General features: G+C 38.5%; 1 protein-coding gene and 1 long non-coding RNA gene across 2 annotated transcripts; one reads left to right on the top strand and one right to left on the bottom strand.

Moving 5' to 3' along the window:
• Positions 1 to 25,123: 25,123 nt before the first annotated feature.
• PEX2 (peroxisomal biogenesis factor 2) lies at positions 25,124 to 41,698 on the bottom strand. Its single transcript, XM_082674741.1, has 3 exons — positions 41,594 to 41,698; positions 27,385 to 27,478; positions 25,124 to 27,224 (listed from the first exon to the last, which is right to left on the bottom strand). The coding sequence occupies exons 2-3, from the start codon at positions 27,458 to 27,460 to the stop codon at positions 26,290 to 26,292; spliced, it is 1,011 nt and encodes a 336-aa protein (XP_082530867.1). The 5' UTR covers positions 27,461 to 27,478; positions 41,594 to 41,698; the 3' UTR covers positions 25,124 to 26,289.
• Positions 41,699 to 49,142: 7,444 nt separating this feature from the next.
• LOC309835642 lies at positions 49,143 to 69,390 on the top strand. The gene is made up of 3 exons (XR_014298035.1): positions 49,143 to 49,182; positions 60,781 to 60,898; positions 69,273 to 69,390. It is a non-coding gene; the product is annotated as an uncharacterized lncRNA (long non-coding RNA).
• Positions 69,391 to 72,089: the final 2,699 nt, after the last annotated feature.

Below are 72,089 nucleotides of genomic sequence, written 5' to 3'. Positions count from 1 at the left end.
AAACTCAGAGGTTTTCCATTTTTCTTAGAATAAAGACAAAATCTGGACACTTCCTATCACAACAGATACTCTTACCTCATTCAGCCCTTGCTTTATGTATTCCAAGTATCTCTGACTTTCTTTCATTTTTTTGAATAAGCCAAAGTCACTCCCACCATGAAGATTTTGCATTCTCAGCTCCCTCTACCTTTTCTCCTTTTCATCTAGTTGACTCCTATTAGTCCTTGAAATCTCAGTTTGCCTGTCAATTCCTCAGAAAAGCTTATCCCAACTACCCAGGAAAACCCTAGTTATACATTCTCAAAAAACACTTTGTTTTCTTGCAGAGCTCTTTTCCTAGTTCACAACAGTTTATCCTTATATCTTAGGGCCATTATTTAATTAATAGCTGTCTTCCCCAGCAGTCTAAGCTTTGTGAGGGCAAAAACTCTTACAGGACAGAGCAGAGTGCCAAGTTCATGGTAAGTTCTCAGTAAACATTGTTGAATGAATGGATGGATGGAGGAATGAAAGAAACGATGGATAGATGAGCAGAGAAATTATCAAGGCAAATTAAAGGTAAAGGGAGAATTTATTTAATTCTCAAAGTAAGGTAGGATAGGTTTCTTGAGGTCATAGCTTTTGAGCTGAACCTCATAGACTAAGAAAACGGGGAAAGTTCGTCTAGGTTAACGGGAGAAAAGTTTTTTTTAAAGTAAGAAGATATAGAAGTTTTTAGATACTGTTGGCATGGTAAGTTAGCAAATGTGGCCAGAGTAGGAATTTGTGAGGCATTATATATACAAAGGGCATATAATGATGTAGTAAGAATCTTATTTAGTAGACAGTGAGACACCAGTGAAGATTTGGAGGAGGAATGCATCATATTTAACCTGTTGAAAGATAAGTTGAATTTAAAGGATGGACTAGAGAGTCAAGAGATTGGAAAGAGAAATAGTAGTTGAGAGGCTACTCAGGAAAGAGAACGGAGGTCTCAGCTTGGACTGTGGAAGTAGTGTTGGAAAGGAGAAAAGGGCTAGATATATTTCAGAGAATGAACCAATAGTATCAATAGTACTGGGTGACCATTCAAATGAGAGGAGGAAGAAGGTGATGAGATTCAAGATGCTTTGATTTCTCTGCCCATAGGCCCATGGGAGGAGGACCAGAATTAGAAAGAATAACGTTGGTGAAATAAGTTCAGACTAGAAAAAAAAATTGTATAAACCAGTATAATATCATTATAAAGATTATTGTCAGAGAATAATTGCAGTCCTACCCTTGGACCCTGGAGAGGAGACCTTGCCCAAGGACCCACAATTTAGAGGGCTCTACCCTGGTCCTGGTCTGGATATGTTTCCCTGTGGGATGAGGAATCCACAGATCTAAGAGGGATGTGCCCTGGAGTCCACTACTCATTGCTAAATCAGCTCTGGGTTCCTGAGACCCTAGAAACCATGCCCAAATGGCCCCCAATCCACTTCTGGAATAGGTGCAGTCTTCCTCATTAGGTCCATCTTCCGATGTGCTCCCTCAGGCTTAAGAGATGCTCAAAGTATAGCTGTCTGTAAGTGTATGGATGCAGCCTGCACCTGAGGTATGGGGTTCTATACATGAGGCCCCACATGGTATTGGATAGAGCCAGGCAGTGGAGAAAAAGAGAGAGGGCAGGACTGGAATGGTTCTCACCTTTAGTTATGTTCTTGGGAGGAATTCCCAGAACTCTGAAAGAAGTTTAAACTTGAACCTGGCCTTTCAGGTTTTTATGGAGGCATATTTGCCAGAGTAGAAGAATCAACTATATTGAACTGTTAAAATATCAGACATCTAAAATGTCTATACTGTTGGTGGGAATGTAAATTGGTACAGCCACTATTTTAAAAAACTAAAAATAGAGCTACCATATGATCCAGCAATCCCACTCCTGGGCATATATCCAGAGCAAAACATGGTTCAAAAGTGTACATGCACCCCAATGTTCATTGCAGCACTGTTTACAATAGCCAAGACATGAAAGCATCCTAAATGTCTATCAACAGATGAATGGATAAAGAAGATGTGGTACATATATACAATGGAATATTACTCAGCCATTACAAAGACTAAAATAATGCCATTTGCAGCACTATGGATGGACATGGAGATTATCATACTAAGTGAATTAAGTCAGACAAAGACAAATATCGTATGATATTGCTTAGATGCAGAATCTTAAAAAAAATGATACAAATGAACTTATTTACAAAACAGAAACAGACTTACAGAATGAACTTATGGTTACTAGGGGGGAAGGGGGAGAAGGATAGATTGGGAGTTTTGGGGACTAACATGCACACACTGCTATATTTAAAATAGATAAACAACAATGACCTACTGTAATAAATAAATAAATATCAGCCATCTGTTAAGATATCAGGCTTGGAGATATAGACTCAAGAGCCATCAGCATCACTGACACCATGGATATGGAGGAAGCCGCCTCTGGACCAAGTGCAGGCTCAGAAGTCATTATGAAGGGTTGGATGTGGGATAGGCAGAAAGAATGGAGCCAGCGAATGAGACTTGGAGCAGTCCTAAATGTAGAAGGCTGCTCAGATGAGCAGTCAGAAAGGTAGACATTCATGAAAACCAAGGGGGAATTTCAAAAATAGCAGGATTATTAATAGTATCTTTTTATAGATAGGTCAAGCTGGATGAGAACTGAAAAGTGACCAATAGATTCTAAATGACCTTTTAAATAATTGTTGCAATGATATTTTATGGGCAGTAATAAGATCCTAAGGGATTAAGAAGGAAATGAGATGTGAGAAAAAAAAGGGTCATAAGTAATGAACATTTTCTTGAAAAATTTAGTAGTGAAGGGAATAAAAGAGAAGAATGGGGAAGTTTTTATTAGGATTGGAGACAATCAGACTTGTAACCAATGGTATAGAAGCCATGGAAGGTGCAAGGGAGGGTAGGTAATTGATGGAACAAGCATAGCACACTTGGGAAGTAGCAGTGTTCATAAAGTGGGTTAAAGGGGGTACCAGAGTTAATCTAAAAATTAGTGGCTGCCATTATAAGTAAGTTTGGAAAGGAATAAGTGATAGCAACTGAGAGAGTTTGCATCTGGTGGTCTTCCTTTTTTCTGTGATGTACAGAGCATGTTAGAGTGCTGTTATGTGGGCAGTTTAAAAAGAGCAGAAAACTTCTGAAGTAATCACTGTTGGAAAAAGAATAGTAAGTTAACTAATTCAATGAATTAGTGAGCAGCGTTGGACTAGTAAAGGCTGCTCTATACACTTGTCACCAAATAAAGCAGGTTTGGTCATGTCTCTCCTTGACAGCTTCATTTAGAAAGTCAGGAAATTCAAAAATAGAAAGTGGATTTTAGGTTTTCCATGTTTATTTATTCAACTATCTAATATTTATGGTTTTGCCTAATTAGCTGATTTAGACAAGCATGGAACCTATATTTGGGGAACTAACTGCACAGTGGAATTAGAATAAGGTAAGTAGTCAATAAAATTTTGAATACTTGTGAATGAATAGTTGAACCTTTTCTTGGGGATCTGACTCGGTAGGAAGGAAAGTGAAACCAGATTGTAAACTCTGAGATCAGGAACAACTGTAATGTTTTTCTGTAAAATCTGCATTGAATAGGTTTTAAATAAACCCTTGATCAAGAAATGAATGAATGAATTTGGTCTTACAAAAATTAATGAGTTGGGCATAAATGAATGGTTATAGAGTAGAGAGAAGTTAGACCTGGAAGTCTGGATGAAATTAAAGAGTAGATTTAATGATAGTGCAAGATTGACAATGAGAAGCTCAAAATAAGGATCAGAGGGAAAATTTAGAGTTTGGCATTTAGGGACTAAAGAATTCCAAATAATGGAAGTGCTATCGTGTGGCTCTGTTAAAACCAAATGAGGGTAAAATGTGTTGGATTTGGTCCAGGAACTGTGATATCTGAGTATTGGGTGGTTGTTCTTACCCAATGAGGTAAGGCAGGTCTCGAGGGAATCTGGTGCAGGTTTCAAGAACGCTGAACATGAAGGGGAGCTTCCTGAAGTTAAGAAAAATCCTGGTAAAAAAAAATAGTAGAGTCACATAGGCAAAAAAAGTAGGAAGGGAAATTAAACGAGGGTGGACACACAAAGACAAAGTGGCAGTGAGAAAGGAAAGGAGGTGGATCTTGATCGTATCTCCTGGTTCTGAAATATTATAAATTTAGGACAATGATCCACTTTCATTTAAGAGAGTTACCGGGAAAGCTAGTTCATCTGAAGAAATCCAGTTCTCCACTGCAGTGGAGGTGCCATGAGAGACAAAATAATGGCCCTCGTATGTTCTCATTTTTATCCCCAAACCTGTGAATATATTACCCTACAAGGCAAAAGGGATTTTACAGAAGTGATTGAGCGTAAGGATTTTAAGACAGAAAAATTATTCTAGGTTATCTCTGTGCAGTCAATCTAATCACATGTGGCCTTAAAAGTTGAGAACCTCTTCTGGCTTTAGTGAGTGAGAGGTGGCAGTGTGAGAGTGATCCTGACACTTTGCTGCTGGTTCAGGGACCACGGGCAAGCATTGGAGAGAGGTTTTTCTCTAGGAGCTAACGGGTCCCCCCTGCTGACAGTAAGGAAACAGAGATCTTGAAACCGAGCAGGACCCTCTGGAGCTCCTGGGCGCAAAAGCCTTTCTGTGTCCCCCCTTTCTTTTCTTTCCTTTTTTTTTTTGAGATTCCAGGTTTGTTGCTATGAATTCTTTTTTTTAACATCTTTATTGGAGTGTAAGGAAATAGGCTTCATTCAGCATCCATGACCCTCCCTGAGTTCCAAAGAGCAGGTTCAAACAGTTGCTAATCAGGGAAGGGAGGGGATGCAGAGACAGAGGAAGAGCAGGCAAGAAACAATAGTGCAGCCTTGGAGCAGGGTCCTGGTTCTCCCTCAAGGGATATACATAACAATATCTTTGAGCTGTTTTGCAGATACTGAAATCCCTACCAGGTGGAGAGGTGAACTGTATGCTGCCCACAAGCAAGTAGACCACAGACCGCTTGGAACCAGAAGGTTGATGATGCCAACTCCCACTTACCTCAGCACCAAACGAATGTCCATGAGCTGATCACGCCCTCCTCTTTGAACCATTACTATAAAACTGCTCACTACCACCTCCAGGTGGGGACACAGTTTTGAGGGCATTACCTCTGTGGTACCCTTTGCCTGGCAAAGCAATAAAGCTATTCTTTTCTATTTCACCCAAAACTCTGTCTCCAAGATTCAATTCTGTACCTGTATTCTGAGGCCGAATTTTGGCATCAATATCAGTTCTACAACTGCATAGAGTCATCCCTTGGTATCCCTAGGGCATTGATTCCAGCACTTTGATTTTGCCCTGGTGAGACCCATCCTGGACTTCTGATCTATAGAACTGTGAGATAATAGACTTATGTATGTTGTTTAGGCCACTAAGTTTGTGATCATTTGTTACAACAGCAATTAAAAAAAAAAAAAACAAATTCAGGGGCCATTATCGAAATAGAGATTTTATAGTAATTTTCTGACAAAAAAGTGGGGATTTTAGAGAAAACATATAAAATATTTAGAAGGATATTGATAAAGACTTCTCAGGTTTCCAAAAATGCATGGATAATTTATTTTTCAAAGGTCACACTCTTTCACAAAATTACACAGGGGTGAAGGATCTCATATTACATGCTTTAAAATAGAAATTATGTAATAAAATATGAAATGTCAGTTTGACAATTAGTCCTAAAAATGTTTTTATAAGCTAAAATGAATAATATTTTATATCAAAAACCCACCACAAATGACTACTTTTTGTAATTAAAGAAAAACTTTTTTTTTAATGAAATGGGGTGAATATCCATTGCAGAATACACAGTTTGTTCCCTATAATCTTAGGTTCTGTAGGATTGACAAAATTAAAATGATTGACCTCTTGGCTACAATTTAAATCTAGAAAGGGTGTAGAAAAGGCTTGGTCTTAGCCCTGGAGCTTAGTCCAGCTCATATGGCAGTCTTGAAAATTGCTCAAGAAAAAGAAAGAAAGAAAGAAAAAAAACTACCTCTTTGTACCTTTTATGATTTCATAGTAAAGATAATTTTCAATCCATCCTGTTTCCATTCTAGTCCTACATGCCCCACTGGTCTGGGAAAAGTTTTCCTGACAGAAGGATGAAAACAAAAGGGAATTTGCCTGCATTTTGCTGATGTGCAGGCAAGATCTTTCCCAGAATTTCCTTTTGGCAGAAGCAGATCTTTCAATTTACATAAAAGTGACTGTGTTTTTCCTTTTACTTCTACCCTTTTGATTTACATTCTTCCTTATTGACTCACTTCTTCCTGGCATGTTAAAAATCACTCCTCAAATTCTAGAATGACTAAGAGTACTTTCTGGCTCTTCTTCAGGCAATGCTTCTTCATGATCACACTCTCTAATTCCAGCCATTTCACCCCCATGACTGGCCTGAAGAATGGGGCTCAATCTGGGGAGGTCCCTGTGCACCTCTTCTCTCTGCAAGTGGGGGAAGTAAAAACATATTTATGACACAAGACCCTGTATGGTATTTTAGTGCCTAAAATATTTTAAAATAGTATTATTTTTATATAAAAAAGCAAATGTATTAAAGTTTTGGTACACAAGATAGTAAAATGTCAATTTTTAGGAATAATGAATAGGGAAGTTTTGAGGAAGACTTAGAAACAAAATAAATTCAGTAATTTTTTTGTTTTTTAAACTGATAAAGGAAAGCAGAAATTAATAATAAAAGGATCATAGGTTTGGGAACTAGGTAGAGCTACCTTTGATGTGAACTCAAATTTTGTAACATATTAACTCTGTGACCTTGGACTTAATAATATTTAACCTTTCTGAGGTTCAGGTTTATGTCTTCTGTTGTTCCCATCTGTAAATGGGGATGGTGACACCTACCCCATTCAAGGCAGTTGTTGTAAGGATTCAAACACATTAATTCCTGACACATTGCCATTTGTATGCTTGTTGAGGGTGGGAATAGTGTCTTCTCATTTTGTTTTTCCCATGCTAAAGACAGTAGCCATCTGGTAGACACAAAAAAGATGTACATTGAATGGCTGAACAAGGGCAGCAATGTGAATAATCCAGAATAACAGATCATTAGAATGAATGTATTCCTAGTGGGGAAACTTACCTGTGGCTTTCCAAGGAATGACATTTACATGATTCATGGATAGCCAATATCTGCAATTAGATTGCATTCCATGGGAACATATAGGTTGAACAGAAAGCTACCCAAGACCTTGCTGAGCAATTAAGGGACAACTGGCCTGGGACTAAAAACCCTTACAAAAATAAATAGAAGTCAATAACAATGCCAGTCCCTTTATATGCATTCTTTTCTTTTTTTAAGCACTAGAATCAATGGATCTAGGCTGTCATCCATTTACTATCATGCTGCATTGGGAGCTTATCTTGCACCATGGAACTCTTCTTTTGGAATATCCAAAGACAGGGAGTATATTTGGTAGAGCAGTTTGGTAGTTTGGGGATTTTGATTTTTTTTTCTCTATGAAATCCCTGATCCCAGAGTCTGGAGAAACCTAAAAGCTAGAACTGAGCAAAGATTAATTGGAATGGTGGCTTCAATTTATTCTGTCTCATTCCCACTGTTCTTACAACAGGTTATTAACTTATTTGGAACTCTGTAGTGAGAACATCTTTGAGCTAAAACTTGGGATCATTTTTAAGAAATAAAGATGGTAACTAAGAGTAAGAAAAATGACATTACCAGTGATCAGGAAAATACTTATCTTGAAAATAATATTATAGATTATTACTAGCATTATTTTTAATGTACTTTTTACAGCCAATATGTCTTGCATTCAACCCAAAATGACTCATAAATATTTTAAGGCCATATGGTTTGAGGAGAGTCAATCAAATTTAAACAAAGCACTTGTTTTAAAATGGCATATTTAAATGTTCAGCTAAAAGAATGAGCTTCCTTTAGCCTTAGAATAGCATCATGCTTTCTTTAGTGAAGCCAGTTGCACCAGGGAGTGAATATGAATCACTCTTAATTTCATTAGTCTATTTATATTACTGCCCATTATCTGAATCATCAAAATATGATGATGATCAGGCTTTTGCTTCTAAGGAGCGTGATTTTTCTTCTTCTTTGTTTTGCAATAGTTCAAGTAATTCATATTGTATCTTACTTGTGAGTGCCTACTATGAGTGGGAAAAGTAATTAAAGACTTGTGATGGCAAAAAATTTCTTAACCTGATGGCATAAACCCCATGGATTTAAGTGATTTAAAGGACTTAGCTTGTTATTTTGTAGTGGTAAATAAGATGAAGAAGAGAATTGGATTTTTAACAGAAAACAAAATAAACTTGTTTATATCTAATTAAATTGATTCATTAGCTATGTTATAATAACTAACACACTAAGGAAAGCATTGTTAAATAATTAAATACAGAGGCAGTCAATGTTACAATATTGCATTGTTTTAATCAAAGTGTCAGCTCCAATAATGTAGATGGCCCTGGGTTGTGGACCTAGGACAAATAAAGCTGAAAGGATTTAAGCGGCAGAGATGTTGGAAAAGCAGAGAAGTAAATAATAAAGAGACGGTTCAGTGCTCAGGGCTGAGCTAGTGTTCTGGTACCAGGTCCAAAAATTTGGCAAGATAGGAGGAAAGGGAAGAGCGGAGGCTTATAACTTTTATTATTAAAATAAAATTTTCCTTGGAGATCAACATCCATTGGTTGGAATCTTAGTTCCACAGATTGCTTACAGCCTGACCTCAGGGTCATATCAGAGCTAGTTTTCTCATTTGCAAAAGGAGATAACGCTTGCCTCTGATGGTGGTTTCATGTGTTCCCACCATTAGGTGTTATCTTTGGACTGATCTCTCTTCTCCAGGAACTTACATTTGAGTAGACAAGAGAATGTGTACTCAAGTAACGACAGTAGAGTGTGATGGATACAGTGTGTCTGCAAAGTCCTCAAATGACAGAAAGATTGCTTGGACAGGTGAGAGCAACCTGCACAGAGAAGGAGACATTTAATGCTATATATCATTACTGATTATCCAAGGTCGGCACTTGTCTTAGTCTGCTTGGGCTGCCACAATAAAACACCATCACTGGGTGGCTTAAACAACAGAACTTTATTTTCCTACAGTTCTGGAGGCTAGAAGTTCGAGATCAGGGTGCCAGCATGGTCAGGTTCTGGTGAAAGCTTCTCTTTCTGGCAGACCCACTGCCTTCTCCCTGCGTGTTCATGTGGTCTTGGTCATGCTGAAGGAGAAACAGTCCGCCGTCTCTTCCTCTTCTTATAAGGTCACCAGACCTATAGGATTGGGGTCCCACCCTTATGACCTCATTTAACCTTAATTTCCTCCTAAAATCTCTGTCTCCAAATACAGTCACATTGGAGGTTAGGGCATCAGCATATGAATTGGGCTGGGGGTGGGCGCAGGAGAACACAATTCAATCCACAGCAGTATGTAGTTAGAGGCAGGCGCCAAGGCTGTAAAGACTAAGGGACGATGGATACAGAATCTACACAGAGAGGCTGTGCAAAAGGAATTCACAGGCAGGTCGCCTAGTCCACTAGCAATTCTTCACCAGAGTTGAAGTTCTTCATGATAAGGTAACAGTTTTTCTCAGATTAGGACATTTTGCATATTTGCAACTTTTTAGGGCAAAAAGCAGTCTCTAATGTCAGGCTTCTGGTGCAGCTCAGTGGGAGCACATGATTGAAGAAATGATGCTGATATAGAAAGAGATGATGGAGAAAGGGGAAGAACCACTGTCCCCTCCATCTTTGATTCTTACATGGGGCCGGATACACTAACAGATGTTCAATACATGTCAGTTTAATTAACTTGGTAGGAAAATCCAAATACATAAAAACCAATTTGTGTTTTTGACCCAGTGATAACAGAAAGTGCCTTCTTTTCAGAAAAAGAAAAGAAAATTGCTGCCTAATATTTCAGGAAAGGTGAAGTATTTGTTAAAATATCTGAAGTACAATGCTTATTCTACAGAAGCTCATCCTTGCTGAACTCAGTGAAGAGTGGGTGTAAATAGAGTGGGTGTAAATGTCCTTTCCACTGTCTCTTCTGTGTGCACAGGAGGACTGCATTGTGCCCCACACCTTCAAGTTTGATTGGGATCACGTGACCCAGGGCTGGCCCATGGGATGTGGGCAGCTGTGATGCAAGCTGCTTCCAGGTCTGGAACTTAAATATTCCTTGTGTGGCCCTCAACCTCTCTCTTCAGTGTTGGTTACACCCTGACTTGGAGACCACATGATGTACATTGTGAAGCTGTCAGATAGAGGAGGCTCAACTAACCTGAACTGGCTTTATACCAGTGAGAAGGAAATGTTTTATTGTGTTAAAGCCACTTAGATATCAAATATAGGTTAGCTTATCCTGACTAATACATTACCCTTCCCATGTGTGAGGAAATGTGTTTTCTGTTCTGCTTAGTTCTATTTTATGTTAGTTTTCAAAAACGCTGGTCCCAATGAATTAAACTGACTTAATGACCCCTACTGGGTCCTGATATGTAGTTTGAAAAACACTCTTTTAAAGAATACTAGCATTCAGATAAGGCAATGCGACGCTCACCATTAAAACAAGTGGGTTGAACCACATTCTTAAAGACTTTGGCCCTATGGTTCAGACTGATCACAATTAGATGGTTTCATTGTCTTCTTAGGTAGGTAAAATCCTACCCCAGTCTTCTCATCGATTGCTAATGATGGGAACCAACTCTAGAGACATGCATTTTCCAAAATGAGGCAAATAATATTAAAACATCATAAATGTTAATTACACACTCCATAGAAAGGACAAAGGAAATAAGATATGAATTTTGAAATGATTTTGTGGGGTTTTTTTCTTCTTCATCTGTGATGGCTCAGACTGCCTTCTTGGGTTTCATTTTCAATCACCATCTTCAATCTAGGATTCCCAAACTTTTGCTCATATCTATGGCTTCCTGGAGTAGTCTGCCTGTGGGACATCCCCAGGAGTTGCTACAAGTCCAACTGCTCTTCCTCCTGGAGGCTTAAATCCTCCGGGATAAACGTGAAGCCAGTTAGGTGTTAACTTTTTAATTTACTCCAATAATTAAGCTCTAAGAAAAGTTGCCCATTCACTGGGGAGCCAAATCTTTTCTCCCTGTGCTCATGGCATCCCCAACCATGAAACTGTTCCATGAAACTTTGAAACTGTTCTCCAACAGAAGAATGTTGTCAGGGTAGCACCCTCACCCCCTTTTGTTTGTTTTTGTTTCTTTGTTTAAAGTAATATGTTGGTCAAGCAAGACAGTAGTGGGCTTGGAGACAGCAGATCTCTATCACTTCTGAAAAATGTAGGAAGTCTGGATACTCTGGTGTATCCTAGGCTTAGATATGACTCAGCTCACCCTCCTATCTGTGGGTTTCAAATGATTTTAAACCCTAAGGAGAATTTTTGGTCTATCCTATCTCTACTTGAACTGTTAGGAAAGTTTGATGACAAGGAGCCAAGTAAGATTTCTGCTCTTAAGAACCTTTATTTAATTTTTTTTTCATTAGACCATCTTAATATTCCAACATAACAAACATATGCAGAGCAAATTTAAAACAGATTCTGACCTAACTTCTTCACAGGTTAAAATCCTCTGATGTTACTTAGTTTGGTGGGAAAATGGTTAGTAAATGTTTTTGCCAACATAGTGAAAAGCATGTGGTCACAGCCTTATGTGAAGATTCCACATTCTGTGGATTTGTAGACTACAAATAGAAATGTAAGAAAGTACATAAAAATCACGAAGTGCTAGATAACAAGCAAAGGTACAAATAATTAATACTCAACTATGATGTTGCCATTTACAACAAGACAGAGTCTACTGAGAGCAAAAGTGATACATGTATGTTGGACATTTAAAAACAGAAAGACAGAAATTATGGTAAAATTTAAAGTGCCATTCTGAGAGGACTTATTTTAGTTACCATAAATTAATCCCTACTACTAGTTCCTTTATGGATTATGAACAGTGATTATTGTTTAAGGTCACTGATAACTGGGATGAACTAGCAGTAAAGATAATTAGGTTATGATAGCCATGATGGCTGTTGACATTTGGGAAGAAGTAGAAAGCACCAGTTATAAAGCAGTGGGAATCATCTGAAGCACACGGCCATAGATGTCCATGGTATTTCCATTATGGAGAGCCAATTGGGGACAGAAAGATTTCAAAGATTTTGAAACCTCTGCCAAATGAATTAGATATTCTTCCATTTACATAAATAGAAAACCATCAAAAAAGGTGTTAAAGCAGTAGAAGGCCCTATTAATTTGAAATTTAGATAGCAAGCCTCATGGTAAAATATTGGATGGCTGGACTAGAGGCTGTAAGTCAGAGGTAGCAACCTAAACTTAGGCAGGAAAAGTAGAAATGGAGAGTCGTGAGTAGAAAGGATATATAAGGGAATGCCAATGTAGAAGTACCAGGACTAGGTGACCAACTGAGTGTGAAAGTGAAGGAGAAGTGGAAATTAAGAAACGAGCCCAAGATTCCTTTCATGGTGACTGGGTAGATGGTGATACAATTAAAAGAACATAGTAAACAGATATACACTACTATATATAAAATAGGGAAACAACTAGGACCTACTGTATAGCACAGGGAACTCTACTCAATACTCTGTAATAACCTATAATGGAAAAGAATCTGAAAAAGTATGTATATATATACTTATATATAGATATACATAAAACTTTGAATCACTTTGCTGTACACATGAAACACTGTAAATCAACTATACTTCAATTAGTAAAAGAAAGAACATAGTAAAGAAGTGGGTTTGGGGATAATGATGATCAGTTCAGTTTTGAACTGGTTGAGTTAAAATTTCAGGTTAAACCAAATTCAGGTTAAACCAAAGACGATGGTCTTTGAAAACCAGGTCAAAGAATTCAACTTTGATATAGTAATTAGACAAGCTCTATTGAAGACCTAAATTGTGGAATAATAAAAATGGTATTAAAGTATACTTTATTGTATATACAGATACAAGTTTTAAGAAAAAAATAGATTAAGAAAAATCTATCTTTGAGAAGCTGCTGATGTAGGCATGGTGATAGCAATAGAAGAATTTAGGAAAGAACCACAGAGGGGAGATTTGACATCATGTCATGTAAGGAACACAGATTCCCTGACATATACAACATCGGTGCCTGAATAAGGTCACTTCTCCAGATAAAGTAAGTCCTGCAGGTGGAAAGTCTGGCAAGGGTACTTAATCGGGGTGGGGGGGTGCCTTCGTGAAAATTATAAAAGACATCCTCTCCTATGGTTGTCTACAGCCCCATGTTGGAGCTCAACACCTAGCATGGAGAATGTGGCCTGAATTTCAGCTCCCACTCACCCTTTTGACCTAACTTCCCTTTGCAGTGTGGGTGTTGTGCCAGAGGGAGGGTAAGCCTAGATAAGAGAAAAGGAAGGGAGCCATGTTTTGTTTTTACTTTAAGTAGATAAAAGACTCTCTTGGGGAAGGAAGATTAGACTTTTTCAAAGGGCTTTACTGGGCAGAATTATGACCAGCACATAACTATTTCAAAATGGCAGGTAAATGTTTAAAGTAAATAAAACTGCTCAAAAGCATCACTGACTTTCTTGGGAGACAGTGAACTCAGTCACTGGAAGTAATAAAATGGACTCTGGATTCTTAATTGATAAATATTTTACAGAGGAATTCTTCAAGAAAATTCTTTCCAGCCTGTGATTTGATGATTACTTGAGTGTTATGACCAATAAATCTGTGACCACAGAGGCGAGCTGACTGGCTGGAATGGAGGAGACAGAACTTGGGTTGGCTCCTGTAAGAAGAATATTTTCTCAAATACAAAGATTTGGGGAAAAAAATAGAAGAGGCCCCTCCCTGCTCCCACTTACCTTTTAATATTTACATAGCTGTATAATGTTTGCTCAGTTGACTATGATTTAACAGAGCAGCTTTGTCCTAAAAGTCCTACTTGGATTGATAGATCATTCTAGTAGAAGTTGATATGGATGAAATCTTGATTTGACTTCGGCCAAATTATGTGTCTGCACCCCCCAGATTTTCTAATGTAGGTAATTGGATAGCTAGTGTTTGTTGGTTTCTGTTTCTGCATTCAATTGCTTTGAATTGGTATACTTCACATCTAGGACACCCACTTTATTTCAAAAGGGGGGTCTTCAGTCAGACCCAGCTGTAAATAAGTGTACAGGTATCAAGTATCTGTATTTAACTGAAGTAAGAAAGTAAGAACAATAAATATCAAAAATCTTGTTTTCATTGAATATTAATTGACCAACTAATTTAAGGAAAAGAAACTTATTTTTGAAAAAAATTGTAAGCTTATAAAAATCAAGTTTTTTTTCAGACTTCAGCAGTGAAGAAAGTTGAAAGAAAATGGAGAAAGGAAAACAGCTCACTAAGAAGGAAGAAGAGGAACCTGAACCAGCAGGTTAGTTTCACAGTTCATATTGCTTCTGTCTTTTCAAAGGATAAATAGAAGGTCAGGAAGATAAAAATCCAGTTTTCTGGTTCAGGGGGTTCCTGCACATCTCGGAACATAGTCTACCTTCCAATTCACAGCTCTCATTGGAGATTAGAAACAGGTTCTAACAGACCAGTGTACCTAAGAGTTAATAGCTTTAGTAAAGTAGAACATTGGGTCTACCAATTATGTAAACCAATACCTACCTATAATGACAGCAGTGTAATCAGAATTGTCAGAAATGGAGGAAAATAAACTTTTAAAAGATCAGAGGTACTCAGCGAAACAAATAACTTATCACTTAAAAAAAATGGATTCTCATTTAATTTATGGGAAATCCGTTCATCAAGATGAAAATAATAAGCAGCAGCAGCAACCACCACCCAGTGCCTTTAAAAAAAAAAAATCAGTTGTTGTCAGCTTGATCTAACCAGCTAGCTAACTAAAATATTATTTCCATTTAAGTAGCTTTACTAAGTGACCAGAAATGTGCATCTTTATGATAAACCAACTATTATTGGATTTAGCGTACTATCATTGCTACTTAATTGAAAGTAATTTATGTCAAAGTGGAGAAGAAAATTTAAATAATATTTACTCTTATGTGGCAATCTTTCATAGTCTATTGCCATTTGGCAGGAGCATAGTCTAAAACCAGGTTCAGTATTGTAAGGTACTATTGTATCGGTTATCTATTGCTGCATAACAAATTACCATTTGAAGATGGGGGCCTTGCTTCCTAGTTCCCATTGCTGCAAATGTTTGAGGTATCAAAAGGGTGCTGACTCTTTAAGTACTCATTGCATCAGACCATTGCTGTGTTCTCTGTAAAGACCAGAAGAAGGCCTCTCTCTCCACTCTGACCAGGTTTTGTCCTTCAGGCCCCAGAGCAACATTGTTTATGTCTGTGCCTGACAAGGATCTTCCAAAGGACACTTCCTTTATCTTCCATTGGCAGCCCCTCCATCACAGGATGTGTTGGTTAATTTTATTTGTCAACTTGGCTGCCACCATGGTTCCCAGATATTTGGTCAAACATTACCCTGGTGTTTCTATGAAGCTGTTTTGGATGAGATTAACATTTGAATTGGCAGACTCTTGAGTAAAGCAGACTGCCCTTCCTAATGTGGGTGGGCCTCATCCGGTCCCTTGAAGGCCTGAATAGAACTAAAAGATCAGCCTACCCAGAGCAAGACAGAATTCTTCAGCCTGCTGGCCTTCAAATCAGAACAGCAGCATTGGCTATCCTGGGTCAACAGCATGCCTGGGTTTTGAATTTTCTACCCTCTATGACTGTGAAAGCCAATTCTTTATAATAAATCTCTTCATATATATATATATAAATACATATTTATGTCTATATCCATATTTATGTATACACATCCTATTTGGTCTGTTTCTCTGCATAACCTTGACTAATACATGGGTCATATTTATTTAACGTGGGTGGGCAGCACACTGTGCCATTCTCTCCTTCCTGTCTTGGTACCAAAGTATAAATCCTCTCCCTCCTCTTCTTGGTCTTAGTCAATACTCCTCAAGTGACTTGATATGCACATCTCTAAAGTTTATTCCATTTTGGACTGCTTTCCTAGGATAGATTCTGAGAAGTGGAATTCTTGGGTCAAAAGCTATGAGTTATTTAAGGCTCTTCATTCATACTGGCAAATTGCTTTCCTCAAATATATCATTATTTGGGACTTCATCAATAATGAATAGTCACATCTGTATAGCATATTGTTATTCTAATTAGCATTTCTTTGATTGCTGGCCAAGATGAACATATTTTTATGTTTTTTAGCCATTATTATTTCCTTTTATGAGAATTGTCTTTTCATGTCTTTTTATTCATTCTTTTAAGGATGAGGATCAAGGACATTAACCCCTTATTTCATATAATTTGAAAATATTTTTCTCATTTTGTTGCTTGCTTTTACATTTTTGTGAATTTCTTTTCTTTTTGTAAAAGAAATATATATTTATTGTAGAAAATTTGGAAAATACAGAAAATCACATAGAAGGAAGTAAAAATTACTCCAATTCCCCTGGAGATAGCTATTACCAATATTTTTCTACAAATTCTTCTAGTCTTTTGTTGTGAATATAGATAAATATATATACATAAATATTTCATTTTTAGGAAAATATAATATTTCACATTTTGCATGTAAGATTTTCAGTTTTTACTCTAGAATATATAGTGAACACCTTGCCATGTTATTAAATATTCTTTTATAGCATGATTTATTTGACCTATTTCCTGTTGGAAATTTTTGGTTGTCAGCAATTTTTACCATAGGAAATAGGAATGAACGTCCTGGTAAATAAATCTCTCCAACTATCAGTAGTATTAAATAATAGAATTATAATTTCTTGTGAAAAAGGAGACATATTTTAAAAGCTTCTGATACATATAACCAATCTTTTCTCTGAAACAATTTATATTCCTATAGTAATATAAGAAAATGCTCATTTCTCTACATCCTAACAATACTTGGCATGACTATTAAAAATAGCACCACTAGAAAATGACTTTGACAATATGTAGGGTAAAATGAGCATCTCTGATATTTCACCTTTCCCTTGACATCCATTCTTCTATTCATTCCACTAATAATTAGTGAGTCCTACCACAGACCAGGCACAACGCTGACTTCTAAGAAAACAGTAATACCCACTCCTCTTCCTGAATCATTATCTTCATTTCCTGGGTCAAAAGAAATTCTTGGCATGTACTTTTCCTCTCAAGTATCTAAGTATCTCAAGGATACATTGTATCTCCCCTATTTCTCAATTATGGTGCAGTTACTCAAATAGGACATTCTGACCAGTGTCTGTTCTATTTTGGCCAGTACTCTATAGGATAGTTCCATCTGAGTAACTTTTTTTTTTTTTTTTTCTGATACATTCCTGATTTTTGCTGAAATCCATGTAATACAGGAGGTATGGACAAACCAGTTGAACAGTGAGCCTCTGGGAGAAATTGTGAAATAAAATTGAAAAGCAATTTTGTATTACAGAAAGAGGATAGATTTTGAGTAAGAAAGATCTTAGTTTTCACACCTGCACTGTAACTGTGGACAAATTACTTAGTTGCCTCTTTTGTGAAGTGTGGCTTGTATAATACTTTTCTCATTGAATACAAAATTCTCGAAAAGTAGCCACAGAGCAGAGCTAAGAATTTTTGGTATGTTTCAACCAAACTTTGTTGCTTGGGCTGCCTCATTTCAGTAGTCTTATCTCTAGCTTTGCTGCCCTGTGTCTTCTGAGGAATCCTTAGCCTTCCCTGCTGGCACTGGAAGGTGTGGATCTCCACTTGAGGTTATTAATGTGTGCTTTCTTCTCTAGACAATGCCTTATGTTATGAACCTACCTTCGCCCTGCTCAAGCGCAAACCCTTGCTCTGACTGGACCCTGCTTTCCCCAGTGATAGTTTTCAAGGAAACCTATGAGCTCCTTGTGGACAGAAATCATGTCCTGTGTTTTCTCTGTATTTTCATCCTCAGTGCCTACCTTGCACAATGTCTGGCACCCTGAAGGTGCTTGATGATTATCTATTCAATGACTATGCATCTGAACTTGGATGCTAAAGGCTCATGTGTTAAATCCCAGGAGTAATTTTATTTTTCTCTTTTGAATGCCTTTCGTTTGTTTCACCTGAAGATATCCTACATACTTATCAAGACTGAACCCGAATATCACCTTCCCTGGGAGGCCCTCCACAGGTCCCCGATGAAATAAATTACTCACTTCTCCATGCTCTGAAGCACTTTGTCTATTTACTCTCTTCATCTTCTCGTTTGGTAGACTCTGATCTCCTATTTATCTTTGGATTTCTAGTGCTCAGTCGACAGAAGAAAGAGTTCAATAATTGTTTGTCTGAGTTGGATGGAGAGGAAGGCTATGTTTAATTGTTCCTATGACTTCCAATTTCAGGTTGTATAAAGGAGAAGCCGATTTAAAACATACTTGAAGGACAGTAAGTAAAAAGAGGCAATGTGCAATAATCGGGTAGCACAGGGGGTGAGGAGATAAACTAGGTTTGATTGGTGGTTCTGTAGTTTATGGGTGGATGTATAGAGACCAATCTTCCCCTTTCTCTGGCTCCCTCTGGTCTCTGCCTGGTGCCAGCAGAAAAGCCACTAGAAGTGGCAGCACATTCCATATAATTTAGCAAATTAGAAATCATGCTCTAACTTTAGAGACATCCATTGATGCTAGAATTCCAGGCACCATGGCAGACTCATGGAAGATATTTATACTTTTCAAAACACACTTGGAAGCCCCTGCATGGAACTGTCCTGCTGAGACAAGTCCATGGGCCTTCCTTATGTAACTCATTAAAGGAAATATGTGGGTAACCAGAGCTGCAGTTGGAAGGCAGAGGGGTAAATAAGGACCAGCTTCAGAATCGAATTGGTTATCTTGAAAATCTGTCACTTCACCCTTGCAATACCTCATAACTTTGTGTTATTAGTAAATTTAATTATCATGCTTTTGATTCAACTTCTCAATCCAAAGATTGAGGTGTTTTTAAAAAGACTGGACTTTAATTTCCTAAGTTTTTTAGGAGATATTTAACCCTTTCCCTGTCAGCATTTCTGAGAAATTTTCATTTATCATATATGGCCTTAGACCATGATGGAATCTGCAGGCATTTTTTTCCCTCTTAACTCCTTATTTTATACCTGAATGCCCATTTTCCATTTATCAACTTTTTGAAACACTGGACAAAACTTAACTCAAGTATTGGTGGAGACAGTTTTCCCAAGGATCTCTGTCGGGAGCTCCATTTTTCACGGAAAGCCTCTTACACTCCTCCTTCACTGTGGGGCTGAAAAGAGAAAGTAAACATTATGGAGAAAAAAGGATTTAGTCTTGGAAAAGTTTTGTTTCTCTCAGTATTTCTAGTTTGACCTTGGGAAAAAGGAGTATACGTTATTGTTTGCAGACATCAAGTAATCTGTGGGTTTTGAATTTTCTACCAGTTATCTATCCACGTGTGGAAGCAACATACGTGGGAAAGGAAAGAATAGGAGACTGATTACTTATTTTTTTTAAAAAATAAAACTGATGAGACAGACAGCAAATGATATTCAATCCTATTAAAGAGACTAAGCACAGACCTTAAAAAAAGAAAAAAAATCCTTACATTCCTTGCATTGGGATTGTGTGATATGGTTCCACAATTCAGGGAGATTGGAAATTACAGAACATCTGCAATGAAATTGGTTTTCTGTGGAAAACTGATGAATCACTTACTGCCAATGACTAGAAGAAAAAGCACTTGTTTATGCCCTTATGTAATGAATTTTTATGAGGTGAAGTTTGCTGCTTATAAAAAATACACTTTAAGCTGCTGTAGATGTAAAATAATAGAATTCAGAATTCAGAGCAATGCATTACTGCAAAGACAGTCACTAGCAGAATATTATCTGCTTACAAAACACCAAAACAGGGCTATTACTTCTATAATGGAATTAAAAAAAATCTCATCTACCCAGTTGTATTCTAGAAGAAAAAGTATTTAAAGAGACATAGCTGAAATTGACAGCTCCAAAATTGCATGTATTTTCAAAGAAATGTTATTAATTCTCTTATTGTGCTCCTGAATTCCAACTGTTTTCCCCTCAAAGCAAGAATACCACAGAACATTATAAATTAAAAATGGCACTCCTAAGACTCACCACAAAGACAAACTGGGGGTGCTGGCCTCTCTATGGTGTTACAGAAATGCATGTAGAAATCTTCTCACAATAATACCATTAGTTGCTCTGCTCGATGTTTGTTAAGGGGTTCATGATCAAACCCCAAACTCTCCTGCCTTCTTCAAACACTTACTGAGCACTTGTATTGTGCCGGTCACTGTTTTCGGCTGCAGTGTTACAAAACAATGAGCAAGATACAGTCTCTATCCTCACTGAGCTCACAGTCTGTTTTGCCATTTAAGAAAGAGAGTCATCCAATTGAAACTGAGGAATATTCTGGTAGCTTTGAGAAGGGGCACTAAGAAACACTGCACACAATACTGGATGGGGGTCCTTACTCTCAAAGAATTTATTTGCCCTTTGTACTTGGTCTGGAGCTAAGCATTTTTAAAGCAAATGACCATACTTTTCATGAGTGGAAAACAATCGTGGTGTTTTATAATTTTTGCTGATTAAAAAGGCACTCTTAAAAATTGTTGGCAATTTGAGAGAACAGAGGCTGCCAGGAGAGGATGGCATTTCCTGAGTGCTTAGGGAATATATTTACCAGGGAGCCGTCCCTGACACCTCATAGGACGGTAAAGTCTCTGGCTCCACTAATTCAGAACTGTGACTAGATGAAGTCTCAGCTGAAGTTCAAGCTTGCATTGTCTTATTGGCAACCAAACCATAAAAATACCTCAGAAATGTCAGCATTTCTGTGTCCACATCTGGAAAGAATACAAACTCCTGGGTCAGAACCTGCGTCTTGACTCTTAGTTGAGGACATATGGTCATCTTACAGGCTTAGGTGAATTGATAATATAAAGTATTTATGTCAATTGTTTTGATCTGGTGTGCTAGTTCTAGATATTTTAAAGTAACTAAACTACATTCATTTACAAATACTGTACATGCATTTGTAAGTACCATACAAATATTTTGGAAAAGGGGGTGGGAACTCTACCTTTTTGTTGCCTACATACTTCTAAGTGCTTGAAAAAAATGTATATGCTATATGGAGTTAGAGATTTGATATGTAATTTATAAATGCATTAAATAATTCAGACTCTTTTAAGAGTTGTGGGTGGTTGGCCATAAAAAGGGCAGACTATTTATTGTAATGCAAAAATAGCTACTCTAAGGTTTTTAGGATCTTGTATCTCCTAAATTCACATAGTTAAAGGACTAGTTTACTAGCTGTACAGATGTTTACCTTTGAATTGAACTGAAACAAAACTGGCCAGGAGATTTTAAAGAAATAAGTAACTTGTTTTGGTGTAATTAAGTATTGCATGCTCACTGTAGAAAACTGGGGAATACAGAAAAAGTATAAAGAAAAAAATCAAAATTGAATTATTTATTGTAAGTATATGTGCCTGTTTATCTCATAGTTGAGATCATATTGTACTTAATAACCTACTTCTTTCTTCATTTTAATATTATATTGTAAGCACGTTCTCATGTAATTAAACGTATGTATATTTTTGCATAAAATTTTTTTCCATGGTATTTAAAACATTGTGTTAATTAAATAGCTCTACCATTTTATTTATTTCCCTTTTGTTGAACATTTGTGTTGTTTCACATCTTTATTATGAATAGTGCTATACTGAACATCATTTCAATAAATCTATATCTAAAATCTTATCGTTTCCTTGAAATAGATTCTTAAGGTCAATGGATATAAACATGTCCACATGTCCACATCCATCTGATTTTAAAATCAGCTTTACTTCCATAGATTTATGTTTTATTGGTTCTGGGATTTCAGCATGAACCAAACCTGTTAATGAGAAGAAGTTACTTTACTGCTAATGAGAAGGAAAGAGAACTACCCATTCAATACTGTACTCCCTGGCCTCAGAAGTGACTTGGTTTAACCTCATTTGACTTGTTTTAATTGCCAGAATAACAACTCAAGACAGGATTCCATGAAGACCCTTGTATAAAATTGTATTTACTTTTTTTTTTAATGACATTTTAAAAACCATACACTTTTTCTTGAAAACATCGAGAGAAAATAAGACCAGTTAAATATCGAGAGAAAATTACGACCTGGAAACATAAAGGCCTATTCTGTCTTGTTACATAACGTACATACTCTTTGAAGGAAAAAAAAAAAAACAAACATATACGAGAAATACTTGCCAAATTACTTGTGGTGATGAGTACAAATGTACACTACACACTAATTTTGGCTGCAGGGAACCCTGGAACATCAGTCCTATAGACAATATGGCCTATTGGTTTGGCTAAAAAGTCTGTTTGGAATTGTTCTGTTGCTGAAAACATCTTTTCTTAATAGAGTAACACTTCACTTACTGAGCGCTGTTAGGAAAAACAGCTTCCAAAGGAATCAAGGTTTTGCCTTTGAGTGCCAGCACATTTTGAAGGCTTCCTCAAATACAGCAATGTTAATGTCACTGCCTCCTTAGCCAAATGATACAGATTGTAAAGTACTTTTATTGATGATCCGAGGTCATTTTTTTAAGCCACAATTACTATTCAGTTATTCTTCAGAGTCCGTGTGTCCCTACTTTAAATGTTACCAGATTAGGGTTTTTAAATTCTTTTTTTCCATTGATACCAGGTTTTCTATTATTTCTTGTTACTATAAGCATGCTTGCTTTTTACCAGTGTTCTCTATGTCTTGTCTGTTATTTTTCATCTGTTGGTGAAAGTTCATTAGAAATCTATTCAAAATAAAGCAGCCCCTAATGGGAACTCAAAGAACTACGCCATGGGTAGAGCTTTGGTGCATGAAATCTATGAAAATCGGTTTGAATTTCTCAAGGCTTTGCTGGCCTTGGCCATTTCAGATAGTGATGCCAGTAATGTACCACAAACCTAAAAGAAATCATAAGAATCGTGGCTTGTATCTACTGATTATTTGCTGTAGCCTTTGAACTGGTTTTCTTGCTCTCATAACTCTTCACACATTATCACTGTGATCCTTTAAAAGAATGTAAGTTTGATGTCATTTCTCTGTTTAAAACCTTCCGGTGGTTTCCTCATCCTTAGAATAAATTCGGGTATCTTTTCACCCTGGCCTGCAAGGGCCGGCCCCGGATCCCCTTATCTCACTGCCTCATTTCCCACCTCTCTTGCTCGCTCTGATTTCTTGCTGTTCTTTGAACAGGTGATGGTCGCTCACCTGAGACCTTGGGCACTTGCCATTTTCTTATCCTGGCACCCCTTCTCTGCTTGGCTCTCTCCCTCTTTTCATTCAGATCTCTTCAAATTTCAGCTCCTCAGAGAGGATTTCCAGGAGCATGTAATTCAATACAGCGTCCCTTGTCACTCTCCATTCCCTTAGCCTGTTTTATTTCCTTCAGAGTACTTCTCACATCTGAAATGATCTTACAACATGTGTTTATTGTCTATCACCCCTCCAAGAATGTAAACTCCATGAAAGCCAGGGGTTTTGTTTTATTCATGAACACATCTCTGAGTACAGAAGAAGAATGCCTGTAGGGGCTCAAGAGATAATTTTTGAAAGAATGATATGTTATTTAATTCCCATTACAGTCCTAAGAGGTTGACATTACTGAATGCCCATTTCATAGGTTGAGCAAACTGAAACTCAGAGAAGTTAAATAAACCTGTCCGTACCCCACAGCCGCTAAGTACTGAAGGTGGGGGAGCTGGGAACAGGGGAGTGGGTCATGCCTTGTGTTCGCTTGGAGGGACGTATTTTAGATACGATCACTGAAGCCACTTGGATACACTAAATACACAAGTAGCAAACCTGACTTGAGAACAAGTTGCACGGGAGAGAAAAGAAAAATGTTAGTGTGGAAGTTCTTATTTTCTCAAAGGGGGACACTCAGGGATGAACGTTAATGTAGCTAAATGCGACCCAGTTGTCGTGAACTTTGGGCCCTGAGGCCGCTGGGGGGTGGGAACAGAAGCACCAGGGTTCAGGTAAGTCTCCTGGCAGCCACAGGGCAGCAGGGACTAGATAAGAGTCTGAGGCTGTCACAGCAGCTTGGCCAGCAGGCCTGCGTCTCTGAGGGGAGGTGAAGCTCCCTGAGGCAGCACTAAGTGTACACCCACTGATGAGAAGGTGAATGCCAGCTGCCCTTAATGTGCTCTGTGCCAAATATCCTTAAAAGCAGGGAAAACAAAAGAAGGGAAACTATAAAGAAAAAAGACAGAGAGATGGGAGCGGTTGTGATACCCACTGGGGTAGCCACCGGCTCCTCCTTTGAGGATGGCCCTGTGGCCTCACTGTGGTGAGTCAGGTCCGCAGGCTGCCTCAGCTCTCAGTTCCTTCAGGGTCCGCCCTGGGTGCAGAGCTGCCAGGCCTGAGGTCGTGCCCTCCCCTGAGGCCACATCCACTGTCTGAGAGGTGGAGGTCAAAGGCCTGACTACTCTGGCCCCGCCTAGGACATCCTGAAAGACAAAATGCTCCAGAGATCTCCTCAGGGTTGGCCGAGGCTGGCAGGCCTGGCTTACAGTTGTTTCCTCTGCTATTCCTGCTTCTTCACCATTTCCTTTCACAGGCGTGGATCCCTAATCACTATCTTGTATTGATATTCTAACCCTTTTCGACATCTGTTTCTGCAGAACCCAACCTGTGATGTTAGGTTTCATCACTGGCTAACAAGATGTCTCTTGGTACACTGGAACCCAGAGGCAGCCTCTGGCTAGCCAATGATGAGCAGAACAGCCACAGTCTCTGACCTCATGGGGGGTTATCACTTAGTGATGGTGGCGGTGGCAGATGTTAAATGAAAAAAGAAAAAAAAATTGTACTAAGTGCCATTAGGGTCCGTAGAGAAGAAGAAAACCCTATAATATTGACAACCGTTAGTTAGCGTAGGTGTATTGTGTTTTCATGTTAAAATTATGACAATGTGGGCACCTACTCAGAATTCGCTATCAAAATAACACCATAACAAAATTGCTGGTAGAACAAAATCTTGTTAACTTTATTTCATCCTTTCAAATCTGCAGTCTCAGACGACCATTTACTTATAATGTCCTTATCAAAGTAGATCACTGGTAAAATAAAGACTCCGGGATATAGAAGGCAAAGGGAGATTCTAGTTGGGATCTACTGCTTTCCCCTTTCTGGCGGCCACCATTCTCCTAAGAACACCTGTGGTGAACTGCTTCCTGTCCTCCTTTAGGTGCATGGCGTGTTCGTGAGGGTATGTCACCCACATTTGAATGATCGGGAGCAGTATTTCTCCATCCTGGTTTAGGAATGTGCACATAATCTCGGGCTGACCAATAGCTGTGAGCTCCTGGACTTCGCCAGAACTATTAGGCAAGAAGCTCTCAGGCCAGTGGGATCAGAAAGCTGGTAAAACGGAAGTCTTGAGCTTCTGGTGGCCGTCGTTTGGCCTTGAGAACGAAGCTGACTGAATCCTTTAAAAGCTGGCTTCAGAGAAAAACTTAAAATTACAATTGACACATCAGATCTGAAAGTTTAAAACAACAGGTCTTACTATTGTCATTTTATGATGTTATGGTGTCATTTCTGAAAATAAATGCCCACTCATCTCAGAGTCACCACAATCTTTTATTTTTAGAGTCTAACCTCTTTCCAGGAAGTAGTAGAATGAAGGAGCATTCTTAGTGGTCATTTGATAAAAACTATCCATTATTCTTTTTTTTTTTTTTTTTTTTTGCGGTACGCGGGCCTCTCACTGTTGTGGCCTCTTCCGTTGTGGAGCACAGGCTCCGGACACGCAGGCTCAGCGGCCACAGCTCACGGGCCCAGTCGCTCCACGGCACGTGGGATCCTCCCAGACCGGGGCACGAACCCGCGTTCCCCGCATCGGCAGGCAGACTCCCAACCACTGTGCCACCAGGGAAGCCCTATCCATTATTCTTGACATTAAAAATTAAATGCAATGATTAAAAAAAAAATATGTTACCATTTATATCATATGTTTAGAATCATGTGGTTTCCAGTGTGAGCAGAATTTAGTCGTGCCTGGAAAGGAACAGAGGGCAGTGGCTGAGAAGCACATGTCCTCATAAGACATACCTAAATAGTATGCTTAGGATGATTCATGCTAAGGATTTAGACAAAATACAGTTCTCCTCAGAGGAAACAATTTTAGCTTCTAAAGGGCATTCACTTCTGTCATCTCGATTCCTGATTTCAGTGGTTGCAGGCTGTGGACCTCTGTGCCGCACTTAGGACAAGCAAAGGACGCATCAAATAAGAAGCTACTCTTCACACAGTAGTAACAGAAAACATGCTCGCAGCCTATGGTGTGAGGCATGGTGGGCCACTCCCCACACAGAGAACACTGTCTGCCGCTGGTGGCCAGCGTGCTGTCACTGCTTGGAGCTCTGGTCAGAGGGATACACCATGAAGAGAGCTTGGCTTTCAACTTCTGGATACTGACAAGTGGTAAGAGGAAAATCAGAAACTCGGCAAAGCTGTGCCAGAGGAGTTCTCTATTCATATACTCAAAGCCTACTTCTCGGACATTTTGGGGCCTGCAAAACACAGAACGGATGCCCAGCAGACGCTCGGTCAAAGTTGCGAACTTGCCCCTTTGGAGGAAAATCAAGAAATTAATCAACCTGCCCAGCTTCAAAAGTCCAACCACGAGATTCATGCACTGCTTGGCTTTCCTGAAGGATGCTACGTGACGGTTTCGAAACAAATCGTAGCATCGTTCTTCTAACCACTTCCCACCGATTGTACAGACGGCATACCACAGCTTTTGATTTTTGCTCAGTGGCTGGTATCTCAGGTTTGGGGAAAAATCGTTCTTGTACTGAATATTCAAAACTGACTGTCCCACGGTGGCATTTTTAGAGTAGATGGTGAATCTCCATAAGAAAAGCCACAAGAATGCTTTCACCTCTGGTTCAAAGCGGGCTAACAGCCCTGGCTTAAATCCATGAAAGCACTGAGTAAACTGGGACCAAACGAGTTGCTCCAGGGCCTTGTTTAGTTCAAGTGCATCCAACTGGCTTATTCTTAGCACTCTGTCTGTCCGCTTCATATTCTCATCTCTGGAAGCCATGCCTTCTCTAAAGGTCTCTAGGAAAAAGTACAATTAGAAACCATCATCAAACAGTTGCAATCTTGTACTATCTTCTCGACTTACACTTGGAAAACTGTGACACACAAATGACACAGGACACAGAGGAGATGGGCTTTCAGTAGCATCAAAGCAGCACAGTAAACAGTCACTTCTTACTTGGAACTTCTTCCTCTTTCTTCTCTCTCTCTCCTCCCTCTCTTCTTTCCTTTCTTCTCCTATCTTTTCTTTCCATTCTTTTTTTCTGGCCCTCCTAATCAAAGGAATAACAAGTTTTAGCACGTTGCATCTTTTTTCCACAAACTTTCCCCTAGGTAGTCCTCCTGGGTCAGATATTTTAAAGGGAGATGATAAAATCCTGAGGCTAACAGCGATGAGGCTGAATAATAACATGACCTATTAAATACACGAACTTAATAAATATGATGAACTATGTGGAACGTTGCAATGGATGGTAAGTCAAGACCTCAGTTTAATTTCCAGCACTTCTACTGACTCTGAAGGAATATTTTCAACAAGTCATTTAATGTGTCTCAAGAACATTTTACATTTGTAAAGGAAGTTAGGAGAAAACAAAATTAACCAGTAAGTATTTATTATTCTAGCACACACTCATAGAAAATAAACAGTAGCACAAAGCAACATGAATGCAGCAATGTCATTATTAAGGTGCACATACAGTTTTCTAAGAAAAAGAAACTATGATGTAAAAATAGACACTGAGATCATTTCATAAAAACACTAAGGAAACAAATAGGTGCTATAGGGATAAAAATCTTTTAAAATGAAATAGAAAGAAGCTGATTAATGGTTAGCTGGGTATGACTGACTCATTCAAAATGCATTTATTAAATGCCTATTTTGTGCAAATCAATGAGATTAAACCACCCAGCAGCTACTGTTGTTAAGGAGTTTAGAGATTCTACATTTTACTTTAGGTATTTTACATTTTATTAATGAACTGGAAAATCCAATATATGACAAGAAATCTCTTTAAATTTAGTTTCTAAAACAGGCCCTCAACACACAGAGCTGGATCACGATCTCTGGGCCGTCAAAAGGCCTTTGCAAGGCCCGAGGCACTAAGGGAACACTGAGCTACAGATGGAGGCAGGGATCCCCGTGAAGTTCACTCTCACCAACTGTGCAGCAATTGTGACCTTGGTCAAGTCATTTCACCATGCCTCTGCTTTGGTTTCTTCACTTACAAAACTAAGGACCGGAGACAAAATGACCTCTAAAGTTCTTTCAAATTCTATTATAATTTTTTACAAAATTATACAAAAACAAACAAAAATAACTACTAAATAATAGGTGGTTTAGTGCTGTTTTCTTCTCAAACCAGATCCATGACAGGAATGCTTCTCACTGATAAATAGGGTGGGTGATCTCAACTTTTTCCCCCTTCCTGCAGCTCCCTCAAGACTTGACTTGGCAGCCTATAAGCTACAACAGTGCGGATTTTGGCTGCAAGTTCTGTGCAATCCTTGCCTCACACTAGCCAGGAGCTACAGGAAAGAAAGAAGGGGATTAGGACAGAGTGCCCCTTCTTCTCTGTTTTTCTAATCCATTCACGACTCTATCCCCTCCCAGCCTTTTCCTCATTCTGGCTGCTCTCAGCTCCCCGCTGGATGACATCTAGTTGGTCTCTTACCTTTTGCGTCCTTCAGTGCATTTCCCACAGGGCAATCCTTCTAAAACACAAGCCTCCCTAAACCTACCCCCAGGCTGCTTTCCTTCCTAATGCTTCAACCTCTAGTCACAGAGTGGCCCCCTCTCTTGTTCGCTAGTGGACATTTGCTGTCTGTTCCCATCACCTGGAACAGTCTGTTCCCATTCTTTAACTGAAAAACTCACATGAGACTAAGTTTTTAAGTACTAGCTTAGGGACCACTTCTTTCTGACCCTCCAAATATGAGTTACCTGCGTCTCTAGCTGTTCCTTTAGCACCCTGTCCTTCCTCTTTCTTGGCCTTTATGTATTTACTGTTCGTAAAAAAAAACTACTTTTTTTTTTTTTTTTTTCCTGTACGTGGGTCTCTCACTGTTGTGGCCTCTCCCGTTGTGGAGCACAGGCTCCGGATGCACAGGCTCAGTGGCCATTGGCTCACGGGCCCAGCCGCTCCGTGGCATGTGGGATCTTCCCGGACCGGGGCATGAACCTGTGTCCCCTGCATCGGCAGGCGGACTCTCAACCACTGCACCACCAGGGAAGCCCCGTAAACTACTTTTGAACTATTTCCTCCACTAGAGGATAAGCCCTGTTGCGAAGATTCAGTCTTGTCACAGCTGAATCTTAGCAACTAGCGCAGTGCCTGATACACAGACCGCCTCCTGCAAATACTAGATGAGTGGAGTAGTGAACACAAAAGTCTAGGGTGGGTGAAGGGTAGAAAATACAAATTCCCATCCAAAAACCTTTAAAACTATTTCAAGTTACCATATCCAGACTGTTGATTACTACTTCTTTCAACATGTTTCTTGTGCATCTGCTGTTTCCCAATGAATGTGTCAGAGCCAGTGATAAAATGGGAGAACAGACAGTCTCAACCCTTGCAGAGATTATAATCTAGTGAGTGGGAGGAGGGGGAAAGGAAGAGTGTGCTGCACAAAATAACACTCAGGCAATTACAATAAGGTGTGATAGGTGATGTGCAAGGGGAACTTCAGAACATTTTGCTTGCACCTAGACCTCAGAAGGCCCAAGAAGGCTTTGGGGGGAGGCAAGATCTCTGCAGCTACCTGAAGGATCAGCAGTGTCAGGCAGATACAAGAAGGTAAGAAAACCACTCCAACAGAGGGAACGCTAGATGCCAAGGACAGGAGGGGTCAGGACAAAAGATCAGGCTGGAAAGGAAAGCAAAAGACGGAAGCTAAAGGCTCTAAAAGCCGGGTTGAGAAGGCTGCATTTTATCAAGAAGGTAATGAGGGAGCCACTGAATGGCTGTAAGCAAAGAACTAATCATTGCATTTTAGACAGCTTGTTCTGGCCACATGGAGAATGGATCAGAGGCTGAAAGACTGGAGGCAGAGAGACCAATTAAGATGACTGTTAACATGATTTACTGAGAAACTAATGATGGTCTAAATTAGAAAGGTATCAATGGGGATGGAGAAAAGCAGGTACCTTTGAAAGCTTGGAGGTGGAAGAATGGACATGACTTAGTGAGAAGTAAGCCAAGAATAACTGACTTGAGTAATGAAGTGGATGGTAGTCCAATTCTCTGAAATAGGAAACACATGCAGAGATATAGATTTGAAGGGAAAGATAATAAATCTGTGTAGTTTTAGAGATCTGAGGCTCCTGTGAGACAGCTAAGTGGAAAAGCTCAGTAGGCAGTTATGGGGATATGACAGAGAAAATCTGGGTGGAGATTTTGAGTGTGAGCCCCCTCTCATGGGACCGATCTATTTTAAATTTACTTGATCTATTTAAATGCTACGATCAGGAAGGCAGTGGTCTAAAGATAGGTAGATCTTGTCCATTTACAGCACATTCGACTTTCTTTGTAACAACATCATCTTATTCTCATGGTTTCCTACTCCAGCTACTGTGGCATTTCATGGGTTACGTTCACTGCTAACGCAAACCTTTGGCCTTTCAATCTTTCTCTGCTGGGGTCTTCGCATCACACTCCTGTAGTCTCTCTCTGTGCTTCTAGTCTAGCGCTCTTCAAACCTCGGCACTCAACATGCGGAGGCCTTGTTAGATTGCGTCCCTCGGTTCCAGATTTTCTGATTCAGTAGGCCTGGAGTGGGAGCCAAGAATTTGCATTTCTAGCAAGTTCCCAGGTGATGTTGCAAATTACTGGGCTAGTCCATTTCCAAGCTGAATTCATAATTTTGTGGTCATATCTATCACCCATACAGCTCAATGCTGCATGCTGGTCTTCCCACTCATTTCTGCTTGGTTTTCATTCCTAGATCTACAGAGGTTCTTACAAATCTTCACTGATTCAGGCTTTCTCTTTCTGCTATTAAGTAGTCCTTGTGAGACTGAGACCATTCACAGATTCCACAATTTCTATGAACATCAATACATCCTAGCCCTGCCAGATGCCTGGGATGCAAAGATAAAGTCTTGTCCTGGCTCTCACTTTAAAGACTCCCACCAAGGTCTGCACAAGGGAAGCAGGCAAGGTGATGGACAAGTCAGGCATTAGCGAAGGTAGATGGTATTGCAAGGTTCTCAAAGACACTCCATAAATCTTAAAACTATCTCAATAGAAAAGAATCCCAAAATTTATGTAAAAAATCATCAGTGATTATTTTTCTCACTTTCTTCTGCAGTTTACAAATCTTCTCTAATTAACATAACATTTATGTAATTAAGAAAAGAAAAAAACTAAAACACTATTTGAAAAACCTCATAAGCAAACCAAACTCTATAAAGTTACTTATTCTTATTTACCAAATCATGTCTTTTTTACCTCATTATAGCCCCTGGGATAAAGTACAAACTTCTTAGACCTAACCTAACTCAATTCTGTCTCCATCTCTGTAACCATATAACCCGTTATTCACCAAAGAACCTTTAATTGCAGACTATCCTTCGGTCCTGCCTTTGTACCTTTTCTCATGTACCTAAAACACTTACCTTCCCCAGCAACTCCTCCTACCGCCCTCAACCATCTGCCCTTCACATTCCAACCCAGTTACAACATTTTCCACGAAACCTTCGTAATTACCTCCAACTCCCACTGTCAGCATTTTTAACTCTGACAACAATTGTCCGTGTCACATGCTTGAGCCCTCAACTCTTTGTACTGTGATTTCAGTAGTGTGAATACATCTTCTCTCCCTAACTTGACCATAAACTAGTTAAGGGAAAGTGCCTCATACTTGCTTCTCAAAGTGCTTGCCACCCACAAAGTGACTTTGATACCTAACTCAGTTTTCCTCATGCAAAATTCTATAAATCCTTCAGGATAGGTGGGAATACGGTATATGCAACTCTTCTACTGTAACAGTATCAACAACTCGGCGTCTTCCCCAGGTTTCGTATTCTGTGGTCAGCAAGATAGGGGAAATTCTCTTATTTGTAAAAGTACTCCTGAAAAAGCTCGGATCATACTGGACATCGATATCAAGTCCAACACTACAAGTCCCCTCCCCTCACCCCTTCCCTGCCCCCAACTTAAACTGGATGGATTGCTATTCTTCTCAGTTGAGGGTCAGATGAGAAGGATGGCTTGTGTTAGAGCACCAGTTGTGCCAATTTATGTATCTTCAGATACTAGAGTCACAATCAGTTCTTAGTAATCTTATAGAATTTACCACAAAGACAGGCACACAGTAGTTGCTTAGTAAAGATTTGCTGATCCCATATGCAGTGGAATGAGTAGTTTGGTAGTGAATCTGTACTGACTGAACATTGCTGAGAGCAGATGAACTGGAGGTTGAGGGGACCTATCTCTTCTCAGGTCCCTTACTTGTATGTAGGGAGAAACTGCTCAGAGAGAGTGGCTTCTCAGAGGAATCATTTATTTCAACTCCCTCATTTCTGGAGGAATCATACTGACGGACATTTAGTAAAGACAGGAATTTTTAATGGCTGCCAGAAAAGAAGACTTAACACACTCTCTAACCAATCCAGTATTTAACAATCCTTATTATCAAAAAAATTCTTTCTTATCCCTTCTGTTACAGTTTAACTTTTTTTTTTTCTTTCCTTTTCTTCGCCCCAGGCCTGGCCTCGGGGTAGATTAAGAACAGCTGGGCTCGATCTCCTCCCTACAGAAGACTCTTTACTAGAGCAGAAGACTATTATTAACTACTCTTTGGCCTTTGCTCTTCCAGATAAATAATTTGTTTCTCTGTTTTTTTTGTTTTAGATTTTAGTTTCCAACATTTTAGTCATTTTTGTGACTTCTTTTAATTGTAAACATAGAACAGACACTGTCCATTATGCACCACAGTTTGTTAAAGTAGAATAGCCTTCCTATTGCTCTATATTCTTGTCTGGCAACTGTGACAGAGTAGAAAGACCAGATTTAAAATCAGATGGACTTGGACTCAAGTTCCAGCTTGGTCATTTAGTTGCTATGTAATCTTAAAAAAGTCATTAGCATCAGATTCTTCTAGAAGTTGGAAATGAACCACTACCTGACAATGCTGGTGAGATTAAAGCAGATAATGTTATGAAAGTGGTTTGGAAACGGGAAAGCAGTATTGTTATTGTACTATTGCTACTTTGGTTAGGGATGAGCATAAGAAGAAAAAGACTCGGTGGATTTTACCAAATCTCATCTGAAAAGACTGAAATCTTCATTATTACTCATCTAATACCTCAGTCGACCTGTGGTAAAAGAATGTTTTTTTCCCCAGGAAATACTGACTACACCATTAAAACATAATTGGGGCAGCTACACAGTGAACGTGATGGCACCTTGATGTGGGCATGTGTGGGGGCCGGACGGGAAGGGGAGAGACATGGTCCAGTGGAACTCATCACACCCTTCACTTGCATCTTATCTGAGAGGAGATGTTGGGGTGGGAATCCCGAGAGAACGGGGGTGGGTGCCAGCATGACCTGCTCTCTGGGCTGTTTCACCTGCATCCACGTGGCTGTGCCTGTTGATCCGGAAGCAGAGAAACCTCCAGAATGCACACCGATAGCACCTGACTCTACGGTGCTTCGCTGAACAGGGCCTGATACAGGCAGTCCAAGACGGGCGTCCAGCCTTGGTTCCTCACCAACACACTCCATTCAGTTCCTCCCCCCCTGCCCCCCGCTGCCTTCTGGCAGGTCAGTTATTCTAGAATACTGGCTTTAGAGAAGGGCAGTGCTCAAGAGCAGAAGAAACTGATGAAATCGAAATAACTAGAAGTTCCATTCATCTGATTATAGAACTTCTTCCTTCCACTGTCATACAATAATATTTGCCCATAATGGGTATAGAGCACAGAAAAATGCCACAAGTGCCTTAAAATCACATAAAGTTATTCTCAGTCTAATGTAAGAAGTTGGTGTTTCAGTGAATTCGAATTCTCTGACAAATGGCTACTCAATTTAACCAATATTTATGGAGTGCCGACAAAATGCTGGGCATTTTCCTAGGTACCAGAGATTCGGTCCAAATAGTTAAGTCTCAGTTAACTTCTTTTTAGTCAAGCATTTCTAAAGAAATAGGATGCTATGGTAATCAAGACTAGCCATTGATCTCTGAAGCAAAGAATGGATCTCAAAATAGGAAAACACTATAAAGGGTCACAAAACTCCCCGGGGCAGAAAAGAGAAAAATTGCATATAATGTTGTGCAACATCCAGAAATATGCAAGCACTGACACTGGCCATGGTCTATCTGGGAAACACAGGGATGGGTTCCAACAGGAGCTGCGTCCTTCGTTATTTAATTCCCATCAATGTCTTTGCACTTGTTAGGAAATAAAGAAAAAAGTCGCCTGCTGTGACCAGAGCTTAAGGGCTTGGCAGGAGAGACTGGCTGAAGAGTCAACACTCTGCAAAAAGACCCTGTTTTAAGGAAATTGCATTGATTTTGTAGCCATGAGTAATCACTGAAGAGAAGAGACATAACAGGATATAAATTTTAAAAGATTAATCTGATGGTGGAGTTCAAGAAGTTGAAGAAAAGGAAAACTGCAATTCTGGAAGACCAGTTACAGGACTTCTCTTTTTTTTTTTTTTTTTTCTTTTTGTGCGGTACACAGGCCTCTCACTGTTGTGGCCCCTCCCGTTGCGGAGCGCAGGCTCAGCGGCCCAGCGGCCATGGCTCATGGGCCCAGCCACTCCACGGCATGTGGGATCTTCCCGGACCGGGGCACGAACCCGTATTCCCTGCATCGGCAGGCGGACTCTCAACCACTGCGCCACCAAGGAAGCCCCAGTTACAGGACTTCTGCAACCTTTCAAGGGCCTTAACTAAGGTGCTTATTAATAACTTTCTGAACAAGTCATAGTAATTTAACTTGCTTCACTGACAACTATGAAAATAAAAAAGATTACAGTGTCCTCACATTTTTTAATCAAAAATCCCCAACTCTTCTGGTAAACCAATGCTTTCCTGACTGTTACATTGATCGCTAACCACACCCAACTATTGGTCAGTCTACTTCTACCTTCAAGAGTTTAAGTATTAAAAATCCCATATTATTGGTTCTTGTAGGTTAGCATCTAATTTCACAAAAGTAGGCTCAAACTTGAATAGTTAAAAAAAATACAAGCTAATCTTTTTTCAAAAAAGTTGGGATTGTTTTGAATTGAAACAAACACCATCAGATTTAATTCAAATTGATTTTTCCAGAAGGCCAAAATCAGGTGATGCTTTTTCCTACTCTGCCGTGAAATCTCATTCTTTTAATACACAATCCTATCAACCTCTTCCTCCCCACTCCCCATTTCCCAAACTATACTAAGTTAAGATTCTAAAAAGTTAACTCAGGGGGAAACATGTACGGCCATGCAAAGAGACTTATACAATAATTAATTAGAAGCATAATTGGCACTAAATAAATTAGTGTTTAGTGAAGGATGCTATGTTAAGGATATGTGAAAAAGAGGCTTAAGGCAAAAATCAAGACCAGATAAAAAGTATAGCACCTATGAGGGTTAGTGTCATTAACTTGTCACATAAATATGTTTAAGACAAAATGATCTAGCACTAAAAACTATTAAAAAGGTCTCCTGCTGGTATTTTATCACTAGACAGGTCACACTGCTTTTCTTTCACAGAGAAAAAAACAACTGAAAATTCGTTTACTAAGAGCAGCGATATATAACCTTATCCCTTAAATAACTCAGGCTTTCTTTTTAAGCTTTTCATTCCCCAAATAAAACTCTGTCATCTATATTGCATTCCAAAACCAAAACAAATGACTGTATCTCACTAAAGAGGGAAGCAGCATTTTTCAGGATGTATTCCAGAGCTTTTATTGAGTATAGTACAAATTATGAATGAATATATTTTATTTAAAAATATGCTATTGATAGAAATCTATCAATAATAATGTGGGTATTGTCAAGGGCCTGTCAATATTAATGTAATTATGATTAAGGGGATAACATGGATTTTTACCTATAATACCAAGTAACATCTCCTACATTACTGCTATCAATATACACATTATTATTGACCTGTTCCGAGATGCTCAGTACTAGATGTATTACCATTAGGCATGTTTGTCAATGCATACTGCCGACAAAAATTTTACACTTAAATTTACAGTCCTGTAAACTTTGTCAGCAGAAACATGTGAGTCCCACGTAATCGCTAAGGTTTCAAACCCATCCATATGCACCCCCGCTCCCTGCCAGACTATCCTTTTCTAGATCCACAATAATCAACTAATTTTTAGTATAACAATGTTGCTACCACACTATCCTAAAGGTTCTAGTAATCAAAATGGAAGAGACCATTTTTGCCTTTTAGGTTTTAAAAAAAAAAATTTAATCAGCATTTCATATTAGGAGGTTATATGAAAAAAGTTCTATAACCCGAGATCTTAAGCTTTGAACCTATACCCTACTATTTTATTTCCTTTGTGTAGTCAGATAGATTTACTGTCCATTGTATTGAAATCAATACTAATAAATGGGACATGCATCAAAGAGAGATTTAACAGGACACTGATTCCCAGAACACATTTCAAACATGAGCAAAAGAGAAAAAGCTATGGCTGGGACCCATTAGAACACAGTGACCTCTGGCACTGTGAACAGGCCTAGAAATCAACAACTGTAAGTTCAAATCCCACTTCTGCCACAGGCTTGCTAAGTGACTTGTCACTGCTCTTTTGTTCCTCTCTTTCATCAAATATGAACTAAGTCTCAATAGTTTACAGATATCTGATGATACAAATCCCAATTGTTCTCATTTGGATACAGACAAGACATGCAGAATTTGAAAATTCCCTTATGGACACTAGATCTCTGAATTACTCTTAACTTAAATGCAATCCTCATCAATTTCCAAATAGAATTTTTCTTTTTGGGGGTGCTAGTGGGTACGCAACAAAATGTCTTTAAAATATATCTGGAAGGATAAAGTTCCAAATAGTATACATTTCTCAAAAAGACGAACAATGATAAGTAACTTGCCCTATTAGAGGGGAAATACTCTTTTTATTTGGAGACAGTTGGGAATTCAACTCAAAGACTACAGTCTTCAAGACTATAATTAGTCGTACACAATTGAGCACCTTACCTATTTCACTTATGGTTATTTACTCAAGTATCTACAAGTAACACAAAATACTTTTTTTTAAACCTGAGAACAGAATTGCCCATTACTTCGGCCTCACTTCACAAATACATTTTTAAGAAGACAGCACGGCACTCATCATCTTTTCTTTCAGAAAGTTGATACTTCTGAGTCTTTGAGAAAGAAAGCACATTGTGGAAATAAAGAGCAGATGTCTGAGTGAACGTGGGTGAGGGGAGTTAAACTGCTTCTGATTAGTTCTGTATTCTAGCCCAGGTTTACCAACAGGCTGCGTGACTCTGGGCAAGTCATTTTACCACATTGTGCTCTTTAGCAGTTAAAAAAAAAAAAAAAAAAAAAAAAGCACTGTAAAAAGTCTACCTCTCTAGAATCCTTATAGGATTTTAGGAAACCTTGGAAGAGGAAGAGAAAAAAATAAAAGAACAGTCATTTCCAACTGCAGAAATGGTTCATGTCGAACATGAGTTTGGAAAAGGCTAGAGAAAGCGGAGAAATCAGAACGGTGGTACCCATGAGACAGACTCAATACTCGTGGAAAAAAGTAGCGAAGCCTGATGGAAGAGAAACCCAACCAATCTGTGAGTTTACAACTGCAGTAAACCTGTACCACTTACTTTCTGGTTATGAAGTGCTAATAAGCAACGACCACAGCTAAGTGTCCTTTGCAAAATTAAATATTAAATCATTTAATCCTTACAATATTATGAAAGAGGTTCTTTCAGTATTTGTGTTTTAAATCAAGGAAACTGAGGCACAGCGAGATGAGCTGGCTTGTATGAAAATCACACAGGCAGAAGTGGTGGGGCCATGCTCTGTACCATCATCCTCTATGGACAAGGTGATGATGGATCTAAAAGATGAACATAAACACTTCAGTATGGCACTGCAGGACATGCAGATGGGGCTATTTTAAGTGGCTAAGTACTAAGAGATGAAGATTGCAGGCATGAACTACAGCAAAAATTGCAATCCAAGGATGAACAAACAGCAACTACATGAAACTTACAGAGCAAATAGATCTTTAAGTACTCTATAAATCTGGAAAAAAACCTGAGGATATAATTGCCTAAGAAGAGAATTCTAACTGACTTTAAGATTATTGGAACACAGGTTTAATTGCACATTTTATGGCACTTGAGAGAATGTGAGAAGAGCCATGAAGGAACAGAGGTATTAGCAATGGAAAAGGAGGAAGTACCATGGGATACATACTATGTATGAGGCACTAGACATTTTCTTTACAGTTCTTTACCTCATTTAATCCTCATAACACAGTAAATATTAAGCCCATTTTAAGAAGTAAAAAATTAAGAGAAGACTGACAACCTGTTTAAGGTCAAGCTGGTGCTTAGTAAATCTCTGGTAAACACTAGAGAAATGGTGGAACACACAAAAGGAAGTTAGTAGTATGAGTATTTGGTAAGCCTGGATCACATTCAATCCCACAGAGCTCAAAACAGAATTTTTCCCTCATGACCTTTCTGAACACCAGCCTGCCAGTCAAGCTCTCAGGACCGTAGACAGGAAGAAATTCAAGGAATCTGGTAAAGCTGCCCGAGTTGCCTGGGATGCACCTCATCTACTTTCCCTGTCTTTCCGTGTGGTCAGAGAACCATTCAAAGAGACTCAATATCAAATCTGAACCAAAGGAATACGGGGGTGAAAAAAGGAGGTGCAAACATTCATTTAACTATTATGAACATACACCATACACAAGGTAGAGGCAATGCCAACTCACCTGCCTGACACTGTAAAGGAATGGGTATACATAATCAAACAGAATTACTCCAGAGCTCTTGGTTTTCATGTTTTTATAATAAGAAGAAAGAAAAGAAAACTGGGATGAAATTTTATCTCACCTTATTGACAGGCAGGTAAGAAGGAAGAGTTCTGGAAAATAAAATGAAACAAGATAAAAAGCAATGTAGAAAAGGGCATTTTGATTCCAAGGTGGGAAAAGGTTGGGAAGTTAACAGCCCACAATGGGAAGTACAGAGGGTGCTAGACATCCTCTTCCCTGCTTCCATGTCCACATCCAGAAATCACAGCGATGGCACTTGCAGTGCCAGGATTACAGATGCGGGGCAAGTGCGGGCAGTTTGGGGCTTTCCTCCTGAGGTTTCTTCCACCTTCCAAAGGAACTGAGGAGGAACATGGAATGTTTAGAAACTGCTGTCATTTCACAGTGAAGAGAAAAAAGGGAAAGTCCAATTTGCTTCTAGGTTGTCCAACCCAGATAATCAAGGGAGGGAAAAAAAAAAAAAAAAAGAGGCAGTGATTCAGAGCAGAACTTTCGTCCAGAAATAAAGATTGTGCATACTGCATACCTTTTCCTGTGCTAGAGGAACCGGAGCATGGTGGAGTGCAAGAGGCAAAGAAACTTAAAATATACTTGATGCTGTGAGGAAAACATGGGGCCAGGCCTTGGAAATTTACTAGTAACGTGAGGTTAGGTAACACTGCTAACATCTTTATGGTTCAGCTACCAAAAATGGAAAATGGAAAACATCTGCCTTCCCTATTGCAAAGACTACTATGAGCTTCAAATATAAGCAAAAATTTTATGGCTAAAATTTTAAAAAGTAGGGGGAAAAGAGAAAAGGAAGTACGACTCTGATCAAAAAGAAAGAAACTTAAAATTTGTATCTATTAAATAAGGTTGAATATAGACACGTTTGTGGCTTTTGGTAATGAATTAACTGTGAACATATACACTTTATTGTTTAAAAAACTGTAATAATCAAAGGAATGCACCTTGAATACAAATGAAAAATTAACCAAAGAAACAAAATTTTAATGCTAGAAGGAAACAGATCATCTAGTCTAAAATATGAATTTAATCTTCCTAACGGGATCCCAGTTTTTCAAGCAGAACAGAAAAAATAGCTGTTCTTGTAAAATACTGCTGAGGGTCTGCTTGTTTCATCTCTCCTCTGCATGGCTCCAGTAAATTTCTACAGAAGTCCTCCTATGGAACAGTTTTAAAATCACAGATTGAGGTGCTACTCCTAATTTCTAAAAATGAGGAGAATAAGGCTAAGAGGTAGACCTGGTCAGGAGTTGAACTCAATTCTCTTGATTTAGTCTAGCATGTTCTCTACTATGTCCTGTTACTTCTATTTTCTTTCCTTTTTTTTTTTCCTAAGGAAAAAAATAAGGGGTTCTCCTTTTAACTTGTAAATAATTCCTAATTCCACTCTCTCTTTTCTTCCAAATCTCTTTATGGCCCAAAACCATTCAACTCTAATCTTTCTGGATACAAGTAATGGATAATATGGGCAAGATCAGGAAGAAGATAAAGTGAAAAAGAAAAAGGAAGCGTCAGCCATCCCAAGATTATTCTGTTCAGGCTTAACTAAAGGTAACTCATCATGGGAAGGTATTTAGACGACAAACTGTGGTGTGGATGGAACCTCAGCCTCCCTGTAATTGCTTGAAACTGTCCAGGTATATAGTGTTCCAGGGACATCATAGAATACAGACGTGTTGTGAACGGTCAACAACTTGGTCTGATTCTGTGAACAGCCCTTTCACTAAATGTAGTATTTTTGGAAAATGGGACCTAAAGAAATAAGTAAACAAACAATGAGTTTTAATTAAAGGCCTCAGAAGAACAACGATTTTTACATTCTATCTCTTACCAGAAATCAATGTTAAACATAACACGCTCATCGCAAGCAATTTTCTAAGAAAATTCTCAATAACTTTTTCTCCCCAAGAAAATTAAAACTGCTTTTGAGTTCATAGTCTTTCAGAAATGTTGGAAACTTAAGCATACTCAACTTTTTTGGTACCAAACATAACATTTTACATGAACCATCAGATATTAAAGTTTTGACCCTGAATAATTCTTAAGCCGTTCGTAACAGTTAAATCTCACCACCGCCAAGTGCGGGGAAAAGATTTCCAAGTGCGTGTCTAGAAAGTCACTTCGCAGAATGCAAAGGAGCTCAAGTCTAGCTGTGTTTCGTTTTTTCTTTTTAATGGTGCGATCCTAAGACTATTTTTAGGAGTTTACGTTTGTCTCACTGCCTTTCCCCAAATCAGATTGTGACTGCCTCTTCCAGGAAGACAATACAACAGGGAAACAAGTAAAAGGCGACAATTACAAGGTCGTGAAACTCCACGCCCTCCCAGCTGTAAGCAAGACCTCAGGTCCGCACTCCGGCTCTCTCGGGCGACACTGACCTTAGGAGTCTGCGAAACGCCCCGCTCCAAGAAACTGTTCCTGAAACATTCTTTGGGAAGCTTGGCTTTTCCTAGCAGAACCTGGGCTCTCCAAGCTTCCGGAACTCGCGGGTTTACGTAGTGACGCAGCACCCGGAAGTGCCTGAAAAAAAGGGGAAACTAAACCAACGAGAACCACGCTTTAGCGCGCCGCGGAACAGCGAATGTCCATGTGCCGAAGGCCGAAGGGCCGAAGAGCCGAAGAGCCGAAGAGCCGAAGGGCCGAAGAGGACATCCGCGCGCGGTGATTGGTCGGCTGGCAGTGGAGGAAATCCGTATCTTATTGGCAGGAGAGTGGCGAACGCGGGGGTGCCGCGCGTGGAGAGGCCTCGGTGTCAGGGGTCGCTGGGAAGCAGGGGCTCTCGAAAGCAAGGCTTTCCCTGCCCTCGGGCGCCGGCAGCTGGCCTCCGGACAAGCGCCGCCGAGTGGCGGCGGGGCGCCTCCGCGTCTCGGGGGCTCTTCGCTTGCCCCGGGTGGAGGGCCTACCGCGGGATAGCTCCATTGGGAAGGGAGACTCCGGCTAGCGCGGCAGCGTCCGAGCTGGGGCAGTTTTGCGGCGCGGCGCTGCCTTAAGGGTAGGGGTGGGGGTGGGGGGCGGGGCTTGTTGGCCTCTGCAGGCTCAGGGAGGCAGGTGGCCCCGTCTAGTCGGCCATCCACCCTGCAAAACCGCGGCTCGGGAGGCCCAACCGGGCGAGCTGGACGCGCTCGCAGCACTGGGGGCCGTGAGCTCCCGGCCGCAGGGTCGGTGTGAATCACCCCAGAGCTCTTAGAAACACCGACAGCCAGGTTGCCCAGTTCTGGGGAAGTGAGGGGGGATTTCTAGGACTGGGGCCCGACGGAAGGTATTTTTTGAGCGTTCACCAGGCAATTATGTGTAGTCGGCGTTGAGAATCGCCACTGCCTACTCATGGATGGCACTGTCGGGCTGGTTTGAGTGAAGTCAGGTGCGTAAAGTTTCCTGCACACAGTAGGTCTTAAAAACGTTTGAGCTCGTCTCCCCTGGCCCCGCCTTCTCGCCAGGAGCAATCAGTCCTACAATAGCTGTATTGATAGACATTGGAGAGCTCATCCTGTAGAAGCAGTGATGCAAGAAAGCTTCGGGTTTTTTTTTTTTTTAATTATCCCGTGGAACACTTGTTATTCAGAATTTAAAACATTATAGATAAGATAAAAGAACATTTCTCAGTGAAGTCTAATACTGTTCAAATTCATTTTTACCTGAAAGGTACACAGTTAACACCACAGATAGCTGGAATTTTCTTGTCTTCCATACATTAAGGAGTTCTCAGGTCAGGCCTAGGAGGATGATGGTGATGGTTTCTCCAAATAATGAAATTCCCACTATGGGAACCAAGAGTACAAGTGATATAGAGTAGGAGCTCCAAGCTGAAAGGGTGTGTTGTTCCCTTAGGTACAGAAGGAGAGGTTTCTGCAGAGCTCGAGTCGGCCAGCTAGTAGCCACTAGCCACCTGAAGTGTGGATAGGCCAGATTGAGATCTGCTCTAAGTGTAAAATGCACACTGGATTACTAAAATAAGGTATGAAAAGCAAAGAATGGGAACTGTTCATTTGTTATATTGGTTACATATCAACATGAGAATGTTTTGGAAATTTTAAAATTACATATGTGACTCCCGTTACACTTATATTGGATAGGGCTGTTCTAGCTCTTTGAAGAAGACCAAGTCTTTCATGTAGCAGTTGTGAAGGAAGGCAACCATATTGTACTTCTCAGGTGGACCTACATCTGTACTGTGCTTCACTTAATTTTTATGAAAGGGAGAAAAAGGGACCAAAAAAAAGACTAACATAGGGGACATTTTTAGAAAGCAGTTTCTAATTCATGGAGCCTTATGTATGTCACGTGAACGTCACGATATCCATTGATAATAAAAACGATACCAAACTGTTGAGAAATTTGAATTATGTTTAAGGAATCTGATTAAGAGGGCAAAACGTGTAGAACATTTAAAATTTCTATTGAAAATGTTTCACATAGGTTCTGGGTTTTGCCATTTAATCTCTAGATATAGTGAACGTTTTTAGTTTTCCAATGAGCTAGTAAGCTGAGGTTTCAGGGAAACTTTGTTTCCAGTTTTGTATATTTGCTTTAAAAATATTTTTTTTTCATTCATTTATTTAATAAAAGCCTGCCGGGGGCCAGGGGTATTGCTAAGCAGTGTGGATGTAAAGGTTAGCACTCAGACACGGCCCTTACTCTCTTGGAGCTATAATGGTTATCAATTCAGAGACAGTGAAAAAGTACATAATAACCAAGGCATAGTGTATTTTGCCATTGAGTAAGTGCTTTACCTCTGTAAATTCAACACATTGTTTTAAACCCAGAATTTATATATTCCTGCTGACATTTTAATGAAGAGTCTTATTAGGACTTGACTATGGGCTTAAAGTATATTAGTAAAAATATCAAAGTATACTTAATTCATCTGTTAATTATGAGAACTCAAGAAAAAATTAAATTAGACTATTCACCTTTAAAAAGAAAGAAAAGATGAAAAAATTACAATAGCATCTTGTTTATGATACCTTCTTTTAGCCTTTCAGCAACTTTTAGGTTCTAAGGAATTTAATAATAGAAATGGAAAGGCAACATTGATTTATGCCCCAACATAGTTTAAAATTGCTGACTTTAAAAACTTAAATTTATTTTAGCATATTACAGAGTTCTTAAATCAATATATTTGAGTCTTTTAGGAAAAAGGTAAACATAAATCTTATGTTAGTTTACTACTGCTGCTGTAACAAATTACCACAAAGTTAGTGGCTCAAAACAACACCAGTACGTTATCTTACATTTCTGTAGTTGGAAGTCCAGCTCGGATCTCCCTGGGCTAAAATCAAGGTGTCCCCGGGTCTGTGTTCCTTTCTAGAGGGTCTAGGGAAGGATTAGTTTTTTTGTTTATTCAGATTGTTGACCAGATTCAGTTCCTTGCTATGGTAGTATTGAAGTCCCTGGTTCCTTGCCAGCTGTCGGCTGAGAGATGTTCTCAGCTTCCAGAAGCCACTCACATTCCTTAGGTTGTGGCCCTCTTCAAAGCCAACAATGGTAGGTTGAGATCCTCTCATCCTTCTGATTTCTCTTACCTTTTCATCTGTTGTTTCATCTCTCTAATTTCAGTTTTTTAAGACTCTGGTTAAGTTGAGCCTACCTAGATAATCTAGGATAATCTCTCCACGTCAAGGTCCGTAAACTTAATCACATCCTTCAAGTCCCTTTTGCCGTAGTGAAGTAACATATTCATGGGTTCCAGGGATTAGTGCATGGACATTTTTAGGGGAGGTTATTCTACCTACCACAGATCATACTTGGGTCCATGCAGTATATCCATCATTTCTTATCAGTACTCTCAGTACTTTAGGATGGAATAATAATGTTTATAATAACAGGTAAATTTTATCATATGTATAATATGTTCCAGGCGCTATTCTAACCCCTTTTTCTGCATTTACTCTTAGTCCTTAGAAATGCCCTAGGAGACAAGTACTGTTTTTATCCCCACTTACAGAGAGGGAAACAGGTACAGAGTGGGGAAGTAACTTCTCACAGCTATTAAGTGGTAGAATGAGGATTTGAATCTACATGGTCTGATTCCAGGGCCTCTGCACGCTCTGAACCACAACATTGTAGAAATTTGTGAATGTCTGGATTTACTAAACATGCTTTAGTGATATAGTGACTATGAGTTTAGGCTCTGGCATCACAATGTGTGGATTTATATTCTACCTTTTACCAGTTACTGGACGACCTGGACAAGTTACCTAACCTCCCTGGTTAGGTAACTGAATTATTAACTGAATTCATGACAACACTTGAGGATTCAATGAGGCACTATATGTGAAGTACTAGAAAAGGGCCTCCACGTGAGCTGTTGCTAGCTATAATTATTGGTGACAATTCAACTTTTAAAAACAGTTTATCGTGAAAAAGGAATGTTTCCTTTTGTAAATTCAGTCTCTTTATGAAATAAAAACTGAAAGTTAAATTTTTCCTTTTTATAAAATTTTATTTATTTATTTTATTTATTTTATTTTTGGCTGTGTTGGGTCTTCGCTGCTGCACGTGAGCTTTTCTCTAGTTGCGGCGAGTGGGGGCTACTCTTTGTTGCGGTGCGTGGACTTCTCATTGCAGTGGCTTCTGTTGTTGTGGAGCATGGGCTCTAGGTGCGTGGGCTTCAGTAGTTGTGGCACGTGGGCTCAGTAGTTGTGGCTCGTGGGCTCTAGAGCTCAGGCTCAGTAGTTGTGGCACATGGGCTTAGTTGCTCTGTGGCATGTGGGATCTTCCGGGACAAAGGCTCAAACCCGTGTCCCCTGCACTGGCAGGGAGATTCTTAACCACTGTGCCACCAGGGAAGCCCTAAATTTTCCCTTTTAAAACACCACAATGCTGTCTCCTTTCCCAGCTTCTAATTTCTCTCCACTGCAGCCTCTCCTCTGTCTTTCTGGTGGTGTTACTTTCTAGTGCTACCTGATCGAACACTTTAAATACTTTGTCCAGACTCTAGTTGCCCCAGGGTAACATCCAAATTCCTTAGAAAGGCACCAGGACACAAGCTCCAAATACCCTCTGCTGCCATTCCTCTGCCTAGTATTTACACATCCACCATTTCTAACTTCTCACTGTTCTCTTTTGCTATTATTATTCTTGGAGGGAAACATGGCAGATGCTGGGTCTCTGGCCATAACGCCTTCTAATACTACTCCAAACCTTACCCTCTTCTAATAATCTTTGCTGCCATTGCCTTAATTCAAACCCTCATGTTCTCTGCATTTTATTTCCTAACAAATTTGTGGCCTCCTTATCACCCTTCAAGCTTACTCTCCTCCCTGTTCACCAGAATAATCTTTCTAAAGTACAAAACTTCACACATTGTTACTCTTCTTCAAACCCTTCATTGTCTCCCCCTGACACCAGTTCCTGCAAATATTATTCCTTTCCTTATGTCTCTTAACACCAGTTAGGTGCTTCCACTGTTGCATTCAAGGTATGCTTATTTAAGCACTCGTCTTTCCTTCTAAATCATGACTCATTGATAGGGAATAAGAGATGCTTTTGCTTGCATGAATTTATTATACTATCTCATCATTGCCTATTTACATCTCTGTCTCTTGTAACTGAGCTGTGGACGCTTTAAGGGGAAGCTTGTTGTTTTATTTCTCTTTTCTTCTGTGCCCAAGAAATAGGAGGTGCTTAGTAATTGTTGAATGAATGAATAGGGAAAAATAACCCCAAATACATACAATGGAAAAAACGCTGCTTAAATCCCCAAATGTATCCAAAGCAATTTATTGGGAATATATAAGGTTCTGATTTTAGAAGAAGCATAACTGGTAGTTAAGAGCATGGACTCTGGAGACAGAGTGTTTGGCTTTGAATTTTGGCTCTGCCACTTACTACCTGTGCACTCTGAACCTTGAGTCTGTTCTTTGTCTTTAAAACAGGGATGATAATAGTAACTATCACTTAGGGTTAATAGAGCCAAGTGAGCTTGTGTTTATGAAGTGTCTATAGTAGTGTCTACCACATAGCAAATATTCTATAAGTGTTGGTTAAGTTAAAACACAATAGTTTATGTTCTTATTACTTTTGATAATAGCTAATGTCCTTATAATACAGTGATAAAAACAATAAATAGCCCAGTGTTTTGTAATTGTTATATCTAACTAGCGATTTTTTAGCTTTCAATGATGTTTAATATCTTGTTATAGAATGATATATTCATTAAACATTTAGAGAGTATTTGTGTATGATCCCTCTCCTGAGTAACTGACATATTTTCTCTATGTATTATTTTTCTGTTACCTGCTAAATGTAACATATGACTACAAACATATGGCTTGAAACAACATGAATGTATCATCTCACGGTTCTATTGATCAGTAGTCCATCATTGATTTGACCAAGGTAAGGTTAAGTTGTCAGCAGAGCTGTATTCCTTTCAGGAGACACTAGGGCAGAATCCATTTTCTTGTCTTTTCTAGATTCTAAGAGGTGTCCACACTCTCTGGCTCATGGACGCCTTTCTCCATCTTCAAAGCCAGCAATGTTGTAGCTCTCTAACTAATCTGCAGTGATATCTCTTTCTCTGACTACAGACAGGGAAGGTTCTCTGATTTTAAGTATTCTTGTGATAAAATTAGATCCACCTCCATAATCTAGGACAATCTCCCATCTCAAGATCCTTAATTACATCTTTGAAGTCCCTTTTGCCATGTAACTTATTCACAGGTTCTGGGGGTTCGGGTAAGGGCATCTTTGTGGGACCATTATTCTGCCTACCACACTCTTGTACTGTGAATGAATCCCTGGGACTACCCTGGTGGTGCAGTGATTGGGAATCCACCTGCCAATGCAGGGGACATGGGTTCGATCCCTGGTCCAGGAAGAGCAACTAAGCCTATGTGCCACAACTACTGAGCCTGCACTCTAGAGTCCACGAGCCACAACTACTGAAGCCTGTGTGCCCTAGAGCTGCAACTACTGAGCCCACATGCTGCAACTACTGAAGCCCACATGCTCTAGGGCCCACATAACGCAACTACTGAGCCCATGTGCTGCAGCTACTGAAGCCCGCGCGCCTAGAGCCCGTGCTCCTCAACAAAAGAAGCCACTGCAATGAGAAGCCTGCACACTGCAACAAAGAGTAGCCCTCGCTCACCGCAACTAGAGAAAAACCGCATACAGCAACGAAGACCCAATGCAGCCAAAAAAAAAAAAAAAAAAATCCCTGATGAATGAGAGGTACGTGGGCTATACTTTCTGAAAATGGAGACAATATTAACTAAATTGTGAACAGTTTTGTCAGTATCATTTATCATCTATTCTTCCAGTGGTTGGTAAGAGCCATGTCTTCTTCACAGGGTGCTAAGGTACTGCAGGGGTCACTGAGCAATGTCCTTGTTTTCAAGAACTTTTACTCTAGTGAGGAAGGGAGAATCAAGTTGAATAGCTGCTATGGGCTAAGCACTCTACAATGGATTTCAGATACATTAGCCCCATTTAATTCCCACAATAACTTTATAAGGAGTGGTAGGCAGCCTAGAGAGGCCCTCAGTGACCCCCACCACATAGTATTCATGCCCTTGTATAATCTTGTCCCTTTGAGTGTGGGCTGGATCTGGTGACACTCCCAAGGAATGCAGTAGGACACTAGTGATAGGATATCATCTCGGAATTAGGTTATAGAAGACCTGTGACTTCCCTCTTGCTCACGCTATCTCTGTTTCACTTTTTCTAGCTTGTTTTGATGAATAAAATTGTGATATGTTATATTGCCCTGTACAGAGGCCAAGGAACTGAGGGCAGCTTCCAGCCAACAGCCAGAAAGGAACCAAGACCCTCAGTCCAGTAGCTTGTTAGGAACTGAGTCCTACCAAGGACCAGAACATGAACTTAGAAGTGGACCCTTCTCTAATTGAGCCTTGAGATGCCTTCAGCCCCAGTGAACACCTTGACTGCAGCCTTCTGAGAGATCCTGAGCCAGAGGACACTGTTAAACCTCACCCAGATTCCTGATCCATAGAATTATGAGGTAATAAATATTTTTTAAAGCCATTAAGTTTGGGGGTAATTTATTATGCAGCAATAGATAGCTAATACTGTTTTCAGTACAGATGACGAACAAAAAAAACACTTGGAATGTTAAGGCAAGTTTGTAGTTCTCTCACTTATTAGTGAAAGCTCTTTCCACTGCAAACAATGATAATATAATAAGAATACTGGTAGTAGCTTAATTTACTGAGCACTTACTAGGCTATGAGGCACCTTTCAAATTATTTTACATATACATTATCTTAGATTATTACAACAACTCTATAAGATAGGTATTATAATTATCTCCATTTTATAAGTAATAGAATTGGAGCTAAGAGAGGTTAAATAAAGGACATGCCCAAGATCTCCAGTTGACTAACAACATACTGGCAAGATTTGTACCCAGTTTGTGTGACTCTAGAGTTTTTCCTCTTAACAACTATAGTAAATTGTTCCCTAAGGATCCATGTTATAAGGCAAAGGTGATGGGTGCAGCTGGAAGAAAGGGTAGGGCTCTAAGAGTTCACAGCTAGATGAAATTAATCCTGATCTGGGGTACTAGGAAATGCCAGGGTGCCAGGAAGGCATCCGATCTGACTCTCGGAGGCTGGGTAGGATTTAGGTGCATGGCTCTTAGAGGAAGGAATCTGAGCAAAAGAGGTGGAAAAGCATGAGACACAGATGAGAAAACACTATGTCACACCGTCTAGAGCTGGGCAGGATGAGGAATAGTGGGAGATAAAATTAGAAAGGTAATTTGGAGCCTGGTTATAGTTATGTAAAAAGATTATGAATATTTTTTAAGAAAAAAATCGATTCTTGAGTGTTTTGATAGTAGTTTCAATCACCTGCCTCTTAGTTTAAACTATAGAATGGAACTGTTAGAGAGGTAATATTCCAGTGAATCTGAAACAGAATCTGATTGTATGGATTGTGTGGAAATACAAAATTTAGTTCCAGTGAAGTGCAAAAGAAAAATAGAACTACACGGAGAACATTTTGTGTGGTTAAATTTCTTAACACATTCAAAGACGTGTTCAGTTTATATTTAGGTTCGGTAAAACTGCAAGAGTATCAAAATTTGTAGGCCTTTTTATTTCCTTGTAAAAACAATACTATTAGTGGTTATACTCAAAGCACATTAAGTATTTCACTAAAAATAGAGCCTATAGAAATAAAGAACAAAAAAACATTATGATTGTGTTTTCAGTTACCTGGGAGTGGACCTTAAAAACAGTACTATGGAAGGGAGTCATATGAAGCAGGGCTTAAAATATTATCCTCTATTTTTCTCAAAACATCATTCAAGTGCACTAGATGGAAATTTAATTTTGTAAGATGTCTGTACTGTTCAAATTTGTTTATGGTGTGAGCTTTCAATTTAGACAATTTATCATTACTTGGAGAGGAACTTTTTCTCTTAAGCCAGACTGAATTTCCTTTCCAGGGAATAGATGAATCCAGGAAAAATGTTTCCACAGCTCATACCTAGCCAAAAACAATGGCCATGGAGGAATGGAGAGCTCATTGAATAATGACAAAAGGAAAATATGTAATCCCCTTTCCTGTAGCCTTTCTCGTGTCCTTGACATGTCTCAAAACTCTCCAGTCCATAGATTCAAGCAGTGTACATTTTGATTCTCAAATGTAGGGGTTGAACTTCTGTTTCACAACAGTATTAAGCAAGCAATTACAAATATGAAATACCTACCGAGGCCTGACTCTGGTTTGCCTGACAGTTGTGTGACCTTTGGAAGGTCTCTTAACTGTCATGAGGCTCGGTTTCTTATTCTCTCATCTGTTTGACATGTCCTCAAAGATTCCTTGATTCCTTTTGGTTTTAATGGATTTGGATTCTGAAGGCCAAGTTTTCATGACTGCAGTTTCAACTCAATGCTATACTTAAACACTTGGGTCTCCATATATATTTTTCAAGCCACCTTTTCTATGTCTGCAGGTTTTCTGCAGTAACATAATTACATCCATAAGGGAGGCTAAATTTGGCTCTTCTTCTGGTTGATTCTGGTCTCATAATTTAGGAGCTGATACTCCCTCCACCTCTAGGGCAGATAGATTCTATACCAGTGCTAGAGGAATAAGCTTGAAGTCATTTCCTTGTAAAATCTCTCTCCTTTCTGCATGTATTTAAGTATTTGTGCTGTATATCTTACTGCCATAACAGAGGTAGTCAGTGAGGAAAAGAGAAAAAATATATGGCAGTAATTTACCCTGGCACCTTTAACCTTATCATCCTCAGCGTCCATCCCGAGCCCACAACTCTCAACTTAGAGCACTGCTGTCAGTCTTAGAGGCAGGAAATTTCTTCAGAAAGAAGCCTCTGAAACCATGACAAGCTGTTCCGAACAAGAGCTATTTACTCATTACATCAGAAGTTCGGGACTGGTCTGCAGCCAGTATTCTCGTATCCCTCAGAAGTGTAGGGAGTAGAGTAAAGGTGTATATAGGTGCACTGGAATTTCACATAATTTCTCAACAGCCTGGAAAGCATCCAGAAGTCCCCATTCTTCCTGAGTTTCCTGATTAGTGCGTTGCTCCTTCTGCGACTCATTTTAGAAGGATCTAGTAAGAAACATTGCTGCTGATTATTTCTGGGTCATGGAAATTCCCTGAAAGTTGGATAAAGGTGATGCTATAAACTTACAAGACCTGAGCTTAGCATTAAGGAGACTTGATCACTTATGTCCACCATATATAGAGTTGAGTGCTCCTAGACAAATGGCAGAATTCTTGAGGGCCTCAGTAGGTCATGTGACTTTGAAGAGTATGGCTTAGATAAATTTTGAGAACTCTTTTAGTTCTAAATTTCTACAGTTCTATGAGTAAATTGCCACATGCCTGTAGATACTTTGGATTAGACCCAAACACCAGGGCAAATGAATATCAAAGGTTAGTGCTGCTTAGCTGGGCTTCAACATTATCCAGAATTGTAGAGGCTTCGGTTTACCCACTTTGATTCCAAGAACTTCTGAAGAGAAAAGTAGCCCAGAATGAATGTAAGGCTTGCTCTTGCTATACCATCTCTAAGTGCTTTGTTTTATAATAGTCAACTTAGATTTAATAATTTCAAGGTGTTCTTTTCAGCCATCATAACAGAAAGACAATATAAAATCTATGATTTCTATATTTACTCCTTTCAAATTCCATCATTTTAAAAGTATGCTTATCGTTAGTAAAATCCTACTAAGTTTCACTAATCCAATGACAATGACACGAGATTTTTACTGCATATGTGATGGTATATTACATATATTACACTTCGGAAGAATACAAACACTTATGAGAAAGCACTTGCCCTTAGGCATCTTGAGTACTAGGAGAGGAGAAAAACCATAAAGAAGCAAAAATATGAACAGGAGTGAAAGAGTCAAAAACCCCAGGAAATTTTGCAGAATAGAATTAACTAAAAAGGAAAAATGTATGCTTTGGTTTTCTAATAAAATAATTTTGTGAATACTTTGTTAAAGATTATTATACTTAGAAGCAGGTTGAAATCTTTCTTTTCCCAACATGCAAAGCTTTCTTTAAAGATAAACGTTGCAGTGGTATTTTTAATTATTGAGGTTGGGTACTTATTTCCTTCTTACAGTCATGTGCTGTCAAAGGGATTTGGAACACAGAAGCATTTCATAGCTGTTTAGAGAAATGAGAACTTAGGTCTTTTTAATTACAAGCATTACTTCCCAGTTCTATCTAACTTCAGACTCTATCCTCTGTAGTATTGAAACTTCCAAGTTGTGTTACACCAGTATAATGTATGATCTGTGTGCCTGGATCTTCCAAACATTGCTGAGTCTCTAGGATACATTAAGGCAAATTTGTTTCAGCTAGCTTTGTCCTGAGTAATTTTTTTCTGTGTGGCTTGTGAATTACCAAATAAACATGTAATTTAGGAAATACAATTTTATAACATCCTCCTCATTCCCAAGTAATTGTAGCTCAAACACAATATAGCAATAATGTACCTATTATTGCTGTCTGGCTATCTATCAGCTGATTACCTGAAGCAGTGTCTGAGCATGTTAATCATAAGCTTAAGATGACCAGAAAGTGCTCATTTGGGGGGTAATCATGATGGATCCTTGCTCACTTATCAAAATCTTATACTATATCCAAGTATGTTTAAGTAGTGTTTGGTGAAGGCAAATATTTCTGTGTTGTCATACAGAATTTTTTAAAATAATGCTAATCTTTAATAAAGTATAGGTGGCTTTTATTTCAGATTAAGGGTAGACTATTTCCCTCTATTTGATGAAATAATATTAATGGCTAATATTTATATAGTAGCAACTATTTGCCAGACACTATTCTAAGTGTTTTACAGGTATTGGTTCACTTCATGTCCACAACAACACCATGTAGTAGGCATTATGATGATCACAATCGCATTTTACAGATGAAGAAGATGAGGCATAGAGTGATTAAGTAAATAGTCCCAGATCATAAAGGTGACAGTTCAGAATTTGCACTTAGGCACGCTGACTCCCGACTCTGGTATCGGTGCTCTTAATTACTGTGATATGCTTTCTCTCCACAAATCAGCCTGCACCTCAGCTCCCCTGAATTTTGAGGCCTGGAGCCACAGTCTGGGACTTGAGCAACTGTAGCCAAATTCTGCTTTTCACTTAATCACTCAACAATAAATGAGTAAGATGGGAAGAACTAGGTTGTGGCCAGCGCTGGCTACATAATTTGCAGAACTCAGTCCAAAATGAAAACGTGGGGCCTTTTGTTCAAAAAGTAGGATTAATGATAGTAAAATATAAAGCCTTTTCTCTTCCTTTATGGTCACCCTCTTATCACGAAATTTTTCATTAGCCATTGAATGTCGTTCTAAGTAAAGAAGAATTAAAAATTGAAATTATTAGCATGAATTTTGCCACTCATCTTTGTATTGTGCGATGTCTATTTTCAGTGCAAATAGAAGAGCTTTTAACTTTTATGTGGAATCACCAAAGTTGCACGATGCTTTTTTTGTAACTTGTACCTGAATATCTTTTTTTTTTTTTTTCTTACCAGAACAGTGGAAACTGTGCATAAAACTAACTCAGTTGTTTTTATTTTACTTCTTGACATGTACTTTTTACCAATACTTTCTCCTTCTGGCTTACTGATGAGTAAGCAAGGACTGAAAAGAAAAGGGAATGTGAGTTGTCCTGTTTTTTTCCATTCTTTCTATCTCATAATTTTCAATGTAAAGTAGTTCATTAATAACCGGAACTAGTGTAAGAAAGGATATGATAAAGTTCCTTTGTTGTTCATGTTTCTTGTAACACCATTGTTTTTCTGTCTTTTGGAAGCAGTTCTGGTTCAAACAGGAAGCATAGCCTCGTGGGGTTCAGTTGTAGAAGCAACACACTTACTGTGTACTTGATTTGCATCGCTCTTAACTTTCACTTATTCTGGGTCTCCTGGAGTCCAGTACACATGGACACACAAAGCAGTACATGTGAATTGGGAGGTAAGGAACAGTGCAGGCTGACATGCATTTGCTTATATCTCCTCTGCTCATGTGTGTGTTCCATTGTCCAATCCCATCGAACTTCACTTAAAAAAAAAAAACAACACAAGTTCAAATATGAGATTATGGAGAATTTCATGATGGCAATAGCAGAGTCCTTTTGAAGGCAGGGCCCTGCACAGGTCACATGGCTGTGAAGTAAGCCAACTTTGGGCCATTAGATGAGATGGAAGCTGGATTGGACTGAAACCACTTTTCCAAGTCAACCCCAAACATCCCAAATATCATATTAAAGATATAAGGGGTTTGGCCTGGGAGAGTTAGGTGTGGTCACAGGTGATCAAAACAGGCCACCATGCCTACACATAGAGGATAAGAGTGCTAGGAACATCTTTTGTTCTAATATTTGGTCTTTGACCTCAGTTCCTGACACAGGGCTCCTGAAACTCTTGGAATTTCCTGGGTGGTAGGAGTATCTTTTGTTCTAATGAGCCTCCTGGATGGGGACTGGTCACCAGAGAAGCCAAGCCATGATTAAATTTGGAATTTTCAGCCCCACTCCCATTCTCTAGAGAGGAGAGAGGGTCTGGAAATGGAGTTAATAATTGTTCATGCCTATATGAGGAAACCTCCATAAAACCCCAATAGTATGGGGTTTAGGGAGCTTCCAGGTGCGTAAACACATCTACATATTGGGAGAGTGAGTCATGCCAACTCCATGGATACAGAAGCTCCTGTGCTCAGGACCTTCCCAGACCTCGCTCTGGATATCTTTTCATCTGGTTGTTCATCTGTATCCTTTATCATATCCTTTAACACACTGATAAACATAAGTAAGTGTTTCTGAGTTCAGTGAGCTGTTCAAGGAAGAAAAAAAACAAAACAAAAAACAGGCTACTGTGCCTACAAAGACAGTGGAGTTGGCTGGCTACTGCTATTGGGTTGGCCAAAAAGTTCGTTTGGGTTTTTCCATAACATCTTATGGAAAAGCCCAAACGAACTTTTTGGCCAACCCAATATATTGAAATGAGGCCCTGCTGAAGAATGATGAAAGATGGCCTGCCATTAACAAATGGATAACTGCTGAGTGTAAAAACTAGAGAGCCTGGGTGGTTTTAGCATATTTAAAGGGCAGGTATAGTCAAATGGCAGAGAGTAGAATTAATTGGGAGAGTTGCTGAGATGTTTGAACCCTCATCCAAGGCAGATCTGTTATGTGAAGGTCAGAGTCCTAGTAGGAAAAACTAGGAGTTCAGAGAAGTGGGAGAGGGCTCTCTGGGTGTTCCTGAGGATATTGACTCTACAACCCTTCTGAACCCTCTAGATGTGTAGAGGTGGCCTCCCTTCCCTTCTGTAGAAAGAGCTGGCACTTCAGCTGTGCTGGAAGATGCTGCAGAAGCCTCTCCCCACAGGGCAATTGGTGCCTTGGTCAGATTCAGCCCTCACTGCCTCTCTTGGCTGCCAGACCAATAACTACAGATTGTATTTTTAAGAGTGCTTGGTCAATGGACCAGAATGAAAACCTGAATAAGCAAGAATTTATTAACTTGGGGGCACTTTCTTGGGAAATAAGGATTAACACCCTAGCAAAGACTCTAGACATGGGGCATGTGTGCTACTGTGGTGACTTTTAGAGACCTAGAAAAACAATGGGCAACTCTCAGTAAGTTAGAAATGCCTGAGTTGGCCTGGAAGATGGTGGATGAAGGGAAAAAGTATGCTTGAGAGAAGTGGGCACGTTGGAGTGGATATATTATGAAAAACCACAAAACCCACCATGAGATTATGTCCCATGAGAGAGCCAAGAGACGACATGAAAGCCACCAGGAATGTGCTGGAGAGCAATGTAGACTGGCGACGATGACCGTAATCAGCCTCCATTTCAAGGTAGTAGGAGAATGAATATGGTTGGTTGGGCACCTGGGTTCTAGCCCTCATTCTAAAATAATTGGGTGATTCAGGAAATATATGAAAGAATATCTAGGCAAATCACTTCAAAAATGTCATTTCTGAGAAGAGAAATCTTTATGGCTTCCTCAGTCCATCAAAGTCTATGCCTTACTGCCCTCAGCTCTTCACACATTTTTTTTTTCAAATTGACTTATTTTCCCCAAATGTCTGAAGAGGTAGATAATATTATTCACTTTTTAGAGATTAGGAAACAGAAGCTAAGAGAGTCTAGATGACTTACCATGTTTTAAAGTTGACAAGAGAGAGAATAACTTAGTATTGCAAACTATGAAGCCAAGTGGCCTATGTTTGAATCATGGCTCTGTAATTTACCAACTCTATGACCTTGGGCAGTGACCTAAGTCTTGAGACTCAGTTACTTTAACTGCAAAATGTGATTAAGGCTAACATTTGAATTATGGATTATTTGGAACCTTACCTGTGATAATCCAGGTAAAATGCATTAATACTCCTCTGCATGTAGCATGTATTTAGTAAGTATTAACTCATAATAAAATACATTTCTTTTGCTGTTAGTGGTGGACTTGTCACTTACATCTCAGACATATATCATTAGCCTGTCTGGTCTTTCAGACCTCGTTTTTATTTTGGAATTCTAGTTCACTGGAAGATATGACAAACTATAACTGTTTGTTTTTATTTTTAAGGAACAAATTAGTATACAAGTATGAGGAATTTTATCACTTTCTATCCATTTCCAATATCAAAATTGACAAATCGATGCAGCCCAAATTTGAAAATGTGCAGAAAGGAAGATTACCACTAGATCACTTCATTTATTTTCTCTTTCAAAAATATATTTTTTAAAACAGCAGGATAAAAAAGGAAAATCATGTTCGAGAAAGGGCTGTTACCCTACTACATTTACTCAGTGATTGATTGCATTTTCTCCCAGGACTTGAAGAATAGAAGAGAACATGAGGGTTGATTGCATCAAAAGTGTGACACGAAGAAAGGAATCAAGAAATCACATATATGTCTGCACAGAAGTCAACTAATAAATCAAAAGCATGTTCTTAGCTAAGTCAGATGTTTCTTTGAAACAGCATATGGTACAATTCTAACATACTCTATATTCAGCTACCTAATAGGCTGTTGCTTTCAACTAGTGAAAAATCTAGCAGCACAAATGTTTGTAAGGCTGGTAAAACATTTTAACTTTATTTTATGCCCTGATTAGCTTTTTTTTATTTTTGTATTTTATTTTATTTATTTATACAGCAGGTTCTTATCTGATTAGCTATTACTGGCCTGATGATTACGTTATAAAACCTAAAATCATAAATGGAGAAAATAACCTGTTGGCAAGAGTGAACCCTAATTGTTACAACATCCTATATTATGTGTTCATAGTTTCTTTTTAGCAGTTACTTTGATATAAAATTTAACAAGTTTTCTTTCATCCCATATTAAGTCTGTATTTTTTTAAAAATTGTGGATTTAAATTTCTGCATCACTTTTAGAATTGAGAGTCATAAAATTAACATATGTCATAATCATTTTAACCAAATCAAATCCTCATGAGAGTATCATGTCCTAATCAGGAAAGAATAAAGATTATAACCTTTAAAAATGTTAAGATGACTGTATCGTACTACAAAAAAGTAAGTCAATCCCATTATAATTGAAGAAAACTAGTTCACATGGATTTTTAAACTTTCAATACTAAAAAGTCCCTGACTGTGTGAAGGTTGCTGTGGGTGTATATAACTTTGTAGCAAAGGAGAAACTTGTTAGACTATAATTAATTGACAAGTGTAGGAGGAATTTGTCTCAGTCGATCATTATTCTATTTTTCACAATTATATTTAATTGCCATTGTATTGTAATGTCAATGTTAGTCAATGTCAAATCTGAAAGCTATATTCTATCCCCATCCATCCCTTGACCAAAAAATGCAACCACGCATGTTTGTTGGTTACCGATACCAAGGAAAGCCAGTCTTCCACAGGAAATTATCAAGCACTGTATTTTATCATACTTAAAAGGAAAGGAGGGCCAGAGGATATTAGTGAAAAATTGGGGAATAGAAAACTGAAAAAGAAGTCACTGGTTTAATTTTCTAACCAGTAATCAGCAAGTTATTCTGAATGAAAACCAAAGTCTCTCATTTCCAGTGACCACACTCGGCAGCATCCAGGGAGTTCATGAGAAGGAATAGTGGACTCCTTCATACATGTGGAGATACTTAAGTGCTCGGAGAGGGCCCTGGAGCTACTTTGCCAGGATTCTGAAATCCAGGTTCTCTTGCTTATTTATTCCTTTCATTAAGTCTACTCATTATTTTCCAAGGCCACTAATTCTGTATGTAGTGTCTGTTCACAGCACTTAATATTTCATAAGAGCCTGGTGCTATCAGTAACAGCCAAACAAATAATGGAAAAGCTATGCTACAAAGCCAAGTGGTCAAATGTGAGGGAAATAGCTATACGGTGCAGAAGTACAGTGGCTGTTTCAGTTGTGTGATTTTTTCCCCATCTGGCTCCCAAGTAAAATAATTGAAGAAAATAAAAAAGGAAATGGCACTAGTGAAATGTTCTCTCCCTGATAGACACTTGGCACACACACTGTCTTCATCATTTTTCCACTGGTCCAGGCCCAAGACCAATTCTGTTCATAGCTGAGAAATATTAACGAGCCTTGAGACAGTAACTTGCTGACTCAGTGTCAAGCCATCCCATATGGAAGACCTTGCCCCTTGCTTGTGCCCCAGTTGCAATAAGGGGTGTTGTCAAGCCTTTGAACAAAAATGTGACCTTTCCCTGTCTCCTTCCTGCTTAATTTCTCTATGACTTGTTCTTCTCCCTGAATCTTGCCCAATTCTACCTAATACCAGACTTCTGGATGCCTTTGCATCCTTTCCCATTTGCTTACTTATTCAGACTTCTTATTGCCTGCATGTGCTTCCCACTAATAATTATGTCCCACCTTTAGCTGCTGGGATCTTCCTGCCTTGAATTGCCTGATTGCTTAGATTTCTCTATTTGCCATAATTCCCTAACATGCCAAGTGTGGAATCAGAATTATTCCCTTTTCATACTTTGGGATCTATCTTTAGTTGCCTCCTCTTTTCATTCAGGTTTTTTCAGCCTGGTTTTACTGTCTGATGTTCCCTGTGTGCTCTGGTTCTTTGATTATGGGAAAGAGGAAGAAAAATGTGGGCAGAGGGCCTGGAAACATGGCAGCAGTGAGAAATCTGAACTTCAGAGTTGTCTCTGCTTTGGAGCTGTCCTGGATAGATTCTTCCATCCTTTGTTGCTTTCTAACTGTAAGGATAAGGGATTTGTGAAGTCTTGATTAATTTGAAGCTAGTGTGTGTGACAGCTCACAGATAGTGATTTCGACAGCTATTTTGAGTCTATCCACATGTCAGTAGCTGTAATTGCAAGCTTCTTTTCTTGTTAATTCCTGGAGTTGCCTCTCTCCTTCCCCTGCTGTGAAATTTTGTCCCTTTCCAAAACAGAACACATTTTTTTTTTTCCTGATGCGGAGAGCACACTCATTAATTTCTTACTTAGTGATGATTCATTAATCATGGAAGGGCATGTGAGCTGCAGTTAAAGCAACTCCTTTAATTTAATTTAACAAACATTTATTGAGAGTTTAATGCGCAGAGCGAAGCGCTAAGCACAAGACCCAAAGAGACCCAGTTTGGATGATATGTAAATTATTTTTTTCATCAGGATAAGTGTTTAATAAACTTTTCTGAATCAAATCTAATTGGTATGGACTTTATTGTGGTTTTATGTTTAGATAAAAGTTTTAACATAAACTTTAGTTATAAACATAAAGAAATGTACTTGGATTGTTTCTATAGAGAATCAATACGTTTTATTTAGATAACTTACCTACAGTTCATATTTTCATGAAAACAGTGCCAAGTCAAAAATTAAACCCTGCAAAATACCACAGCTTACACTTTCCTTTTGTACACCCTTTCTTCTCTGTTGATACCATTATGTAGGAGTAATACAGAGATAGAATCGGGAAATGGTTAGAAAAGGAGAGATCTTTGAGCAAAATTAGGGTGTTTTGGGAAATAGTCATTTTAACTTAATTATATCTTATATAATTTAATTATATTGTAGAATCAGGAATGATTGACAGATAAGACCTAAGGTCAAGTTCATTTCCATCATTTTACAGGTAAGGAGTCTCAGACCAAGGGAGAAGACATGATTTGCCCAAGATTGCCCAACTAGTTGGAATTAGAAACCAGCTCTTTGGATCCAAGTCTGGAGTATTAGTGATGACTCTCTGAATGGTGAGAACCAAAAAACAATTCTAACTGACTTGGAAAGTTGTTGGTCATGCCTTTGAGAAGTGAATGGATTGCACTTATGGCTTGATCTAAGGGTCCCAACTGTCTTAGTTTCATTCAATTCTCTTTCCACTTTCTCCATCTCCAGAATCAGCTTCCATCTTTGGTGGCCTCAGTTCCTCCTAGTGGTGACAGGCTTTATCCATGCTGCTGGTAAAGATGTTCTTAAGTAGCCACAGAATCACGAGTTCCTTGCTTACTGACTTAATGGAAAACATGAAATGAAACTCATTCCTATCATTTGAACATCAGTCAGGATGCTGATTGCCTCTGCTTGGATCACATGGGCACCACCATGAAAGTCACCAATGCCCAAAACGTGAGGGATCATGATTGGCCAGACATGGCTCACATGTCCACTCTCTTTGTCCAGAGAAACCCATCTGCTACTAAGGGCAATGTTGGGAGAATGTACTGGACAGACAAAAATGATGGCTTCATAGCTCACTGCATTAGAAAAAAATCTTAGAAGATTTAAAATGACAAGTAAATAAAAGAAAACAGATATTGTTGAAACCTAATTTTATACTTTTGGAATATTGAAAAAAAGTTGGAGATATTGATTAAGCTATTGTTTGCTCTATTAGGTCTTATTGCAAATAATGAATAATTGTTATCAGCATAGTTCACTCTCCTTTTTCCATAAGCCTCCCTCATGCCCACCATGATCCAAACCTATCCACTAATAATTAGCAAACCTCACCTTTACATTCTCTCTTTATCCCTCTTATTTTCAACTGTAAAACTCCAGGTAAGCATCAGAGAAAATTCTTATTAAAAAAACATTTAGGGGTTCTTATTGTTCATATTCTTTCAATTCTTTGATATTGCTTATGTTTATTACATTATACTAATGAGTTAATGAAGAATGAGTAATTTGCTTAGAACATTGCTACACACAGAGAAAGTGCTATAAGTTTTTTTTTTTAGACAAATTAAAGCTTTTTGAAAGTTTATCCTTCTGAATATAATTATTTCTGTGCCTGTGCATTATCAAATTCAGTCCTTGTAGTTCAGTGTGTTCAGACTCATACAACACACATATTCATTGAACACTTAGGAAGTTCTTTCTAGAATGAGTTAGCCAATAAATGAGTATATATAAACATAAACCCATACACACATTCATAAACAAATACCTGACTTTGGGGCAAAGGGAGTTAACAACACTCAATCACTTCTAGACTTTACTGTTAATCTGTAATTCTGTCTCTGTGAGGTAGATGTTATTCGTATCTAAATGATTAAGTAATTAGCCCACTATTATATTAAGAGTAGCAGATTTGTCAGCTCGTATGGGGTTTAGTTCCAGCTCTGCTTCTTACTGGTTTACTTACCTTTGCTAAGTCTTAGTTTCCTCATCAGAAAGATGATAATAATAGGATCTAAACGTGCTTGGCAAATAACAAACAATTGGGTTTGTCTGATTCAAGTTTTTCTGAGGAAACGTTAAAGAATTTAGTAAATAATTTCTGTGTTAAAAATCAAAAGAAACATAGATAAACTATGGCTTCCCAGTTCCCTTTTACCTCGGTTCCTCCCATTAAGTTGGGTGTTCTAAACTAGATCTTAGACTTTCATTCAATTCCTTGAGCTCCTTATTTCCGGTTACTTTCACTCCTGCTTCTTCGTGGTCATCCCACGCCACAGAAATTCTCTGAGCCTGGAAGAATTTTGAATTCCTCTACCTCTGAAAGACTACCTAATAATATCTCATTCTCACCACCGTCTCTCAGTTTACTAACTCACTCATTGAAAACTCCGGGCCTAGAAATCTCTTCACTCTCCCTATTAGTTTCCTTCTCTACCACCTATGCTTTAGGCTTATTTTCTCTGAGAGTAGATACCGTCAATATCCCCAATTCTCTTCTCCTATTATCTGTTACTCTCTGTGCGCCGTGACCTTCAATCTCTCTCCGTCTCCCCAAACTCTATGCTCCAGCAGAACTGAAAGTACTGGAAGTTCCTTGAATGTGCCCTGCTGTTATGGGTTTTTGTTCCTTTGCTTGTGCCACTCTCTACTTGAAATACCTGTCATACAAAGATACATTTAATTTTAAAGTCTTTCTGGGAAAAATCTCTATGAAGACTTTCATGATCACCCGTCTAGGTTAAATCTATTACTCACCCATTTGGTGCCCCACAGTGTTCTGTATCCATTACAGCAAGGCACATGTTCTATTCATTTCCACTTATTTGATTTTTATATCCACCTTCCATGACTGCTTAATTTCTGTATGCTCAGCATCAGTGTAGTGCCTCACATGTAGTAGGCTATTAATAAGCATTTATTGGATGAATTTATTAAATGACTTAAGCAAGGGGAAATACTGTCTCCCTGGAAAAATTAAAGTTTTTATTTTTCCAATACCAAGGCACATACAACTCTACCCACCTTTCTCTGCAGCTACTTGGAAGTACAGGGTCAAGCGTGAGAAATTATCAGCTTTGTTAACCTTCATTTTTGGAGGATTTGAATTCTTTCTTTTACTTTATGTAGAGTTTCACATTCATAACTTTAGATTATGTGATCTAAAAAAGTAAGGTGTGTGTGTATGTGTGTGTGTGTAGAAAGATAAGTAAGTATTGATAATTTCAACAAGTACTATTTCAGAAAATAACAATATCTTTCTTGACACGTTTTGATACTTATAGGTGTACTAGATTATCAGTTTTTCAACATGTTGTAAAATAAGTAAGTTGAACATTTCACATGAAGAAAATTTTCACATGAAGGAAATTGTATTCCAGCACTGAGGGTAAATCTCTCCCTTTTTGAAATTTATAATTATAGTCAGTGCATAGAAAGGTGAATATCTTGAATAAATCTAACATTTAAATCTGTAAATTTTAAATAATTTTCTTGACACAAACATTTTCTATGGCTCCTGAAAATACTTAGTCAAACATTTAGAACAAATACATAAATGGTATTGTGCTAAACACTGAAGTCTAAGGTCTGTGGTCTAGATTTTTGAGAAACTTAGGGAAAAACATTGAGATATACAAATTCATTATCATATAGAAGAAGAATAACTAGAAAAATACAAGCCAAACCACTTACGTAAGTCCTCAAGTTTGGTAAATTGATTTTCACACCAAAGACTTAGCTAATTATGTCAAATATTGGAATGTGTTTCAAAGTTTTATAAACAATAATGAAACAGATAAATGGTATAATCTATTGTAATAAAGATATGTATCATTGTGGTAGAATTTGCAATCAGTATCTTTAATAACATGTGCACATGTTAACTTGGGGGAACTCTTGGAATGAGTGAATTCATGGTTTATTATACAATTGATTTATCAAACAGAACATAATTCATACTTATTGTTATGTTTTGTATAATTATCAGAGATCTGCTGGTATATGTTTAGTAACTATTCTTTGGGGGGAAAAAAAGTCCTGATTTGCAATGTTTGCCTATTGCCATGGTGTAAATTCTCCTACCACAGGCAATTTAAAGCTACCAACGTGAGGTTACCTAACACAGTTAGGAAGAAAAGCACACATTTGGCTCTTGTGAACTCTACAAGCCAGCTCTATCTAGCACACCACTGCCAAACTCTTATGCTTCTGTAGATTTTCAGTAGAAGCTCACTGTTTTGATGCAGCTACATCTTTAATTAAATGATAAAAGAAGCCATACATGTGAGGCAGATTACTTCGAAGAGCTGTACTCAAGGATTCCTTTTATTTCTCTGAATTCCCTCAAACAATTAAAGGCAACGGAGTTCAAGTTGTGCTTTTGTTTATTTCTAATTAAGCCTGGGATGATAATTTTCTAAGAATTGTATTGAAATTTTCAAATCCAGGAAAGCTTTACCCATCCATTCTGTTATCTGGGCTGCTTGAACATTGCTCTTAAATTGGGGCCCATAGGTCTCAGAAAATGAGAAAATACCAGCTTCCCAGCAGGTTCTGTTTGAATGTACATCTATAATTGATGAGATGTATTCACATATTAGCGTTTGCTTTTTTTTCTTCAGCTTTTGAAACTTTTCCAGATGCCATTATGGGTTAGTTCCTAAAGATTAGGTCTCTGAATAGATGCACAAAGGCTTTGCTTAGAAAGGATATGACATTTCTTCATCTGTAAGTTGGAGACAGCACTATATTATGGAGGAAAACAACTTAGATTTTTATGGTCACTGTCTATTGTATAGAAAATACCCCTGCTTAAATAAGCAATATTTTAGGTAATATAAGTAAAACTCGTGCAAGGTCACTAGTTACTGAAACTAAAGCTTGTTTGAATGTTTGTTTTTAATATTCAGATGGTTGCAGCTTTATCTTTTACATATATTTAGTGTCTTTGGGATTTTTTAGAGTGATGTACAAGCAAAGGTATGAGCATGAAAAATGATTGAATCAAATAAAACCAAATGTCTTTCTGAGCATTGAAGTTTATACATTTTTATTGTATTTTTTAAAATTAATTAATTTATTTATTTTTGGCTGCATTGGGTCTTCGTTGCTGCGCGTGGGCTTTCTCCAGTTGCTGTGAGCAGGGGCTACTCATTGCGGTGGCTTCTCTTGTTTCAGAGCACGGGCTCTAGGCACGCAGGCTCAGTAGTTGTGGCTTGCTGGCTCTAGAGTGCAGGCTCAGTAGTTGTGGCTCATGGGCTTAGTTGCTCCGCAGCATGTGGTATCTTCCCAGACCAGGGCTTGAACCTGTGCCCCCTGCATTGGCAGGCGGATTCCCAACCACTGCACCACCAGGGAAGTCCCTTTATTGTACTTTTATGAGTTTTCTAGAGGGGATTGTCTTCCAGAACACCCTAGTTTCATCAATCCTGAAAATATTTCTGCAATAATAACCTTACTCTTCAGGTTTCTTTAGACCTGTTTTCCGAATTGTGTACCAGAGCACACAAGTACCTTGATGGTCCTTGAAAGAAAAGGGGAGATTATACAGCCAAGTATGAAACTGGTTATATACACTGGCCCCTATTAAAGAGTCAAGATGCACATAAGAATATTAAAGACTCTGAGAAGTCCTGCAGAAAAAGAAATTGTTAATATTTGCTTTAAAGCTTCTCCCAGTAATATTGACCCAGGACCATCTTTTTATGTTATCCTATTAACATCCATAAAGCATACTTTTAGGAATATCTTCTTTACAAAATCTTATAGAAAAAATATTGAACTTATCCTTTTCTTGTCAATATTATATGACACACAGCTAACTTAAAATTCAGAAACAAGTTTCTAAGTTTTCTAAAAATTGAAAATAACAAAAATTGACTCAAGAGATATAGATATACTAAACAAAACAATGATCATGGAAGGAACTCATTACATTGTTAAATTAGGGTCTTGGCTATAAAAATACCAAAGAATTTCATGGATGAATATTTTCAAACCTTCTAAGAACAGGTAATTCCTACGCAATTTAAATTGTTTCAGGCATAGAAAATAAAGCATTCCAATTCGTAAAAGAAAACCCAAACTACTATGACACTGACTCCAAAATCTGACAAAGACACCACAGAAAAGAAAATGATAAATCATCTCACTTATGAATATTAATGAAAGACAGTAAATAAAATCCAGAGAACAAAATGCAGCACTACATTAAAAGAATAATATGTCATGATCAAGTGGGGTTTATTTCAGGAATGCAAGACTGTTTAGCAATATGAAATCTCCTAGTACAATTGACTACAGGTCAAAGAAGAAAAACCCTTCATAAAATAGGAAGAGAAGAATACTTGTTTAAATAAAATGATAAGCATATCTCAAACCAGTTTCTAGCATTGTTCTTAGTGATGAAACATGTGCAAGCACACCCCCTGAAGTCAGAAATAAGTCAGGTGTGTGTTGTTTTCCTATTATTATTTACTATTTTTCTGGAAATATTATAGACAGTGAAATTAGACAAAGGGGTGAAATAATGATGATAAACATCGGAAAAGAAGGGGCAAGATTATCACTATTTAAAGATAATATGATTATATATTTGAAAAACTCAGAGAATCAATAAGAAAAAGTACTATTAGAAAGAATAGAGAAATCCAATAATGTGGTCACAAAATATATACAATGGCTTTGATAAAAAAATAAATGGGAAAATGATATAGGGAAAATATTCCAATTATAATTCCAACAATAAAAAAGTAGTAACAAGCCAAATACCTCAGAATAAGTGTAACAAGAAATATATAGTTGCTAAATGAAGAATGAGATTTGAATAAATGGATACATACACCTTTTTTTCTGGATAACAATATGCAATATTAAAACTATGAAAAAAATCTAATTCACATATATAGCCATTGTAATTCTAATTAAAATCCCAGCAGAGTAACTCTGAAATTCACCTAGAATAATAAATATGTAAGAATAGGCAATATATTTCAGTATTTTTCAAGTTTCTACCATGAATAATATGATGTAAAATAACATTAGCCAAGTAACAGAATATTCCTAAGATCTCAGTGGCTTAATATAATAGAAATGTATATGTCGTTTAAGTCACAGTTGGTGAGGGTTTGCCTTGCTACAGGTGCCTCTTTGTGATTGTTCAAGGATCCAGGCTTTTGTTATCTTGTGGCTCCACCTTTGTTTAAGTCCTCCGAGTTCTACCCGTTAGAGTTGCTTCTTAATGTCTTTGCCCATAAACACATATCACTCCCAGGCCAGATCTTAGACACAGTCTTAACCTTTTGTGGAGCTAGGAAATTAGATCTAGCTGTGTATACTGGAAGATAATAAAACGTATTTTGACAAAACAGAGCAATCTGGCAACACTTTTATAATCAGAAACCAAAAAGCAGATTCTAAAATACATAATATGCATCAACTGTATCTGTCTTAAATATCAACAATCCAATTAACTAAGGGTATCAGTTCTTTTTAAAATACAGACTTCCCCTCTTAGGTTGAATAATACTATCTTACAAAGAGAAACCAATTGTTTGTAGCCTTATGGTGTGTAGAAACATGCCTTAGCATTTGTGCACAGCTGGGCTAATTGGAGGAGCTAAGTGGGTAGATTTTCTAGTAGTTCTCAGTGCTTTCAAACTTCGCTGAAATTTGTGTGGCCTTGGTGCTTTCTCCTACATCTGGAACATAGAATGAACAAAGCACATGGAACTCAATCTGGCAAATGTGTTGTACTGATGACATCTTGAGAACATGGGTGTCTTTCAACAATTATTACAGTCTGTGAACACAGATTTTATGTTGTATGAGCTATGAGCTTGGGAAATTATACGAGGATGTTTCCTAAACATATATTCTAAGTGTAGCCACTTCATAGTATTTTTGTGAGAATCAATTGCAATCATGTGTGCAAAATTACTGTTTTGCATAAGAAATGTACAATTTGGCAGATCTTTTAGATCTTTATTCTTTCCTCAAGTATAAATTGAGCACTTAGAGCACCAGACACTGTTCAAGGCACTGGGCATGGTGCCGTGCATGAAAAGGGACACACTTCCTGCTTTCAAAGAGCTTCCGGTTGGGGGTGCATGGCATACAGGGGACATAAGTGAATATATAAACAAGTAGAAAAGATAATTTGATAAATATTATGAGTGACATTAAACAGCCTAATGCTCTAGAGACTGGAGGGGAGCAGGGGCTGACTATAGAGCTAGGTAGGCGTGGTATGTTCCAGAAGGCAGAGCTTGTGATGACACCTGTATCATGAGAGGTGCAAGTTTAACAAAAACACTCAATAAATATTTGCTGAATGAATGAGTTTACTTATTTATTTTTGATTCACCTTTAAATTCATTTTACATTATGAAGTAAAAGGTAAAAGGTTTTCAACAGCTGAAATAACTGTAAATAAGCATACAAATGATTTTCCTGATCTAATGAAGTTATATGTTTGGACATCAGGCAGAATGACAGCTCAATCTGTCAGCTTTTTAAATGAACTAGAACTTTTAAAAAGAAATATAATTTTGTAATGAATGCAGCACTTAAAATTAGCCACAAATGTAAATGTTATGGCTTCTACTTCTGGCTACTCTCCCTGGGTCTCTGCTTTTGTGCTCACCCTGCTCTCTTCCTTTACAACACTGTTAGTGTCATCATTCTTGGTGACTTTATCCAGGTAGCTCCTCCATCCTAGCAATTAAACAACTATACCTGTTTTCTCATCTATAAATTTGGACTCATAATTCCTTCCTAGTCACTCAGAGGACTGATGTAAGAATCAATTGTCATGATTTATGTGAAAATACTAAGTTATATAGCATTATTTTATATTTTTCTAGGCTTGTAGACCATTCTAATGCACCAATGCTGTAATTTATTAAATGAGTATGTTGCTGACTTTCTCCACAATTTCCTTCATAGGAAAAGAAAAACGTACTTCTGGTTAATTAAATGCATATCTAAACTTTAAATAAAAACCATTTCCTACGCTGGGCTTCAAGATGGCGGAGTAGTAAGACGTGGAGATCACCTTCCTCCCCACAAATACGTCAGAAATACATCTACATGTGGAACAACTCCTACAGAACACCTACTGAATGAATGCTGGCAGAAGACCTCAGACTTCCCAAAAAATATATACTTTTTTTTTTCCTTTTTCTCTTTTTGTGAGTGAGTATGTGTATGCTTCTTTGTGTGGTTTTGTCTGTATAGCTTTGCTTTTACTCTTTGTCCTAGGGTTCTGTCTGTCCCTTTTTTTTGTTTTTTTTTTGTTTGTTTGTTTTTTAGTATAGTTTTTAATGCTTGTTATCATTGGTGGATTTCTTTTTTGATTTGGTTGCTCTCTTATTTCCTTTTTTTCTTTTTAATTTTTTTTATTTTTTAATATTTTTTATTTTAATAACTATTTTATTTTCTTTCTCTCTTTCTTTCTCTCTCTCTTTCCTTCTTCTTTCCTTCCTTCCTTCCCTTCCTTCCTTCCTTCCTTTCTTTCTTTCTTTCTTTCTTTCTTTCTTTCTCTCTCTCTCTCTTTCTTTCTTTCTTTCTTTCTCCCTTTTCTTCTGAGCTGTGTGGCTGACAGGGTCATGGTGCTCCATCCAGGTGTCAGGCCACTGCCTTGGAGGTGGGAGAGCCGAGTTCAGGACATTGGTCCACCAGAGACCTCCCAGCTCCACATAATATCAAACAGCGAAAGCTCTCCCAGAGATCTCCATCTCAATGCTAAGACTCAGCTCCACTCAATGACCAGCAAGCTACAGTGCTGGAAACCCTATGCCAAACAAATAGCAAGATAGCAACACAAACCCACCCATTAGCAGAGTGGCTGCCTAAAATCATAAGGTCACAGACACCACAAAACAACCACCAGATGTGGTCCTGTCCACCAGAAAAATAAGATCGAGCTTCATGCACCAGAACACAGACACTAGTCCCCTCCACCAGGAAGCCTACACAACGTGCTGAACCAACCTTAGCCATTGGGGGTAGACACCAAAAACAATGGGAACTACAAACCTGCAGCCTGCGAAAAGGAGACCCCAAACACAGTAAGTGAAGCAAAATCAGAAGACAGAGAAACACACAGCACATGAAGGAGCAAGGTAAAAACCCACCAGACCAAACAAATGAAGAGGAAATAGGCAGTCTACCTGAAAAAGAATTCAGAATAATGATAGTAAAGATGATCCAAAATCTTGGAAATAGAATGGAGAAAATACAAGAAACCTTTAACAAGGACCTAGAAGAACTAAAAAGCAAACAAACAATGATGAACAACACAATAAATGAATTTTAAAATTCTCCGGAAGGAATCAGTAGTAGAATAACTGAGGCAGAAGAACGGATAAGTGACCTGGAAGATAAAATAGTGGAAATAACTACAGCAGAGCAAAATAAAGAAAAAAGAATGAAAAGAATCGAGGGCAGTCTTAGAGACCTCTGGGACAACATTAAATGCACTAACATTCAAATTATAGGGCTCCTAGAAGAAGAAGAGAAAAAGAAAGAGACTGAGAAAATATCTGAAGGATTATAGTTGAAAACTTCCCTAATATGGGAAAGGAAATAGTCAATCAACTCCAGGAAGTGCAGAGAGTCCCAAACAGGATAAATCCAAAGAGAAATATGCCAAAACACATATTAATCAAATATCAAAAATTAAATACAAAGAAAAAATAGTAAAAGCAGCACGGGAAAAACAACAAATAACATACAAGGGAATTCCCGTAAGGTTAACAGCTGATCTTTCAGCAGAAACTCTGCAAGCCAGAAGAGAGTGGCAGGACATATCTAAAGTGATGAAAGGGAAAACCTACAACCAAGATTACCTTACCTGGCAAGGATCTCATTCAGATTCGATGGAGAAATTAAAACCTTTACAGACAAGCAAAAGCTAGGAGAATTCAGCACCACCAAACCAGCTTTACAACAAATGCTAAAGGAACTTCTCTAGGGAGGAAACACAAGAGAAGGGAAAGACCTACAATAACAAACCCAAAACAATTAAGAAAATGGTAATAGGAACTTACATATTGATAATTACCCTATATGTAAATGGATTTAAATGCTCCAACCAAAAGACATAGACTGGCTGAATGGATACAAAAATAAGACCCATATGTATGCTGTCTACAAGAGACCCACTTCAGACCTAGGGACACATACAGACTGAAAGTGAGGGGATGAAAAAAGATATTCCATGCAAATGGAAATCAAAAGAAAGCTGGCTTAGCAATTCTTATATCAGACAAAATAGACGTTAAAATAAAGACTATTACAAGAGACAAAGAAAGACCCTACATAATAATCAAGGGATCCATCCAAGAAAAAGATATAACAATAATAAATATTTATGCACCTAACATAGGAGCACCTCAGTACATAAGGCAAATGCTAACAGCCATAAAAGGGGAAATCAACAATAACACAATAATAGTAGGGGACTTTAACACCCCACTTTCACCAAGGGACAGATCATCCAAAATGAAAATTAATAGGAGACATGAGCTTTAAATGACACATTAAACAAGATGTACTGAATTGATATTTATAGGACATTCAATCCAAAAACAACAGAATATACTATCCTCTCAAGTGCTTATGGAACATTCTCCAGGATAGATCATATCTTGGGTCACAAATAAGCCTTATAAATTTAAGAAGATTGAAATTGTATCAAGTATCTTTTCCAACGACAATGCTATGAGACTAGATTAATTAATTCCAGGAAAAATTCTGTAA

Source organism: Grampus griseus (assembly GCF_964374135.1).
Source record: "Grampus griseus genome assembly, chromosome: 17".
NCBI lineage: Eukaryota > Metazoa > Chordata > Mammalia > Artiodactyla > Delphinidae > Grampus > Grampus griseus.
This window is presented reverse-complemented; position numbering and strand designations above follow the sequence as displayed.

What these genes read in the sequence shown, in the direction of transcription:
- PEX2 (XM_082674741.1), bottom strand. Translation starts at nt 27,460, where the DNA reads ATGGAAAGAAAAGATAGGAGAAGAAAGGAAAGAAGAGAGGGAGGAGAG. An exon ending in GAAAGAGGAAGAAGTTCCAA is followed by an intron (nt 27,225 to 27,384) that starts GTAAGAAGTGAC and finishes ACTTTTTCCTAG; the next exon opens with AGACCTTTAGAGAAGGCATG.